This window comes from Primulina tabacum, chromosome 3, assembly GCF_025594145.1.
Source record: "Primulina tabacum isolate GXHZ01 chromosome 3, ASM2559414v2, whole genome shotgun sequence".
Lineage (NCBI taxonomy): Eukaryota > Viridiplantae > Streptophyta > Magnoliopsida > Lamiales > Gesneriaceae > Primulina > Primulina tabacum.
The window spans coordinates 19,334,464-19,406,552 of NC_134552.1; the positions used below are offsets into that span (position 1 = coordinate 19,334,464).

Consider the following 72,089-nt stretch of genomic DNA (forward strand, 5'->3'; position numbering starts at 1 on the left):
ATCCAGGCAGTGCGGCGAGCTAATTATCATATGATAAATGGAAATACATAGATGCATATGAAAATTTAAGGAGAAGGGGGATGACCACCTGCGCTATTAGTTCAGTCACTTAAACACGAACGTAACGCCAAGTAAAAGAGTTGAACTATCATTACCTTGATAAGAGCATTTGCAAAGAAGAGCAAGCACTTCTTGACAACTTTCTGCATTGATATCGCATAGTAAAATCTTGATTTTGCTTCGATCAATTTGATTATGTTCACTAAGCATGGGGTTCTTGCCCTTCTCCATATTGTTTGCATAAAACGCATGCAAGAACGTAACGACTTAGTACGATGTTTTAGGCAGGGGAACTGCCCTATAAATCTTATAGCAGTTGCCCTTACAACTACCCCTCAACCATGTTGCTATAAAAACATCTTGATTTGCAGTCTCTTTCCTTCCATTTGGGGTTCACCAGACAAAGAGTTTGGCCTGCCAAATTTTAAGGGCAAGCCTAAATGTTAGTTATATTTGACTGAAATAAGATGAGTAGCAACTTACTGTACTTGAAAGAGTGAAATCTATATAATTATGAATCGAACTTGCCATCCTAAATGTGTCTCGCATTATTTTCATACATAGGCGTCGGCGTTTTTAACCCGCGAAAAGATTATTCATACGCAAATTTATGACAAATTAATGCTGAAATCCAATTGATTGCATTCAACTTATTAAAAAGATCAGTTAAATAAAACTATAAGAAAACCTTGATATCATGAAAGCCTAAATCTAATATGATGTATTTTAGGGCTACTAAACACCAACGTGCAATTAATCTTGTTTTTAACTAATTATCAATCTGAGAATTAATATCGTTTTGAGATGTGTTTAGATTGCAAGATTTTGAAATAAGGAATTTTAGAAGTCCTTTGATGGAATAATTTGAAATCCACTCATCTAAATTCATTCCTCAGATCGAATTATTAAATCCAAGAACAACCTTAATATTTTGTGTTGAGATGTCTTATGCTAATTCTTTCATTGAAAAATCTGGGCAGAGGAATTAAAATGATTAGGACATAGGTCAGATATGATGTAACTCCAAATATAGCATGATCATGTCTGTTTTTAAAAATTGAAAATACATTAAACCTCAGTTTGACAATTATTAATTGTAGTAAGTATCAAGATTGACAATTATGGATGATTATGCTCTTTTAGTTGGTTTATGGTGGTAAGGTCGTCCTTTTTTCCTGGAGACCTAACAAATGGGCTGATTAAATAAATAATTTTTTAATATTTTATCAACAAGTGACGGACCCACATTTATAATCGAGTAACATAGCTTCATTAATGTGTTTTAATGTGGAATTAAAAACTATTACTTTCTTTTTTGTCCCTGTATTGACATATGAATTGTAAAAGTATTTGATCTTCAACATTAATTCATCGTTAAAAATTAACAGCAAAGAACCCCAAGTCATCTGATCCCTATTATTTGAGATCTAAACTGTTTTGAAACCTCTTTCGTTAAACGTTGGCGATAAATTATCTGTGGCAAAGCCCATCTTCGTGATTACCAAATATAAGGGAGATAAAAAAAATTAGGAAGTGGAAATAGATGAAAGTGACATGAAATGAAATTACCCAAAATCATATAAAAGTGGAAAAAAAAAACAGAAATTGAAGGATACCAAACCTTGAGGAGAAATAGCGAGGAAAAGGGTCATATTTGTACATCAAGGTCAAGTGACTGAGTATCTTAGTTGCCACCACTCATTCTCCTAGCTATAGTTGATGTTCCATAACATATCCTTAAGTGAAAACGCACAGTTAGATTCAAATTAGGGACGAACCTAAGAATTGAGTGCTCCAAAGAAACGATTTAGTGTATATTTTGGAGAAAACCGCACCATCTCGCTCTGAATCCATCCTGATGCTTTCACACTTGTAGCAATATCAAGGACGAACCTAACCGTTCAGTCACCATAGTGTAGAGTTAATGTGTTTCGAAGCAAATTGCAACCTTCTCCTTCAGTTGCGTCCCCACCATTCAAACAACTAACAAAGTTAGAATCCCTGCACCAAAATATACTCGGTTCTTCTACGTGTATTTTCAAAAATATCTTGGCTCTAATTTCTCAGCTCATTTGCAGCAGCAGCAGACAGATGGTTTGGCCTACCAACATGTAAGGGTAGGCCTAAATCTTAGATTCCCAGTATGCTTATCCATGATAAATCAAGACTTATAAGTTCTTATTAAAACAGCATGATTGTTTAAAGATTGCTAATCCAACAGCATAACCTCAAAATCAACACCAATTGTATAAACAATTGATCTTTATCGAAGTACAGCAAAGATTCAACAGACGACTGAACTTTTCTCTTTTTTAGTTGCAGGCAATTGAGCAAGGGTTCTTCTAAGACTACACACTATCCTGATTAATATTCACAGATCAGCAGTGGGCCGGAGATGATTTCAAGAAGGTTAGCTATTTAAGTCATACCTAAGATGTTGAACTACAGTTATGTGCACATGGGGGATGTTGCCAGATTTTTATTTGCATGAACCCTTCTATTCTTTTTCATCATCATCTTCTTTTTCTTTTTCAAGAGAACTGCCAAAAAACGATGGGGTTAAGTAGAGAATCCCGAGAGTTAATAGCATAAAATTTACAGGTATATGAGAGGCAGGCTGCATCAAAACCTCTCAAAAACACAGTCCCAGATTAAGCTAACAATTTCTAACAAACGGACGCCCAATCAAATCTACTTTCTACACATTTGAATATCTAGCAGGGGACCTTCCCCCTAAAACAGGCCTGAACTATTTGCAAAAGCTTAATTAGCTATGAATCACTGGACTCAAGCTACTAATGCCAAACGGTATTTATTGCAATAAATCTTTGCAAGGTTCTTCTTTGTAACATTATTTTTTATCATTTACAGCATCAGTTAGGTTAAATCTAACCAACTTCAGAACCAAATGTTAGAAGTGTGCTTACATGTGATTTGGTGGAGATGGTGTTGAATGGTTTAAAATGTTGATAGATGATGATGGAGAACTTGCATGTAATCCTAAACGGCTCCACTAACATTTCCATTATCACAACTTCAAGTTGTAGCTTCGTAGAAACTGTGGAAGTTGTCAAAAACTAAACAGTAGCTCTGTTTTTGAGAATTCAATATTCATCCAAGTACTGTCCAAACTCCTTAAGAGGAAAAACAACACTCAAATGTTGCAGGCTCGAAGATAAACAATGGCTAAGTTTTTACTAGGTCCCAACATAAAACAGGCCACTTCAGAAGTATTATGCCACTTAATTTTTACACGTTGACTTTAACAAATTGGCAATCTTCGATTTATCGACAGCTTTAGAGAAATCAGAGAGAACGAAACAATTTGACGAAAAAAGTAAGGAAATATTGCTAACCAGTTATCAAGCAGAAACCATTTTAAAAGAAAGCAGTCATAGAGGGGAAGTTGGAAATCAATCAACAGAAAACCAAACTTGAGCCAAGAATCCACATCAATCAACTATGAAATCAGGAAAACAAAGATGAGACTAGTCAAATTTTGAATATCTGGTGCAACCAGGGATTAACAGAATCCTTATCCAATCATCCACCAAATGTGCACAAAGACCTTTACCCATGTTAAGAATCCCTGTCATGAAAGTGATAAATACGAGTACAGTAGATAAAAAATAACGAGGTATAATTAAAGGGCTCTATCATAACGAAACGAATCGCAACTACCCACCTGTTTACTGGACAAGATAAAATCTGTGGCGAGACTTCCTATCTTGAAAAGTATTTCAAATTCTAGAAAGCTAAATAAAACATAAAACCCAAGGTTAAACGTTGAATAACACATGGCTTCTCCAAAAGTAACTCCGCTGATGAACAAATATGAGCACAGGCTCCTAGATTCTTCATTTCTCCATCTTCATAAAGAAGAATGAAGAACAAGAAAAATACTAAAAACCAAGCATATTGCGATTCTCACAACTCAAATTACTAGTATTATATTAAAAGCTAAACTTATCAATCTCAGTGTAAATTTATACTAGATTTCAAGTCTTCAGCAAAAATCATAGCACATAGCACCTGCTGGGTTCGCAATTTTAAGTAGATGCGACATCTAGAAATTTATTTTTCATGATTGTAGAGAGTTTTTTTTTTGTTGGAATCCACCTTTTCTCATTTTAAGGAATTGATTAATAATCCACAAACAAATACGAGCAGTAGATTTTATTCGCTAAAAGAAAGCGGAGAAAGAATAAAATAAATAGTTGTAATGAGAATATCAATTTTAATCTTGATGTATTTACAAGGATGAGCCTTTATTTTCAAATATGGAAAGAAAAAATGTCAAAAGGGCATTCTAGGGTCTTACAAACATGGGTGGGAAGTCCACCTATTTAGTTCCATATATTATGTTAAATACTCAATGCTGTTTTACTACCTGATCAAAGCAAACATCTCCTTGATTCAGGAGTAGTTCCTTGCAAATCATTTGCTTCATAGCCACCAAATCCTGCAATAAATAACTGATGACGCGAGTTCTCATGGCAAGGAAAAATAGTTTTATCACTTGTATCGGGTATGTAAAATATGGATCACTGCATTGTTTTTCTTGCTCGGCAGTCACCAAGCTTGGTCCCAGTCAAAAACACGTGGTTTGAGGTATCAATTGATATAAACTCAAATCATCTGGATGCAACTTCAAGTAGATGGTTTCTTTACTTTAGTCTCAAACACTATTCCTCTCTTGTATTAATCATAACCATTCATGACAAGGGAGAGCATCTGAAAAATATGTATGGTAGCCTTGCAATCTAGCTACCTTTGTGATGTTATCAAGAACTTCATAGATCAAACATGCATGCTTGCTAGACCTGTCACCAACCAGAAATTCGTAAATGTTTCCTTCTATCTGAATCCAACTTCTACCAGGGGGCTTCCTTGTTTTAATATCGAGCATCTTTTGCCTGACCGTCACCACATCCTGCCACCTCTCATCGGCAGCAAACACATTGGACAACAGCACAAGATATCCAGAAGCTCGGCCAGGGTCGAGTTCCTCAGTCAACCAATCAGATATATCAGAAGCAAGCTTGACATTTTTGTAAATCCTACATCCACCAAGAAGGGCACCCCAAACTGCATCGTTTGGCTTCATAGGCATAGATTTCACTAGCTCATAGGCTTCTTCTAGTAATCCAGCTCGACTCAACAAATCAACCATGCATCCAAAATGTTGAATACTTGGTTCAATTTTCCAGGTCTCGGTCATAATTTTAAAGTAATGACGTCCTACATCAACATAACCAGAGTGGCTGCAGGCACACAAAACACCCAAGAATGTGATTTCATCAGGTCTAACATCATTATCTTGCATGCTTTCCATCCATTTAAAGACACTAAGAGCTTCATCACCATAACCCTGTTGAGCAAAACCAGTGATCATACTAGTCCAAGAAACAATAGTCCTATGTTCCATTCCATTGAATACACGAAAGGCTGCCTCAATTTCACTACAGCTGGAATACATATGAATCAGAGCATTGTTCAATGAGACAAGCACAGGCTGCTTTCTATAACTTACAAACTCGGTAACGTATGAATGTATCCATCTCCCCAGGTTCAGATCCCCCAATTCAGCACATGCTGAAAGCACCGTGACCAAGGTTACCTGATCGAACTCTATATTCTGTCGCCGCATCTCACTAAACAGCAACAATGCTTCCTTACATCTCCCATTTTGTGTGCATCCAGCAATCATAGTGGTCCATGACACCACACTCCTCCATGGCATTACTTCAAAGACTCTCTTTGCCCCTTGAATGTCCCCAGACCGAATGCAGCCCAAAAGTAAAGAATTCCAAGTGACCACATTTATCTCACCCATTTCATCAAACCAATACCGCGCTTTCCTAACTCCTTCCTGTCCTCCACTCTTCACATAAAAGTCAACCAAACTACTCCTAACGAAAACATTCGAGGAAAACCCACCCTTCAAAACCTTCCCATGAACCTGTTGCCCTTCTCCCAACAATCCACCTTTAGCGCAACCATTGATAACATAATTATACGTGTACCCATCGGGCAGAACAAGAGAACCTCCCATTCTATTCAACAATTGAACTGATTTCCGAGAGTCACCGCTGAGTGCATGGCCTTTTATGATCTGGTTCCAAATGGCAGTACTCGGATTACGCAATCGGTCGAACACTTGAAGGGCACGCGGCAAATTGCTGAATGCTGCACACAGAGACAATAGCTTGACAAGAATGAAATTTTTCTGACTGAATCCGTTAACAACTATGCGGGCATGAATTTGAGAGAGCTGTCTCGCTGTTTTGCATCCATTCTGTAACAGGAAGAAGAGATGGCCCTGCAGATGCCTTGTATTTGCCCAATGGAAGGCTGGAACGCTTTGTTCAGCTAACATGGGTAGTATTAATTTTTCATTTTCAAAATGTTTATGATCCCTCAGCGTACCTTCAGAAACGATTAAAAATCTAACCCAAAATTACAAAACTTCTAGGCATGAATTATCCAATTCGTGGGATTGTCGTCACCCATGATTGCAAAGCACCATTGTTGGATATCATAAAAACAAAACAACCGTGAAATTTGATGAACAATTTAAAATTTTTTTTTTAAAATAATTAAAATACCTCATTCATAAAATGAACTGATAAATCAAGTTTAATGTTCAAAATAGCAGCGGAAGAAATTATTGTTCGCAAAATAACAAGTTAAAGTAATCCAACAACTGATAAAAATGTTTAAGCATAAAAATGGTAAATGCTATAAATGAGGTACTCGGGTTCCACTACTGCCGACCCAAGCTAGCTCACTGGTCCCCGCCCTCGGTCCCGACCTCATCAGTACCTTCAACAATCAAGTCTAGTGAGTCTAAAGACTCAGCATGCATATATCGTAAATAACGAGTAAATAATATAATAAAATTGCATGGGAGTAAAAATATCATGTCATGAGGCATAACGTGGAAATAACTTATCATGAGCAATTTTAATACGTGCATAACTGACTGAAAATCATAAGTGAAATGTTTGCTCAATCGAGCCCTGTCATAAAATAACATGTCATAAATTTTCTGTTGAGACTATGTTCTACGCAAGTGGCCCCTGCACTGAACTGAACTGAACTGACCGGTAAGTGACCACCGGGTGAAGTAATAATCGTCTGATCAGACTAATGCCACAGTATACTGGGTGGAACTGAACTGAACCGGTAAGTGACCACCGAGTGATACAATAATCTCATGATAGTGAAATGGCCACAAGCAATATCGCATAAATCTCAAAAATTATTTTTTATTTTTTTATGCACGTAATATAATTAAATAGCATAATTAAATATCCTGTATTATTTTACCACATGGATTGGATCGTTCCCAGGCTCGCTGCGACCTAAATTTAACATGAAAAATATGCAAATGATTTTCTTGACCAAACTTTGTAATTGAATCCAAAAACGAGACAATTACGCCCAATGACTTGGTATTTAATCATGACTTCGTGCCAACCCGAACCAACACCGAACCATCATTTATTCATGATTAAAATACATCTAAAATGATGAAATAATGCTCCAAAAATGATGCAAGTCGAAATTTTGGTAAATGGAGGCCAAAACATGAAACGCTCTTTCGAGAGTCAATTTGGCACATCGCACCGTAAATTCTCGTACGATCTCTAAACTTAACCGAATCACAAACGGTCAAAAACAAGACCTTCCCAACTCAATGAGGTACTGTCCAGTTCAAGTCCATAGGCTAAAAGCTAACCAAGAACTCAAACGAGCCTCTGAACCGAAGCAGCAAGTTGCTGTCCAGAAATTCCAGCAACCGCACTTGTGCTTACATTGCTTCGTTTATGAGACTATTGGCCATTGGGGCTTGCACCACCAACCAGAGCCTCTTACCAACATCCTAGGGTATGGTTTGAACCATGGCTAAGGGCCCTAGGCCAGCCACAATTCGAACTACACCAGAAACAAACCACACGTCCCAACCGAGCACCAATTCTGCGCGCGTGGGGCATTGCTATTGTTTTGCTGTCATGGATCGTTCCAGTGGCCATTTGATTGACCATGGCACGATCTAGACATCAAGGGGTATGATATGAACCGTGGCTAAGGGCCAGAGGCCAACCAAGATCCACACCACTCCACCAAAACCGAAACATTACATGCAGTAAGGGGAAGGGCCCGAGGGACTGTTCTTGTTTCTTTTAATTGAAAATCGATTCCACCATGGACCAAGCCTCAAAAGGCCGACTTGGTTACGTCCTAGACATAATAAGGAGATGTTCTAACCATGGCTATAGCCCCTAGGGCAGCCAAGATCAGATTCATTTCCCTTTGACAGCAACATGAGAAAATCGATCACAAAAAGGGGCATGCTTGGGGAGTTGCTGTCATTTCTGATTTCCAGCATGTATGGGGATTGAACTAATGGACAAACATGATCCTAACATGTCCTAGTACATGTCTAGATGCAGCTTTGGGAGCCTGGACACGAGCCATCCACCTGAAACACCAAAAACAAGCGAACCGTGAAGCATGAAAGGAGGGTCCGAAAATCTGCACTTCATTTTTTGAAAAAGTGGTCTTGTATTTCGGTTTTGCTGAAATAAAATCATGAGTATGTTGTTTTAAAATACTAATATGGCTTGATTGAAGAGCAAATAAAAACATATGCATGCATTGGTTTCGTTTTGAAAAGAAAACGAACGAATATGACGACGCGGCGTGGAGGAGACGGAGTGATCTTCTTTTCTTGCTTCTATTCGATTTCCTCTCTTATTTCTTGCTATGAGGCTCACGATTTTTACTATGAATGTGCTCTGAATTTCGGTGCAAGGGAGAGGGGGAAATGGTTAGGAGAATGAAGGGGATTTGCAATATAAAAGGGATTCAAATAGCATGACCAAGTCTTGCTCCCTTTGAATTTGAAATGGTTTGATATCTAAGAGATTGTTGGAGGGATAATGGGGTGCACAAAGGACCGATTCTTCCTATCAAACAAGGCTAGGATAATAATGGATTAATAATTAATGGTGATTAGAAAAATGAAGGGTTATCATACTAAGAAATAACAAGGAAAGGGTCAAAGGTGGTGAGTTGTCAAAGAATTGTTATGACATCTAGGGGGTGGCCGAAATTAAGCTAATAAATGGAGGGGAAATATTTCTTAGTTAGTGTATTGTAAATCTTTAGAGTCTCCTCTATCCTTTAAATAATTTAGTGAATTAACACATGAATTATGGAACCTAAATGAACTTATTTCCTACTTACCTTAAGTTACTTAAATAATTCCTTAAACATTCTTTTAACTTAAATTAACTTATTAGTTAGCTAAAATAAATTCTGGGAATGTTTTCTTAATATTAAATTTTATCTCAAAACTCCAACTCCAGTCCGGCCTCACTTAATTAACTGAAAAGACAACAGCTAAACTACTGCATAAAATAATTAACTTTAAAGAAAAGAATTTAAATCCTCATGCAATAATAATAAAAATCTTTTTACTTTAAATGCTAGAAATTATGCATGACTTATACGTAGTTTGGTTTACGGGTTCTACAACTCTCCCCCCCTTAAAAGAAATTTCGTCCTCGAAATTAAAACTCACCGAATAGCTCGGGGTAACGACTCCTCATCTCTGGCTCAGACTCCCACGTAGCTTCATCCTCTGAATGGTTGAGCCATTTGACTTTGACTCGCTTAACCAGCTTGTTCCGAAGCTTTTTCTCCTGCCTGTCTAAGATCTGCACTGGTCTCTCCTCATAAGACAGGTTCGGAGTAAGCTGCAACGGCTCAAAGTTCAAGACATGCGAAGTATTCGCCATATACTTTCTCAGCATAGAGACGTGGAACACATTGTGTACTCCGGCCAGATTCGGCGGAAGAGCCACACGATAAGCTAACGTCCCAACTCCGTCGAGGATCTCAAATGGTCCAATGAATCTCGGACTGAGCTTTCCTTTCTTTCCGAACCGCATGACACCCTTCATAGGTGCTACCTTCACGAAAACATGGTCGCCAACGACAAACTCTAGATCTCTCCTCCTCTGATCTGCATAGCTCTTCTGTCGGCTCTGAGCAGTCCTCATCCTATCTCGGATCTTGACTACTACATCGGCAGTCTGCTGAATAATCTCTGGACCCAACTCTGATCTCTCCCCTACTTCATCCCAATGAACAGGAGATCTGCACTTGCGACCATACAGTGCTTCATACGGTGCCATACCTATAGACGACTGGAAACTGTTGTTATAGGTGAACTCTACTAATGGCAAGTTCGAATCCCAACTCCTTGAGAAGTCAATAACACAAGCACGGAGAAGATCCTCCAAGATCTGAATAACTCGCTTTGACTGCCCATCTGTCTGAGGGTGGAAAGCTGTGCTAAACAGCAACTTCGTACCCATGGTCGAATGCAAACTCTTCCAAAACGAGGAAGTGAATATGGGATCCCTGTCAGATACGATAGAAACTGGAATACCATGAAGTCGGACTCCCAGATATACAACTCTGCATACTGAATCATGGTGAAAGTCGTCTTAATAGGCAAGAAGTGCGCTGATTTGGTAAGACGATCTACAATCACCCAGATGGCATTTGATCCTCTGACTGACTTCGGCAAACCGGTTACAAAGTCCATGGTAACATTCTCCCACTTCCACTCGGGAATAGGATGAGGCTTGAGCAAACATGCTGGTCTCTGATGCTCTGCTTTCACTAACTGGCAAGTCAGACACTCGGATACAAACCGTCTTATGTCCTTCTTCATCCCAGGCCACCAATATAATAACTGCAGATCTCGGTACATCTTCGTACTCCCTGGATGAATAGAGTACGGCGACATGTGGGCCTCTGATAAAATATCTGCTCGAATAGAACCACTGCTGAACCCACATCCTGTCTCGGTATCTCACAATACCGTCGCTGACTGAATACAAGACACTGCCCTTGGCCTCATCTCTCTGCTTCCACTTTGCCAACTGCTCATCTGCTGACTGACCACTGCGAATACGGTCAATAAGGGAAGACTGGATCGTCAAAGTAGATAGACGAAGAACTCTACCTTGAGGATATGACTCTAGATCAAACCTCTACATCTCAAGCTGAAGAGGTCTCTGAATTGTCAAATGAGTCATCACTGCGATTTTTCTGCTCAATGCATCTGCAACTACATTAGCTTTACCCGGGTGGTAGCTAATGTCACAGTCATAATCCTTCACAAGTTCCAACCAACGCCTCTGACGCATGTTCAGCTCCTTCTGTGTAAAGAAATACTTGAGGCTCTTGTGGTCGGTAAAGATCTGGCACTTCTCTCCATACAAATAATGCCTCCAAATCTTCACGGCAAATACTACGGCTGCCAACTCTAGATCATGGGTAGGGTAGTTCTTCTCATGGATTTTCAGCTATCGAGAAGCATATGCTATCACTTTCCTATGCTACATCAACACTGCGCCTAAACCAAGCTTCGAAGCATCGGTGTACAGAACAAACTCACCGAGCCCTGACGGCATGGCCAAAACTGGCGTTGAGATAAGAGCTTGCTTCAAAGTATCGAAACTCTTCTGGCACTCCTCGCTCCACACAAATTTAGCATTCTTCTTGGTCAATGATGTGAGTGGAACGGCAATAGAGGAGAATCTCTTAATGAACTTCCGATAATATCCTGCTAGTCCAAGAAAACTGCGGATCTCTGATGCATTCTGCGGCACAACCCAATCTCTGACTGCTGCAACCTTCGCTGGGTCTACCTCAATACCGCTACTTGAAACAATATGGCCTAAGAATGCCATCTTCTCTAACCAGAATTCGTACTTAGTGAACTTTGCGAATAACTTTGCAAGGTTTGCAACACTGTGGTCAGATGTCTGCTGTGATCCTCCTGATTCTTCGAGTAGACGAGAATGTCGTCTATGAATACTATCACAAACTGGTCAAGATATGGCTGAAATACGCGATTCATGAGATCCATGAAGATCGCTGGCGCATTTGTTAAACCGAACGGCATCACAAGGAACTCGTAGTGGCCGTAACGAGTCCTAAAAGCAGTCTTGGAAACATCAGCATCTTTCACCCTCAACTGGTGATAACTGGAACGCAGGTCAATCTTCGAGAATACCGAAGCTCCCTGCAACTGATCAAATAGATCCTCAATCCGCGGAAGTGGGTATTTGTTATTCACGGTAACCCGGTTCAACTCCCGGTAATCAATACAGAGCCTCATAGAGCCATCCGTCTTCTTCAAGAATAAGACTGGCGCGCCCCATGATGAAAAACTCGGGCGAATGAACTCCTTGACAAGAAGTTCCTGAATCTGCTTCTTAAGCTCTGCCATCTCTGTCGGTGCTAGTCGGTACGGCGCTTTGGAGATCGGAGCCGTACCTGGCATAAGCTCAATAGAAAACTCCACCTCTCGCTCGGGTGGCATACCAGAGACATCCTCAGGAAAAATGTCTGGGAAATCTCTAACAATAGGAACATCTGCGGCTGACTGACTGGGTGCCTCGGGGACAGATATAAAAGTTGCTAAGAATGCCCGACACCCTCTATGCATGAGCTTCCTAGCCAGGACATAAGGAATAATGCGCGGTAAGGGAAAGTACATGTCCGGCTCAAATAAGAACTGCGTCATTCCAGGCGGTCGGACTAGAACAGATCTCCGCTGGAAGTCAATCAAAACTCTGTTCCGCAATAGCCAGTCCATCCCTAGAATGATGTCAAACTCTAGCATCGGCAACACGATCAGATCCGCATAAACGAGGTTGCCATGTAGCTAAAGATCTATGTCTCGGATCACATTGGTAGCTGCCATCTTCTCACCAGAAGGCAATACTACTGAATAGGCTACATCTAGCCCAACGGTCTTGACCTTGAGGAAATTAGCAAAGACCACCGAAATAAATGAGTGAGTGGCCCCTGAATCTATCAAGGCCTTCGTAGCGGAACCAGATATAAAAGTTCTCCATGTCATAAGCATGGTCTCCAGGTTCGTCTCTGTCGCACGAAGGGCAAAAACTCTGCCTTGGGTAGGCAGACTCCCACGAGGGCACTGCAGAAGTAAGTGGTCTGGACTACCACACTTATAACACTTCCCTGAACCATACATATATGCTCCAGGATGGCGGCATGAGCACTTGGGACAGACTGGGTGCTCAAAGGTCCTTGGGACTGCACGTCCCTGATGCTGCTGCACCTGTCCTCTGTTTTTGGGTGGGCCATGAAAAGGCCTCTTGTTCTGATGCTGCTGCTGAGGAGGAGGAGGGCGGTGTGGTACTGGGACTGGTCGCTTACCCTGGCGGTCCCTCTCAATGTCGATCTGATCTTGCTCTGCAGCAAGAGCTCTGGAAACCGCGACTTCAAAAGTAGTAGGGCGTGCCACTCTAACATCGCGGCGCAAGATCGGCCGCAGACCATCCATAAAGTGTCTCAGTTTGGCTCCAGCATCACTGGCGATTAGGGGCACAAAGTGGCAACCCCTCTCAAACTTACGGACGAACTCCGTAACAGTCAGATCACCCTGCCTCAGCGTCATGAACTCCCTGGTCAACCTGGAACGCACCTCATCAGTAAAATATTTGGAGTAGAATACCTCCGTGAAGCGCGTCCAACTCAGTGTAGCCAAGTTCAAAGATACTGATGCTCCTTCCCACCATAGGCGTGCATCTCCTCCGAATAGATAGGTGGCACAACAAACTCTGTCTGCATCTCCAAGCTCCATGAACTCGAAGATAACCTCGAGGGACTTAATCCAGCCCTCGGCAATCATGGGATCAGACGTCCCTGAAAAATCCTTCGGACTCATCTTCATAAACCGCTCGTAAGTAGCCTCGGGCCCTGTTGGCCTGGCTGCCACAGCATTGTTCCCCGCAAACTGTGCGAAGAACTGAGTCATCCCAACTAGCATCTGGGCATTCATGTCAGGTGGAGGTGGAGGTGGTAAGTCCCTCTCCTGCCTCTGGTTCATGCCGTCCTCCTGGCGAGGCTCATCCTCTCTAGTGCGCTCAAGGATGCGTCTAGGGGGCATACTGTTCCATACATAACCCATACGTAACCAACATGCATAATTCCATAATTTATTTAAATTTAAATACTGAACAATAAAAATCAGGACGTAAAATATTTCATGAAAACATGCTGTCCGAATATTTCATGCTTTAAATAAAATGCGTAAATGTAAAACTTACAGACCGAAAACGTGACTCCATGAGCTTCTCGTGGTCACTAGTAGTACAACCCTTTACAGAAACATTGCTCTGATACCAGCTATAATGGCCCGAAAATTCGTGTTTGAAAATTTGCGGAACAATTTAAAATTTTCTTTTTAAAATAATTAAAATGCCTCATTCATAAAATGAACTGATAAATCAAGTTTAATGTTCAAAATAGCAGAAGAAATTATTGTTCGCAAAATAACAAGTTAAAGTAATCCAACAACTGATAAAAATGTTTAAGCATAAAAATGGTAAATGCTGTAAATGAGGTCCTCGGGTTCCACTACTGCCGACCCAAGCTAGCTCACTGGTCCCCGCCCTCGGTCCCGACCTCATCAGTACCTACAACAATCAAGTCTAGTGATTCTAAAGACTCAGCATGCATATATCGTAAATAACGAGTAAATAATATAATAAAATTGCATGGGAGTAAAAATATCATGTCATGAGGCATAACGTGGAAATAACTTATCATGAGCAATTATAATACGTGCATAACTGACTGAAAATCATAAGTGAAATGTTTGCTCAATCGAGCCCTGTCATAAAATAACATGTCATAAATTTTCTGTAATGCCCGAGAATTTTATCCTGGTAATCTGTAATTATATTTATAATTTGATATGATTACGAGGGGATTAATCGAGACACGGTTTGAAATCAGCATGAAAAGATTTATGTGCGAGAATGAGCTCTCGCGCATATGCGCGACCCAGCCGGGCGCATATGCACGAGATGTCCAGAGAACCTCGCGCATATGCGCGACGTGTATCCGCGCACATGCGCGAGGGTACCCGAGAGTTGGGCAAAATGAACAAGGGCCTCGCGCATATGCGCCGAGTAAGGGCGCGCATATGCGCGAGGGGCTGTGCGAGCTACGCGCCGAGACATACTGTCTCGCGCATATGCGCCGAGGAGGGTCGCGCATATGCGCGAGACGTGTTGCATGTAGGATGCGCCATTTGCCTTTATGCATGTTACGTATATGTGTGTATATATATATATATATATATATATATATATATATACATATCAGAATTCGTTTCCTCAGTTAGAAAAAGAAAGAAACGAGAGCTTTCGGAGGAGAATTACGTTCAATTCGATTTGTGAGAAATCCGTCCGTCCGAATTAGAATCCGACTTCAGTAATTTGTTCCTATCAACGCAGGCTACCACTGGACGTAAGTTTTGTTACGTTTTTATATGTCTTGAAATTATGACATTGTCAGAATCAAATATGATTCATATATGATGTTCTTGACATGTTAGACATCGTAGAATCGAAGTCAGATTGAAAAACAGACTGATTATGGAATTGTTATGATTTTCTGATTATATTGATTTGAAATCGGACAGATTTGGATTATGAATGAATTACAGATTGTATCGGATATGAGTTATGATTTGTAATTGATGTCTGTTAATTTGGTATTGACGGGGATAATGAGATTGTGCCGTTATACTGTTGATTTGACTTAAATCCAGATTAAACAGATTCAGTGTTGAATTAAGAATGGAATATTGATATTATGATTCTCGATATGTCGTTTCAGATTTACAGAGACAGTCTTGAGTTCAGAACTGATATTGCTTCAGACCAAGACTACAGACGAAAGGTATAAGTCAATGTGGTACCGGGAGATCGACTCGAGTATAGTATGATATACTTGAGTTTCTCTAAATCACATACTTCTTATTATTATGTTCATTGATTTGACTGGATATGCTTGTTCTATGAATGTATAGAAAGTAGGTATTAGTCGAGCGATCTTGTGACAGAAGTGCCTGATAGTGGTGGGATCGCCACGGGCACATTGCACGATGTCACAAGATAGGAAATTGGTGAAAACGCCAAAGTCTGTGACGGTTAGGTCAAGACACTGGATGTTTGGTTATATCGATGTGGATAGAATTGGAGTTTCTTCTATTACTGGTGATCGATACCATATCGATGTGGATAGAATTGGAGTTTCTTCTATTACTAGTGATCGATATGGAATGCCAACGTCTGGAAACCGGGATCCCTAGACTAGGATTGAGTCTAGTCTGAAACATGGAGTCACGAGTCTGATTGGCGATTTTATATTGATTATGTTTCTGATTTTGTTACATGTTACTGATATTTGTTACATGTTTTACATTGTTGATATAACTGCATGTTTCGTTGATTTATACTGGGATTTATTTCTCACCGGAGTTATCCGGCTGTTGTCGTGTTTGTATGTGTGCATGACAACAGGTGGGACAGGTTCAGGGTCGAGGAGATGAAGAGAGATCGTGATTAGAGTGGAAACTGCGGACTTTGATCTGAGATAGGGTTTGGAATACTTGATATGTAGTTATTAAACCTTAGCTCGAATGATTGTATATAATACCAGACTTGTACTTTTAATATACTGATATGTATATTTGCATGTATGCCATTACGTTCCGCAATTTTAAAAAAAATTAGGCCCTATTTATTATGATTAATTAAATTGTCCTAATGATGATTAAGAACTTGATTAGCGTCCGGGTCCCCACATTTTCTGTTGAGATTATGTTCTACGCAAGTGGCCCCTGCACTGAACTGAACTGAACTGACCGGTAAGTGACCACCGGGTGAAGTAATAATCGTCTGATCAGACTATTGCCACAGTATACTGGGTGGAACTGAACTGAACCGGTAAGTGACCACCGGTTGATACAATAATCCCATGATAGTGAAATGGCCACAAGCAATATCGCATAAATCTCAAAAATGAATATTTTATTTTTTTATGCACGTAATATAATTAAATAAAATAATTAAATATCCTGTATTATTTTACCACATGGATTGGATCGTTCCCACGCTCGCTGCGACATAAATTTAACATGAAAAATATGCAAATGATTTTCTTGACCAAACTTTGTAATTGAATCCAAAAACGAGACAATTACGCCCAATGACTTGGTATTTAATCATGACTCCGTGCCAACCCGAACCAACACCAAACCATCATTTAATCATGATTAAAATACATATAAAATGATGAAATAATGCTCCAAAAATGATGCAAGTCGAAATTTTGGTAAATGGAGGCCAAAACATGAAACGCTCTTTCGATAGTCAATTTGGCACATCGCACCGTAAATTCTCGTACGACCTCCAAACTTAACCGAATCACAAACGGTCAAAAACACGACCTTCCCAACTCAATGAGGTACTGTCCAGTCCAAGGCCATGGGCTAAAAGCCAACCAAGAACTCAAACGAGCCTCTGAACCGAAGCAGCAAGTTGCTGTCCAGAAATTCCAGCAACCGCACTTGTGCTTACATTGCTTCGTTTATGAGACTATTGGCCATTGGGGCTTGCACCACCAACCAGAGCCTCTTACCAACATCCTAGGGTATGGTTTGAACCATGGCTAAGGGCCCTAGGCCAGCCACAATTCGAACTACACCAGAAACAAACCACACGTCCCAACCGAGCACCAATTCTGCGCGCGTGGGGCATTGCTATTGTTTTGCTGTCATGGATCGTTCCAGTGGCCATTTGATTGACCATGGCACGATCTAGACATCAAGGGGTATGCTATGAACCGTGGCTAAGGGCCAGAGGCCAACCAAGATCCACACCACTCCACCAAAACCGAAACATTACATGCAGTAAGGGGAAGGGCCCGAGGGACTGTTCTTGTTTCTTTTAATTGAAAATCGATTCCACCATGGACCAAGCCTCAAAAGGCCGACTTGGTCACGTCCTAGACATAATAAGGAGATGTTCTAACCATGGCTATAGCCCCTAGGGCAGCCAAGATCAGATTCATTTCCCTTTGACAGCAACATGAGAAAATCGATCACAAAAAGGGGCATGCTTGGGGAGTTGCTGTCATTTCTGATTTCCAGCATGTATGGGGATTGAACTAATGGACAAACATGATCCTAACATGTCCTAGTACATGTCTAGATGCAGCTTTGGGAGCCTGGACACGAGCCATCCACCTGAAACACCAAAAACAAGCGAACCGTGAAGCATGAAAGGAGGGTCCGAAAATCTGCACTTCATTTTTTGAAAAAGTGGTCTTGTATTTCGGTTTTGCTGAAATAAAATCATGAGTATGTTGTTTTAAAATACTAATATGTCTTGATTGAAGAGCAAATAAAAACATATACATGCCTTGGTTTCGTTTTGAAAAGAAAACGAATGAATATGACGACGCGGTGCGGAGGAGACGGAGTGATCTTCTTTTCTTGCTTTTATTCGATTTCCTCTCTTATTTCTTGCTATGAGGCTCACGATTTTTACTATGAATGTGCTCTGAATTTCGGTGCAAGGGAGAGGGGGTTTTAGGAGAATGAAGGGGAGTTGCAATATAAAAGGGATTCAAATGGCATGACCAAGTCTTGCTCCCTTCGAATTTGAAATGGTTTGATATCTAAGAGATTGTTGGAGGGATAATGGGGTGCACAAAGGACCGATTCTTCCTATCAAACAAGGCTAGGATAATGATGGATTAATAATTAATGGTGATTAGAAAAATGAAGGGTTATCATATTAAGAAATAACAAGGAAAGGATCAAAGGTGGTGAGTTGTCAAAGAATTGTTATGACATCTAGGGGGTGGCCGAAATTAAGCTAATAAATGGAGGGGAAATATTGCTTATTTAGTGTATTTTAAATCTTTAGAGTCTCCTCTATCCTTTAAATAATTTAGTGAATTAACACATTAATTATGGAACCTAAATGAACTTATTTCCTACTTACCTCAAGTTACTTAAATAATTCCTTAAACATTCTTTTAACTTAAATTAACTTATTAGTTAGCTAAAATAAATTCTGGGAATATTTTCTTAATATTAAATTTTATCTCAAAACTCCAACTCCAGTTCGGCCTCACTTAATTAACTGAAAAGACAACAGCTAAACTACTGCATAAAATAATTAACTTTAAAGAAAAGAATTTAAATCCTCATGCAATAATAATAAAAATCATTTTACTTTAAATGCTATAAATTATGCATGACTTATACGTAGTCTGGATTACGGGTTCTACAACAACAAATCCCAATAGGATAAATTTTTTTATGGCATGACCTAGCACATTGATATCCCATTACTATAGCATGGAAATGCCTTTGTGATTTAGCTCAAAAAAAAAAGACATTTGTGACATTATGTTGGATAATTTTTGGTACGTGATTTATGATCAATATATTGTATTTGTACTACTACATTTAAGAAAATGATCCACCCAGCTTGTTATAGAAGTTCATCATAATTATCATGAATATTTTTTCAATAGACAATGAGTACTATACTTTATAATTTTTGTAGTGGATACAAGACATATACCACAAGAATTCAAGAACAAGCAGTTACACATAACCTAATTGACATATATAAGTTATCTTTAATATAACACAAAAAAATCCAATGAATCCGATAAAGTTTAGTGGATAAAGAAAATCCAAATCATACATCCAAAGCAAGTAGTTATTGTCATGCCTCAAAACCGGGACGTGTTATTGGCGTTTTTTAACAATTTAAAATCGTATAACAACAAGCCACGCAGTACATGAAATAGCCAAAATCAAGTCTATTACATAATTTTTATAGTGCATAACACAATTACGGAAGCGATTATGTAAAAGAAATAAAACTAAAATTGATGCTTAAATTTCATGTCCCGAACTTGATCACCATCTTCTCCAATTGATCTTCGCCTTATCTGGGGATGGAAGTAAGGGAATGAGTGTTTGTGGAAACACTCAGCATATGGGAGCCAATCGCACACAAGAATATCGAAATTTACATATAATATGAGGTCCAAGGTCAAAGATCGCATAACATATCAAAACAAGACACTGTTATTCATATCTTTGTCCATGATATACTGATCAGCCCCTAATTGTTATTCCTCTAAGAGAACGAGGCCATATATCGGTTATTATAACACATCGCATCAGGGCCTTATCTTATCATGTGTCGAAAATTTCCTTACCACTTTTAATTCGAATCATAACAATATATTTTCAAGACATCAAAGCATAACAAATGAATCATGTAGAACGAAACATGCACGAACCAAATGACGTGAAACGAGTAGTGTACAGTTGAGTTTTCAAAAACAGAAATATCAGTATTTTAAAAATATATACATAAGCCCACTTATCATGATTATTATCTTCAAAAAATGAGGGAATGACAACTAAAAAGTCGACGAAAGCTGTTGGGTTGTCTCGAACTTGGTTGTTTGCAATGTTTCGAGCTGGCAAAAACTTGGCTCCAAGATGCCGCTGAAATATCGTAATTCCTGCAGCACTTCTCGCTTGAAATATAACACATTTTGATGCTCGAAAATTGCAGGGATTTGATGATGTTTTGGTTGTGTTTCCTCTCAACCTTTGGCCACTATTTATAGGTGAGAATGATCAAGTGAATAGGCAGCTGTTACCACTCATTATAATTGACCTTAAATTAGCTGTTACAACTACTCCATACCAGTTGCATATGTCCCATTTAAATTTTCGAATTTGAAGGCTGCATGCTTGTATTTTAAGGCTGCTGAACAATTGGTCAAATGATCTTTAATCCTTTTTTATTCTACTGTTACAACTTGATCAATTCGGTTTTAATAATGGTGATTAAATAGAGAGATCATATTTTGTACATTTATTCGAAATACATGGAATATTGCAAAACTGATTTGATTCGGGTTTTCAAAGTTATCACATTCTAAAATCAAAGACCATGGGTCTCTATAAATATTTAGGTATGTTGCGGGATAAATTTAAGTCAATCTCACACTTTCAATATTATTTTTCCCTTGATAACTCACAAGTTTTCATGCTCATTCCATCTCTTACTTGATCGTATAAGTGATTTCTCCGGAAAAACTTCCGAACCGTTTTTCATTTTTTTTGGACGCGAATATACATTGATTATCCTACTTTTGTTGACTACGAGAATCACTCCATGCCTCATATACTGAATGTTCAACTCCACTCTGCGATTCTACACCAAAAGGTGCCATTATTTTTTTCCAACAATTTCCTTTCCGTCAATCAAGCTACAGATTGAGAATAAATCTTCATTTTTGGTAGGTGTCGATATATACTTTTGTTGGATAAATGAAGAGAAAAGAAGAGGAAGAGTGAGGAGTTGTAAAAGGAAGTGAGATGTCTCAAATGTGGCTTGTCCCACATTGAGAAAATAACCAAATGAAGTCTTCCTAATAAGCTCCAAGCTGAGACAAGGGTTAAGGCCCCAAGGGGTACCAGAAGTTTTTAGAAGGGGGAAGACGCTAATATGCTGTGTCTTGGTGAAACCCACACGACAAGCATTATTCTTTTTGGAACAAGTTTATTTGAAGAAAAAATTTTGTTAGCTAAATGATGCATTCGGAACAGAGACAGTCGCGCGGGTGCGCCACATCCCGCGCGGATGCACGCTTGTTGCTGGATTCAACGCCGAAGAAATAGAACAAGGCACGCGGCCGCGCAGCTTCTCGCGCAGGCGCGCGCTCCTTGCTGTGCGTGCATCTCACGAGGGTAGAATGCTGCGCGCGCAGCGCTGGTTCTGGAAAAATGTGCGTCCCTTGGCTATGATGGCATCTATTCTTGGCTGTTTTTGGCCCAACCAATGTATCCCTTGACTAGAATTGTGTCTCTTCTAAGCATCCGGTCTGGAGAAACGTGTCTCTTCAACGCAACCGATGATCATCTATAAATAATTCCTCCAACCATTTTCCAAGGCTGCTGAATTTTTCACTGCTTTTCTTCTTCCATATTGCTGCATTCTTTATTTTCGAAATACTTGAAAGTTGCTGCATATATTGTTCGCTGCATTCGAGATTTGTAGTGCTGCAAACTCTCGAATAGACGTCGTTGTATTTTGGGAACGATTGCCTGCAACATATAGCACTTTATACGGCCAATTTCGTCTTGCGGAGAAAGGATTTTCCTTGCCTCGACTTGCTCTTGTTGTTGTTGCGTTTTGTTCGTGATTCAAGTTGCTGCGCTTTGCTCGTGTTTCAAGACATCCAACATATCCAGGGTAATATCTATCAAACAACTTTATCTTGCTTACGAGGATTGATATATATATATATATATATGTGTGTGTGTGTTGTCTCGATTCTATAATAATGTTGCTCTAAAATTTGTCGAATTTTTCCTTAATAATTTGATTTCTTATCCCCTAAATTGTCAGGAGCAAGTAGAGTACTATACGTAGACTCGACTACAAATATGCCCCGTGCTCGTCACATTGCCAACTCGAAAACGAAAGTTCTATGAGAAAACAAACCTTCATAATTCAATTAAATTCACAGATGTTATCATAAGGATAGTATACAGATACTACATCAAATAGTCCGATTTTTATTTGAATGTGTGGTTCGTATATTTTTATGATCTCACGTGTTTAAATCATTTTAGATCATTAGATTTTTCGTTACGGTACAACTCTTTAAGTGAATATGAACTCAAATCTCATCGGAGAAATATATGATGGTTTTTTTTTTTTTAAGAATCCAATCAAATTTACTATTTCGATATGCTACGATATGGGCCAACCCGGTACAATCCTGATCCACATCCAGCTCTGTCGGATTCATCACTACGATCCACGTGGGCCTACATACACTTTTATTTATTTATTTTTATTTTATTTTGGCAAGAGACAAAAAAAAAAAAGGAGGCCTAAAAGTCACAGTTAGTTGCCGGGTGACACTAGCAAAGTACCCGAAACTCGTCTTTTTTCCCCCACTGGCGCGTGTGGACCCCGTATGCTTACGTGTCGACCGTTAGAGAAGCACCCAACCCTAGCCTCACCACCCTGTCACTCACGGGGTGCCATGCCCCATTGGAATTGACATAACTGGCCTCATCCATCTCTCGAATTTACGTAATTGTCCTCACTATCATTTGGCATCAAGAAAATCTGGACGAAAGAGGGGGTTTGTTTCAACCTACCCGTGCAGGCACTGCCTGCAATGAACGGCCCGGATCACTCCTACATGAGTGATCCGGGCCCACCTCCATGTAAAAAATAAAAAAATTGCTTGAAAAAATCCGAGCCGTTGGATCGACCCCTGCAGGCAGTGCCCGCAGGGATAGGGTCGACCGAACCCGAAAAGGGTATCACAAGTCAACTAGGATTGAAACTGTGTACATTTTATTCTATTATACCTTCTACTAGTGGAAGATATAAGTTTTACTGTAATTCTAACTCTTGACATAAAGTGTTTTACGATTTCAATTAGAAACTCGACACGTTTATTAACTCTAGTATATGCACGTTTTTCTCGTTCGACATAAGGTGGTGGTGTCTTTCAATTCGAATCTCGGGTTTTAAAATGATATTCCGATCCACGACGGAATCTGAGTTTTATTACATTACAAGAGGGTAAAATCAAAGCTTTAATGTTCCTAAAATTTTAGTAGGTTGAGTATATAAAATTCTTTAGATATTTGATGTTCGATAGGAAAAAATAGATCTAGTAGATTATATATCTAAAAAGTTCTAAAACGAGTATGTTTTTCAAACTGTTCCGAACGAATATGGAAGTTTTAATTGACACGGAACTCTTAAAAGGGACACTAGCGATCGAGGCACACGCGTTGCGTGTAACATAATATTAGATATTTGAAATATTGTTTAATCAATTTATATAATGAATAATATACATTTATAATTTGATATTAATATTATAATTAGTGTGTTTGTACATATTATTGTGTATAACAAAAAATTTATTTTTCTATTAAACTTAATTTCAATAAAAATGTAATAATATTATGGTAGAAAAAAAGAAAGGTTTTTTTTTGGGTTGAATAGGAGGTAGGGGTGGGCATTTATTCTCGGGTATCAGGTATCCGAATATAAGCTTTTTTTTAACAATATTTTCTGGGAAAAAAATCTATGCTCATATAGAATATTTTAATGAAAAAACTGAAAGTTTAGTTTTTATCCTCGAATCAATATAATTTCAATTTTAATGCAATAAGTTTGTTTCTTTATAGTTTTATTTATGGAGCATCATTTGTAGCGCTAAATATTATATTGACATGAAGTCGATATTATTAGAGTAGATGTCTTGTAAGCCAACTGTTGACTAGAGAATTTATTAACTCAATTTTAATAAACAATTTTTATTTTAATATAATTCATTATTTCATGATTTGTTTTCTTTATCTGTATAACCATGTGATCAACATAGATAAAGACCTTGATTATACTATAATACAAATGAATCGTAATTCGATGTTGAAACCCATTTGTAAACACTGTATAATCTAAATTTGTTTTTAGTCGATTCAGCCGCCTAAAACATGGATAAAAGTCGTTTGAGCTCGAAGCTAACATCTGTGATATTGTGTACCACATTTCTTGGTAAGGGTATAGAGATGTCTAAACATGCAGATGAGTAGTCATATGATGATTATACCTAACTACCCTCCCTAGGACTTTCCAAGTGGTTATCATTAATTGAGAGGATAAGTCCATGGATATGATTGTACACCATTAGTCATTATGATCCAAAACAACACTGAGACTCTATATGACAGGGCTGTTCTTTGACTCCTTTACCGACTCCAGGAGGGTCATCACGTGGCGAGATTGGGTACAGTTGCGATGCATGTAGGAGCCAGTGCATTGTAGTCGGGAATTCACCACTCACCTACGGGTGTGGATATCCTGTGTGATCTGATGAAATAATAGTGCATGGAATCTCTAGCCAGAGTATGAGATGTGCGTTAGAGAAAGAGTTCTCCAATTATACATGTGATGCCACTATTTATTACCAAAGATATGTCACAGAGTCATCGAATTCTTATGCAACCCTCGATGAACCAATGGTTGCAGATTCGATCGGGAGATATGAGATGAAAGGACCTTACTGTACGTCAATCATAACCTACTGATTCTTGCAGGCACTATCAGTTATATCTAGGGAATCATGGGGAGATGCTACTAGACGCTCTTACCATGATTCAATTGGTCTAATCAGAAATATGATTTCTGACATTCTAATGATTAATTGTTGATACATAGAATGTGGCAAATTAGGGTAAGCCCGAATAAAGGATTATGTCCTGAATCACAATGAGTTGTGAACCCACGGCTAGCTGTATCCCTGAACCATTGAGGGTCACACAAGCACTGGATCGTTTTGTTCTCGTTGAGAGAATAAATTCAAGCAGTTGAATTTATATAAAATTATGATATAATAAATTCAAGGAGTTGAATTTATGATAATTAAATTTCGAGAAAATAAATTCAAGGAGTTGAATTTATGAGATAGTAAATTGAAGATGCTGAATTTATGAATTTATCAAATTTGGAGAGAATAAATTCAAGCATTTGAATTTACAAGATTTGAGAATTTAAATCAAACTCAAAAGTTGAGTTTATTAAATATTAAATTAAATATAGTATGAAGTATGTTTAATGGGCTTGTATAAGTACAAGTCCAACATACTAAATAATTAAAGTTCTTAATGGATTTTGATTAATTTATTAAACTAGTTGGACTAGTCTAATTAATTAATAAATCTCATTAATGTTAATTAAGAGACCCAAATATTATATAGTAATTAGGTCATGAAGACATTATTTAAGTAGGAGACTTAAACTTCAGCCCCCACACAACCACAATTTTTCGGAAAAAAGGCCTTCAGCCTCCACAAAACCACAGCTACGTTCGTTTATACCGACGTAGTTGGAGTCAAGTAAAAAAAATCTCTAGAGGTATATACTAAACATCCAATATATGTTTATTCAGTTTAAAACTATGCAAGTGCTCAAACACTATTTTGAATGTCAAAATTTTAATTTTAAAACTTCTTTTATGTTTGGACACGAGAAAACACGATTCACAACAGATTATTATTCACGTGGTGAATGTTGGAGTACAATAATTTATCATGCTATGAAAACAATTAAATCATAATGCTTGAGCTGTTATACAAATTAAAAAATTACGTCAATCCACTCGATTTTTGCTATTTTCCCTATTTTAAACATCTTGTTCCCTACGATCTTCACGAATATCAATATAAAAAAAGAAACTAATAAAACATCGAACAAACGAAAGCTTATATAATTTTACACGTACATTGAAATGATATCTCCCCTAAAAATTAAATAAACACATGTTTTTATCGGTTAAAACCAATATTTAAAAGCCAACTATTAAGATAAAGTTTAGTATCACGTGTCTTGAATTATTTTTAATCTGATCAATCCATAAAAAAATATTATTTTTCAATGTAAATATAAATCGAGTTAACTCGTCGTAAAGATCCGTCAGGACCATTTCATAGAAATACCTACTCTTCATTTTTTTACTATCTCGGATTATTTCTTATTTAATTTGAAATACAAAATTAAATAATTACAAGTATATATTATATTATCGCAAAAATATGTGTCGCTTATCCAGAAGTTGGAATGCTAATCCAAATATAATAAATGGATTGGGTGGCAAAGCGTGCATATTATTAGTGCTTATTCTGACGTGCATGATTAAATTTTACTTAAAATGGTAATTTTGAATTTAAAAGGAGTCTTATTTGTTGATATAATTGGTAATTATTCGAAATTAATGTAAATCAAATTTAACTTTTTTTTTTTGGCTTGTATAATACACTGAAAAATCTAGTTTTTTGTTTCCTATTTAAATGCCAGGAAATAAAAATTTATTAATTAAAATCAGGTAAACCTCGTATATTTGCAGTCGATTAAGGACGATAATTATTGATGATTAGTGTATGGCTACGTTAAATTGGTCTACAAGTACGTTATCTAGGGTTCCATGAGACAATAAATTTGTTTAAAACATGGTATTTGGAGTTGTGACAGAGATTCATGAAGAATTGATTAAAGAATATAAGTACAAAATATTAAAATAAAATTATTTTTTCACATATATATAATTTCTTTCACCATTAAAAAACTGCTCAAACATTGTGATGACCCTAATATCGTAGGAAAATATATTTGGGTGAATTATAATGAGATACAATGGACTTCTATAGCAAATGAGTTTAATCAATTTCGTAAAGATATAGAGTTGTTCTAAGGACATATTATACTCGTGTTTGTGCAGGTATGGGCGTGAGGCGTGACGAATCTGCTTAAAATTCGATGCTCTTGTTTGTATTTGCTTGTGAACCAAATCAAGTACTCCATTAGCTAAATGAATGGCTAGAACTGGAAAAATTATGTTCCTAAATATGAATCAGAAAAATTTATAAAATTGACTGAAATCTGATTTATTTACACTCTAATAAACAATCATATAATGGAATTCATATCTTTAAATAATTAAAATATTATATAAAATTGACCGAAGTCAAAATGCTAGGCATGATGATGTGATACTAGACACGTCAACAATGTACATTGTCGAGTTATGTCACATCACGACTTCATTGAAAAGAAACTAAAATTGAAAAAAATACAAATTTTTAACTAAAATTGTGAATTGACCGACAACGTTACCAAAATATAAAAATATATTAATTATAGAACAAAAATGTATTTTTAGTATCCCATCTCCATGGTGAGTCTGGCTTTAGATGATGGATAATGATAAATTTGTGCGAAAATATCAATAACAATAATTGGATGGGAATTTTTATTATTATTTTAGAGAATACTGACATTTTCTCATTTCAAATGTCTTGACACCAAAACTAACTCTATCTCCAATTTCTCATTTATTTAAATAAATATTGAACGATCATACTATTTTTAAATTAGTAGTTTTTTTTTTTGTGCGATTGTTTTACAGATCTATATATATGAGATGATTGGATTCAATACATACTAACATTTAAAAGTAAAACTTTTGGCAAAAAAATAATAATATTTTTCATTGTCGGATTGAGTCGGAGATTCATCTCGTAAAATTGATCAATGAAATCATCTCATAAGAGTTTTTGTATTTTAAATTTATATACAATGAAAGTTGATATGTGAATCGTGAATTCAATTTATAGATTAAGGGCATCCGCAATTGTGGGTAGTTATAACACCCACCAACTCATAAAAAATCGTGGAGTCCACTGTTATAATGCTCATTTAGCACCTCCATTGTGGGTGTTCTTGTAACAACTTATTTCTTTCATTCACATTACTTTTAACATTAAAACTCATTATTTATGGGTCCCACTATCTATTCAATATCTTAAAAAATTTTAATATTAAATAAATATGTTTTACAATATTTAAATCATTATTATTCTAATTTTTAAAAATAATCTTACTTTTTAATAAAATAATTTTATTAATTTTGAAAAATAATATTATTGTTATTTAAATATTTTTATTAAATAAAGTAGATGTTCGAAAAAAATAACACGACAAAAAAATTATTTAAATAAGACATGAACACGATTTATTTAAAAGTACAATATAATTAAAAAGTTTTAAAAGTTAAAAAACATAAAAATAAAAAATCCAAAAAAATGATTAATTTAAAAAGTTTTTTTAAAAAAATAAAAAATCCAAAAGAAACCTAAAAAATAAAAATAAAAAAAAATAAAAAATAAAAAGAGAGAGAGGAGTTCATTTCTATTATGAGTGTACATTATAATGCCCACTCATGATGGAAAGAAGAATGTCCATTTAACACCCCATTGTACATACCCTAATATACGATTGGAAAAAATAATATTTGACTCATATCATAAAAATTTTTAAATAAAAAATATTTTAATTTAGTATAATCGAAATTTAACTTATTGTTTTTTTAAAAAAATCATAACAATATTTAAAATGCTAATATTAAAACTTTAACTATTGTAGAACCAATATTAAAATAGAAAGATAAAAAATTAGAAAAAAATATATAACAAATATTTATAATTTTCATGTTTATTATATATAGAAATTTCTATTATATTAGAGTTTTTTTTATATAGTTTTAAACCAATAATTTAATAAATTAATATCGAAAATCTGAAGAAACTCTATATCAGTATATAGTAATAAATAACTATTAAAAAATTTATGTTCTTGTTTATTCAGTTGTCTCATATTTAAAATTTTAAGAGCTAAACATATTTGTTTTATTGTTATATGAATACTGAAATAGTTAAATTATTCTAATTAATATATCCATAATATATTATTTTATTATGTTTATAGAATAGAAATCATCGACATAAAAGTTTTTTATAAAAAAGTTATCAAATGTAATTAAATCATAAGATTTCATGTATGAACTTGGGACATCACTCATGTTTTTAAATAAAGTTTAAGAGATTTGTAAATTTTAAAAATTGTGGAAGCGAACTGAATAAAGACTTGACTTTTATTTTTTTGTATCTTTTATTTTATTATTTGGCAAAAACTTATGTTAGATGGTCTCACGGGTCGTATTTTGTGAGACAGATCTCTTATTTGGGTCATCCATGAAAAATTATTACTTTTTATGCGAAGAGTATTACTTCTTATTGTGAATATCGGTAAGGTTGACCAGTCTCACAGATAAAGATTCGTGAGACTGTCTCACAAGAGACTTACTTTTATTATTTATATAATAATCTTATATTACAAAAATTGCAAAAAAAAAAAGAAAAAAAACGAAGAGAGGCGGTAATAATATAAAGAGTAGGTCTCTTGTGAGATGGTATCACGAATCTTTATATGTGAGACGGGTCAACCCTATCGATATTCATAATAAAAAGTAATACTCTTAGCATAAAAATTAATACTTTTTCAGGGATTACCGAAATAAGAGATCTGTCTCACAAAATACGATTCGTGGGACCGTCTCACACGAGTTTTGACCTAATATTAAAAGCATATTTATACATAGAGCTTTATATATATATATATATATATATATATATATCAGTTTTGATATCCTGCACACCTACCGTGCAAACCTTTATGAGCACCGATAATGTGTCACTCGCCCATTGGATGCGCAATTTTTCTATAGTTCATCACATCCAATGGGCGAGTGACACCTCATCGGTGCTCACAAAGGTGTGCACGGTAGGTGTGCAGGATATCAAAACTGATACATATATATATATATATATATATATATATATATATATATATATATATATCATGAATATCTTGCTCAAAAAATAAAAAAATGTTGAAGATATAAAGTCGTATTTTAGTGACGTAACAATGGAGACCGTTTCGAATTAGCTCCAAGCCTGAAATCACAAAGAAGACATTTAAAAGTGGGCCGGGAGGGTGTCCCGGCGTAGTCCGTCCGACGCTCAAGTCAAAGACTGAAGATATAAGAAGAGAGTGCTGAAAAATAATATAGTAAATTAATAAATTAGACACTCAAACCTGGAATTTATATGATGATAATTGGGCTCGTGATGAGCCTTCAACCTTGATTTGGGATGGACCAAGGGTCTCAAATCTGGTTTGGACCTAATCTTAGTAGGTCCATCTATGAGTTATTATATATATATAGCATGAAAATCTTGCTCAAAAAATTTAAAAAATGTTGATATAAATCCGTATTTTTAGTGATGTAACAATGGAGACCGTTACCACTAAATAAAAAAATTTAATATAAACAAATCAGCCAAGTTGATCCTCATTTGTCATCCAAATTATTCTATTTTATTATTTATTTAATGTACGACGGGACACAACTATTAAGCTTAGTAGTAACCCACATGCCCCTTGCTGATAAAAAATTAAGCAAATAATTCTTTCTAAGGCCGTACAATCAATTAATTTTAAAAAATTAAACGTCATATTTCGAACTGTTCTAAATTGATTCAGTGCAATCATTTATTATTAAGTAATACTTTTTTTTATAATATTTAATTTTGGTTTTTATAATAAATAATAATAAAACCATACAATATAATGTATTTAATAGAAACTGGTAGAAGAGAAAATAGAGAAGATATAAATTTACCGGAACGGTTTCATTCAATACTGAGAACCCTGAACTTCTATACAATTGTCAGATACAAAGTGATATCTATCTTAACAAAAAAAATTAAAAAATATTTTGGTAATTATTTATAATAAAAAAATAATTGTTTCAAGTAATTTGTTTGTTCAAATTTGAGTTTTGATCTATGTTTTCAAAATTTCGGTTTAATATACTGACTTTTAATTTTCGATTATTTTGTTCAATTTGCTGGTCTTGACATTGGATAAGTCAGATGGCGTTGAAATAAAGCTTGTTCCATTTTGGTTTCGAGTATTTTTTCGGTGCAACGTCAGTGTGACGTTGAAATAAAGATGAAAGTCCAAAAAATCAAATTGTATAGTCGGAAATTTAAAATTTAAAAAGATAGTAGTTATTTTCAATCATTAACAATAATATCATAAGGTACAAAACATTCCTCTTATTTGTTTTTCTCTTGAAACAAGAACCAAAACATAACATAACAAACCATTGAGATAAAACCAGAACAAATGTTACAATGTCATGACATAAATCAGATAACAATATTCTGTATTTTGATCTTAGTTCATTCAATTCTTTGCAGACAATATGGAACTCTAATATAATCTAATCCCTTCTTCCTAACTCCCTATTATTACACACCTTATTCCTCCATTTCTTCATCAGATTTTCTTCAGTAGCTCCAAATGCAATCGATATCCTGTGCTCCAACTGGAGCAGCCGGAGCTTCTTGATCTCCAAATGATTTCTTCCCCAATTCGAGGTTCGACGGGACCAGAGAGTTTTCCTTGTTTAATCCAGTTTCTTGCGGTAAACTCACCATTTCTTTGCCAACATTCTGCCTATAATTCCCAAGCAAGCTCCTTAAAATCGATGGGTCCTGAAACGGGATCGATCCAGGGATTTGGAACCCCATTCTTCCCCCTTGAATGGTATGGAGTTGTCCCCAAGAGAGAGAATCCATGGGATTGTTGAAAGGATTTGCGAAACTTTCTTGGCCTTTCTGGGAGGATATTGGATTGGAGAAGCAGTGCACGTGTTTCGATTCCGATTCGACGAGCTTTCTGTTTTCGTGGAACGGCGAAGGATCCGTCAATGGTGGCAGAGTGGAAGGAGGCGAATCGTCCCCTTTCTGATTCATTCTCATCAGTCCTGATATATGGACCTTTTTCCCACCAGAAGTCTTGTGGAAAACACGGCTAATCACCCAGTCGTTCTGTAAAACGATAAGAGCACAAACCTTTAATGATCCAATCAATAAGTAAGGCAAAAATGAAGAGGAAAACAGGGGAGGCACGATTCTTTTACCTTAGCAGATTTTGGAAAGTTATCAAAGGATAGTTTTCCCTCCAATCTATATTCATGAGTAACCCAATTGGATTTTTCTCCTCTAGGGGCTCTTCCCTTGTAGAAAACCAAAGTCTTTTTCATCCCCACTAGCGTCTTCCCCCTGAAAATCTCCTTATCTTTTCCGGTAGCTTTCCAGTAACCGGCAACCGTAGCCCGGTTCGTTCTCAATCCGGTTGGGTACTTCTTGTCCCTCACGCAGAAAAAGTACCATTCCTTCTCACCCAGTTTTGCTCTCCCTTCACGAGAAAACATAAGAAAAGTCAAATAATAAGTATAACTTAAAAGACATGAAACGAAAAATATCAGCGCAGAAATTCACAAAGAAATGGAAAATCCTTCAAGCTTCGTTACATGGCAATTCCCATGGCTCAATTTTGTTCATGTCAACATCACCAATAGCTATACACGAGAAACTGGCGTCGATAACTTTCTTGGACAAATAGTGAGTGATCAACTCTTCATCCGTCGGATGGAATCGAAATCCCGGAGGCAGTTCCATCTGATCATCCCTCTTAACAAATCGATAATCGTTTTCCATGGATTCAAATCAATGTCTCTTGACAAAAGAAACGATTTTTATAGAAGTTTTCACTTCGTAAATGGCAAGAATCAACTTTTCTTTCGAAGGAATGGATTCCCAGATCAAGAAAGGACTTTTAAAAAAAAGTAGTTACGATAAAGTGATCAAGAAATGAGAAAAACATAGAGAATTTGAGAAAGAAGCCATTGAAACTAAGGTCCAAAGCAAGAGTTCTTTTTTTTCAAGAAAAAAATTAAAAAAAATAAGAGCACGAGGAAGAGAGGAGGGGCTAATAAATATTACAAGAGATACGTGAATTTCAAGCAATTGGGATGTTGTTTCCAGCCTTCTTTAACCCTCCTAGTTTAAGTTCATCGTTACTTTAAATTTGACTAAATGCAACCCGTTTGAAAAAATGAACATTATTACCCAATAAATGTGAGTTCACATTCAATTCTTGTTTTTGATACTCTAGGTGTGAAAATACTTTAGGTCATTGGTAATCTTTTTATGCCGATGTAAATATATTCTATTTTATCGATTAGTAGGTACACGATACGGTCTCACGGATCTTTCTCCGTAAGATAAATCAACACTGTCCGTATCTAAAATAATAAGTAATACTTATGAAATAAAAAATAATATTTTTTATGAATGACCAAATTAAAAGATTCAATTTTCTGTTTATTGAGTAAGTAATGAAGCGGTGTAAAGTAAATAACCAACGATGGTGTCATGATATTATCAAGAAAATGACCGTATCATCTATTATCTGAAAAACTCAAAAAATATATATAGAAACATAATTAAAAAATATATACTCACAAATATTAACCTCCTTAGACTATGGTTGTTTAGAGGACGAAATTCTTTTTATTTTATTTTTACTTAAACAAAATGAGCTTAATTAATTTAATTGGTGCAATAATGGTTACCAAATTTATTTCCCATCCACCTAGTTTATTCATTAAAATGGAATGATCACAAATCCTAGTTATATGTATGTTAGCATAGGTATATTAATAATAATGGTAGTAATAATAATAACTAGGATAAATTTAGAGAATTTATTATGATTTAATCAACATTTTTATATTAAAAATGTTGATCAGCCCAAAAAATTGAAATATAACTATTAAAATGTTTAATTATGTGTAGTTGGATAGTGGTTTAAGTTGTTACCTAAAGCAATCCAAGTTGTATTATAGAAGTCATTAATGTAGGCTTCAAGAATATTGAATTTCTTAAAGAATTATTTGAATTTTAGCTTATAATCTGAATACCTTTGACATAATTCAATGTATCAATATAATTCACAAAAAAAAAAAAATGTATTTGTGATACACACACACACACACACATATATATACTCTATATATCATAATATAAATTTTACTTAATTTTCTTTTCATTTAAATTAAATTAATTATATATGATTAAAACATTATAAATTTATATATATAATTATTACAATACGTTATATGTACATGTGTAATTTCGCACTCGCCCGTCTCGCTCAGCTGCGTCGCGCGCTCGCCTTAACCCAATTGAGACATTGTCGAATAGGCCAAACCTCTCTTAATATCTTTTTGAGCAAGAGCTAAACTAGCTCCTAAAAATACTGTTATTATGCCCGCACAGCCTTGCTCTCTGCCCTGCGCGCTCGCCCATTAGCTCCTTTGCCCCAACGCCCTCGCTCACTGCCATGTGTGCTCGCCCGTCAGCCTCTTCGCCCTCACCCACTGTCCTGCCCTTTGCCCTACGTGCTCGCTCGTCAGCCTCATCGCCCTCACCCACTGTCCTGCCCTTTGCCCTACGTGCTCGCTTGTCAGCCCCTTCGCCCAGCCTTGCCTGCACCCTCGCCCACAACTCTTTCACCCGCTAGCCTCGCCACTCTAGCCCCGCACCTACTAGCGCCACAGCCCCACGCCACAGCTGGTGTGCTGTCGTCGAGCCACCAAACTTAAATTTATACTCTCTAAATAAAATTAGTGTAATGGTGAGCTGATCGAATCCACGGGAAAAATATGATGATTTTTTTCGAGTAAAATGTAAAGACAAGGGGGATTTGGGATATGAATTTAATCAAATACTAAACTAAATTTATCCAAGAAAAGAAACAATAAATTTAAATGATAATTAATCAACTAGAATAAAATGCAGAATTTAATATGATAAGGATCTGGTTCAAGGGAGTTCCACTATTTAATTATATCATTGTTCATCGGCTAACAAATAATTTATTCAAGTTGTTCCAAGCAATTAATTTTAGAATTATAGGGATATCCGCTAAAATTCTTGTATTTTCATAAATTAATTGACCGAACTCAGTATCTCGTCAAAACTTATCAATAACCAACTGAGTACGATAACATTCCATATTAATTAAAGATAGCTTTTGGATTTGTGAGAAAAGTTAATCCTGAAATCTAACAACTGAGATAGCTGCAATTGATAAATGCAGTTATGTTGATTTATTTAGATTAAATATATTATGATAGCACAACACATCTAATCTATGTTACTCATGTACCAATCATTCATGACAATTACTGATAATTGAATTTATGGTTAGCAGTAAAAAATCCTATATCGAATTAAATTGTCAGATTAATTGATATACAATATTCATATAATTAAATCATAAATCGACAAATACTTGGAATAACAAGCATATTAAATATAAGAACGAATACCTCACAGTGATAAATTAAACAGTAAAAACAACCCTTAAATCAGACTAGAAAAGCCAAGCATGGCTCGGTTTATAATCTCTATGAAAATAGATAAAAATAAAGAAAAGAAAATACTAGAGCCGTGGAGAAAAGTAGAGAGAAAATCTTTGCACCATTTTCTTCTTGCTCTTCACGTGAGTTTTTGTTGGAGGATTCTTTTTTTTTTTATTTGATGTGCGCCTCCTTTATTCTAGTGTGCATGAGATTGGTGAGAGGGTTGGAAGATTTCTCTATGATTATGCCGTCTCCCTTCACGTGTATATTGTGTAGGCAAATAAAAAAAAAAATTGGGTCCAAAAATATAAAAGCCCAATAATATAAAATTATAACCTAATCACTAAAATTAAAAAATACTTAGAAAATATCCTCCAAGAATATAGAGTTTTTTTATGGAAAAAACTCTATCTAGTATTCTTACTTGATATAAAAATTCATTAATTCTCACTAGGCAGCTGAAGAGTAGTCACAAGGCGCGATCACGCCTTATCTAAGAACCACTTTTGAATTTTTCTACTTCAAGTCTTCCACTAAGATCATATCGACAACTTTAATTGTGATATAAAATCACCATTTTTAGCCAAATTTATCGCAAGAGCAGAAAACTTCCTCCTACAATAAAATCACATAAAAATGAGTCAATTAAGCACGTTGGTAGTGATAACAATGAGTTATATGACAACAAAAATGCAAACTATTATGAGTCTATCACTAGCCCTCCTCGCCCCCATCTTCAAGATCCTCTACTAAGCTTTAGGTAGGAAAAATGAGTACTTCACTCATCCTCCATACTTCAAGCACTTCACTCTCCTCACTTCAAGCTCCTCTACCTAGGGTCCAAACTTCACCCCCACCACCTCAAACTCTTTTACTAGGCTCCAACCTTAGTAGAAAAATTATGAACCCCATGAACCCTCACCACCTCAAGCTCATCTACTAGGCTCCAACATTCACCTTCACTTGCTCAAACTTCTCAAGTAGTCTCCAGCCTTAGTAGGAAAAATGTGAACCATCACTCTCCACATTCCAATCTTTTTACTCTCACCACCTCAATCTCATCTACTAGGATCCAAACTTTACCCTCATCACCTCAAGCTCCTCTACTAGGCTACAGTCTTACTAAGAAAATAAAAATTTCACCTCCTCATCTCGTAACTCCTATGCTAAGCCGGGCCTTAGCAGGAAAAATGAAATATACTTCACATAACTCCTCTGTTTGATATAGCATTAGCATGAAATATGAAAGACCCCTTACGACCTCGCCCTCGACCTAACTCCTCTTCTAGGCATAGCCCGGATAATAAAAGTTCCACATTCTCACCCCATGACTCCTCACTAAGGCGATGCCTTAGCAGGAAAATAAAAGTTTCACCTCCACACCATCTGACTCCTCTGCTAGGCGATGTCTTAGCAGGAAAATAAAACTTCAACATCCGTACTCTCTGACTCCTCTGCTAGCCGATGCTTTAGCATGAAAATAAAGCTTCCACCTCCGCACCCTCCGACTCCCCTGCTAGGCGATCCTTAGCAGGAAAAAATAATTTTTCTCCTCCTCAACTCTTCTCCTCTACTAGACGCAGCCTAAGTAGGTAAAATTTTTTCTCTTCCCCAACTCTTCTCCTCTACTAGGCGTAGTCAAAGTAGGTAAATTTTAATTTTTCTTCTCCCAACTCTTCTCGTCTACTAGGCTTAGCCTAAATAGGTAAAATTTATTTTTTCTTCTCCTCAACTCTTCTCCTCTACTAGGCGCAGCCCAAGCAGGTAAAATTTAATTTTTCTTCTCTTCTACTAGGCACAGCTCAAGTAGGTAAAATTTAATTTTTCTTCTCCAAACTCTTGTCCACTACTAGGCTTAGCCTAAGTAGGTAAATTTCAATTTTTCTTCTCCCAACTCTTCTCCTCTACTAGGCTGAACCTAAATAGGTAAAATTTAATTTTCAACTCTCCACCTCTTCTCCTCTGCTAGGCTCAGACCCAGTAGGTAAAATTTAATTTTCAGTCTCCTCAACTCTTCTCCTCTACTTGGCACATGCTAACTAAGTAAAATTTAAATTTCAACCCCCACATCTTTTCCTCTACTAGGTTCATACCCAGTAGGTAAAATTTAATTTTCAATATCCTCAACTATTTCTCTACTAGGCGCAACCTAAGTAGGTAAAATTTGATTTTCAAATCTCCACCTCTCCTCCTCTAATAGGCTCAGACTAGTAGATAAAATTTAATTTTCAGTCTTCTCAACTCTTCTCCTCTATTAGGCACAACCTAAGTAGATAAAATTTAATTTTTAACTATCCACCTCTACTAGGCTCAGACCCAGTAGGTAAAATTTAATTTTCAGTCTTCTCGACTCTTCTCCTCTACTAGACGCAGCCTAATTAGGTAAAATTTAATTTATATCATCCTCATAATACAACAACATTCACGAACTTAATATAAGAACTTGGATTTATTAAATTTCAACCAATTACACAGGACAAATCGAAAAACGAGATTTATCAACGATAAAGTCAAGAGTATTATTTCCTAAGATGGTAAGCATTCCAGGGCCTCTTTAAAGCCTTGCTTTGAGCATTCTCCAAGTAATAAGCTCCAGAATTAAGCTTCTCGATCGCTCTGAAAAGACTCTTTCACTTTGGGTCCAACTTTCCTCTCTGTTCTTCTTGTACATTTCACAGGACCAAGTCACCTACTTCTTCCCTTCCTATTCATGTTAACCTTCACATGCGCTCTTTTTCCCTCCTCCTTCACTACCCTTTCATAACACCGACGCAAGTATTTTTGGTCCCCGCACAAGACTCGAACTCATTTTCCCACGAGAAACTTAAGCTTCTGATGGTAGGTGGAAGCTATGATTCTAAAATCCTTTAAGGTTGGCCGTCCCAAGATTTCATTATACGATGATGTAGTGTCTACCACCATGAATGTTATCATCTTGGTTACCCGCCGAGGATCACCCCCCACGGATAAAGGAAGAAAAATTTGACCCAATGGCTGAATGACCTGTCATGCGAACCCATACAGAGGGGTAGAGACCGGCTCAAACTCAAATCCTTTCACTTTCATCTGATCTAACGTTCTCTTGAACAAAATATTTACGGAGCTTCTATTATCAATAAAGATCCTTGCCACTTCTTAATTGACAATGGTGGCCGTCACCACCAAGGCATCATTATGTGAGGCCACAACTCCTCCGAGGTCTTCTGACCCAAAGATGATGAAGGGATAGTTTGCATCCCTGGATATCTCAAAGTTCTCCAACCTTCTTCCTTGTGCTCTCCGAGCTCGCCCGGAGTCTCCATCGGCAGCACCTCCCGAGATCATATGAATCATTTCGTTCATTCTCCTCCTTGGATCGACAGGCTCTCGAAGGACATCTTGACCCCGCCACTTCTTTCTCGGCTCTACTACCCTATGGTTTATCCAGGGAGGGCCCTGACCTAGCCAAGGGGATGGGCGAGACCTTGGGTGACTCCCGGATGAGGATCCCTCTCATCTATCGGACGGAGGCAATCTAGCATCATCTTCAACCCTCTGCGATTTTTCCCACCTCCATTTGATTCCCTCACCTCCATCACCTTGTCACGATTTCTATTCAAAGGAACATGTGAGGAGAATTGTCCTCTACCTCTAGCCTTATCCTCATCTCTCTCACCCGCGCTTCTCGTCCTGCCTCCTCTTTTCGCTCCCTCAACTCTACTTCCCGCGGACCGCTGTTCCATCCTCTTGTGCCGCTGGGCATCTTGTAGATTTACATATTTTTCTGCCCGATCCAAAAGATCACCATAACTAGATGTAGATTTCTTGACCAGCGATTTGAAGAATTCCCCTCCTCTCAGTCCTTGTGTGAAGGCACTTATCATGATATCAGGGGTAGCAGCTAGTATCTCCAGCACTGCATTGTTGAAATGCTGGATAAATTCTGGCAGAGTTTCAGTTTCTTGCTGCTTCGTCACGAACATGCTTAGATAATTTTTTTGGTGCCTTTTGCTGCTACCAAATCAGTGCGAGAAAGCCGTAGAAAAATCCTCGAAAGACCGTATGAAGTTGGGCTGCAAGGTGTTAAACCATTGCTGGTCTGATCTTACCAACATTCCCAGAAACACCCTGCACATGACTTCATCTGAATATTGATGCAACAGAGCCGCATTCTCAAACCTTCCCAATTGTTCTTCTGGGTCAGTATGTCCATTATACTGTCCCATATTTGATTGTCGGAAACTTGGAGGAAGCCCTTTTTCCAAAATGACAGAGGAAAAAGGACTTTCTCTCTTGGGCGCCAGAGCTTTGTTTCCCAATTAATGTCTCAACATTCTTATTTCCTTCCACATATCTTCCATCTCAACATTATCCCCACTTGGGAAGGGTTGCGTCTCTTTAACCCTGCTCTGGTGGTCCTCAAAATTTTTCTCTCGCTCCTGGTGAGTAGCATGTTCTTCGAAAAACATAGACTCTTGGTTCTTCTTCATGGCCTCGTCTACTGTCCTGGTGATGAATTGGCTCAATTGTTCCAGAGTCAAGTTCCATACATTCTCATCGGGACGAGGTTGTTCGGCCCTCGTCTCAGCAAGAAGAGGCTGTTCGGGTCTCATCTGAGGACGCGACGACACTGAATTAGTTCTTCTGCTCCCTCTCCGGCCTACCATCTCTACGTCTCAACTCAAGTTCCCACAGACGACGCCAAGTGATACTCACTAAAAATTTAGGGTTATGTTCCAGTAGGTGATAGCAGTCTGAATGCAGAAATTGAATTTACTTTAAGCCTGAAATCATGAAGGTTATCGTTAGAAGGGGACCGGGAGGGTTTCTCGACGTAGCCCTCCGACGCTCAAGTAAGAGATTGAGAATATAATGAGAGAGCAGCTAAGGGTGTTGCTGAAAGTCAATATACTGAATGAATGAATTGGACGTTCAAACCTGATATTTATAGGAGTGTACATGGGATCCATCATGAGTAGGGATGTAATCGAGTCGAGCCGAGCCGAACTCTTGAATGTTTGAGCTTGGTTCGTTTATAATCGAGCCGAGCTCGAGCTTTATTTAACGAATATATGCATGGCTCACGAGCTTATTCAAGCCTTTATCGAGCCTAAACAAGCTTAATAAATATAAATTATACATTTAAGTTTTCATTAAATTAATTAAAAAGTAAATTATATATTTAAAAAAAAATATATTATTCTAATTAAAATTTGTAAATTTATTATAATAAATAAATTTAATAGATTTTTCTATATATTTCATAAATAATATGCAAAATCAATAAATCAAATATCAAAACTATTATTTTTTCATCTAAAAGATTACTCATGAACTTATCAACGAACATGTTCACGAGCTAACGAGTCGAATACTGTAAAGCTTGAGTTTGATTTGTTTATCTTAACGAGCCTCATTAAACGAGCTCAAACGAGCTTTTATCGAATCGAGCTTCGAATAACTCACAAACGGTTTGGTTCGTTTACATCCCTAATCATGAGCCACTTACCTATGTCAGGAATGGACCGTGAGTCAGGGCCTGATCTTGATAGACCTATTTATTGGGTAACATGCACCATAAGTTAATATGAATTGGATTTGAAATTCATTTACTTGGGAGATTTAACCTTTGGAAGATATCAAAATACATGCAACCGAGATAATAATTTTCTTAAATCATATGTATAAATCATGAACTTTCAATTCAATATGTCGTATATATGTTAATAAACGAGTTAGATAGAATGACTATTATGTGTTTAATGATATATTTATTTTTCGAAAATAATAAAATTACAATTTAATTATTTAATTTGATTATTTTTCATTTTTAGTCCTATAAATTGTCAAAAATTCAATTGTAGTTCCATAAAATTGATCTTTATCTTCATTTTTGGCGCTTTTTTTTTCGCAAAACAATGATTATAACATCATCACCAAGTATCTCCAGTGTTTATAGATGTACAAATACATCGTATGAACTTATTGAAGTTACAAAATTGCATTTGTTTTTTTTAAAAAAAATACCACAAGCAACAACAGCAATAAAAACAATATCAATAATAATAATAATAATAATAATAATAATAATAATAATAAATGTAAATATAAACATAAATTACAAAATCACTAGAGAGTGGACTATGCAATTTTGCTAAAAAATTTGACTGCCGAGCATTAGACAGCCACTGAGCAAAAAATTCGACGGAGCTGTACTTGATTAGGCATACATGGTCCACAATTTATTTTGATATTGACACCTAAAATGTCAATTTTGAGTATAATATTTTCCAAATTTTCAGGCTGTAATTTAAGAGTTTTTGATAGAGATTCATATATTTTGCACTGGGAAAATTGCATTGCATATCTCAAAATTGTTGAAACCTCTTATAAAATTTTTTGAGTTATTATCTTTCCACGATTTCAAATCTTGAACACACACAATATTATCTTTATATTTTGGCAAAAACTTGTGTGAAACGGTCTCAGAGGTTGTATTTTGTGAGACGGATCTCTTAGTGGGTCATCCATGAAAAAATATTATTTTTTATGGTAATATTATTACTTTTTATTGTGGATATCGATAGGGTTGACCTGTCTCACAGATAAAAATTCGTAAGACCGTCTCACAAGAGGCCTACTCTTATATTTTTACCCGACATGCTAACTATTGCAGATGATAATATTTTTAATCAAGATAAAAGTCTAAAATACCCTGAAATATCAGTATAGAGAAGCCATCATCATGTTCACTTGAGATATTTTTCTTTATCGACTTGAAACTATTGATCGAAGCACAGAAATGGCTTGTGGAAAAACGAAGGAAAACCTACCAGATGCAGATCACGAAAGCGGAGACAATTACAACTTTACGTAATTTTATTTGACTAAATGAGGAGTTAGGATGTGTGCATAGAAGATTTGAAATCATGTCTAATGGAGAGTTAATTGCTCAAAAAAATTTCATAATTTTTTTTAATAAATTGGGATTTTCACAAAAGTAGTGAATCCAATTATTAAGGTTTTGCACATAAGTCATATATACTTATATATTGGAAATGAATTTTGTTTTCTTATTGATCAAATGATATTCTTATGGCATAGCTAGATAATGTGAATTGCTCCCATGAAGGAAAAAAATTTGATCCCAGAAATTGACTTCTTGGTCTCTACTCCACTGTCGGAGACACGAGATAGCTTTATTCGACGATCACTGCATCATGATTTATTCTTTTGACATATTCAGCGACACGAGAGAGCTAGTTAGGGGGTTGTTATAAGTCGCACAATTTGTGCATTGTAGTTGAGAATTCGTTTTTACACATATGTCTTATGTGTTGTATACGTACATGGTACAAACAACCCTTAATTTTCAATTGTTTTGGTATTGATTGAACCTATCACACCTCACTATTGCGTGGTATTATGCCTAAACCTAATTGTAGAACCCAAGAGAGAATTTTTCAATAAATTACCTATATCTTAAGTTCAAACTTATAAAATATTTTTTTTTTGGCAAATATAACCAATGGGATAAAGACAATTCTTGGGCACCATCTCGTAAAATGTGGTAGAAAGTACTGAAATACAAATACGATAACATTTGATTAATTATATGTTTTTAATGACGTGAGAATACATAGCCGTGAGATGTTATCTTTTCTGTACATTGAATAAACTTCCGGATTAACATAATATTCTACAAACCACGTTAAACAAACAATCTAAATATGATATGACGATACTTGATATATATATATATATATGTATATATTATCTATAATTACATAAAATTAAGCCAATTGAAACTTATAATTTAAGGCCATATATAGTTTTTTTTTTTTTTAAATAAAATTTTAAAACCCTCTTTATATAATCAACATTAACCTTTAATCATTGAGCAAAACAAAAAAATTGGGAAACGAAATCACATTTAGAAGATTAGTCGACTTGTTTCCCAAAAGTGCCGCAGAATAAAAGTATGAATCATCATAAAGTCAAGATCACAATATGAAATTAAAGTACGGATATTATATTATAATTTAATATAAAAATATTTAATTTAAATAATAATTTATAATTTTGCATTCCACCTACCATATCACAATTTTCGGATGTTGATTTTAGAAAATAAAATAATATTGATGATTAAGCGAGGAATGAGTGTTGAATATTGTTTCGTTAAATAGACTTAAAAAATCAAATCTCTCCATTAATTAATTATTTTTATCTGTTGATAATAATTAGTGAAAAAATTGTAATTTCATTTCTGTAAATTAAATTGTATGTGCAACGGACGCGGAAGACACACGATGAAACTCATCTTCCGCGCCCGCATTGATTACTCGCCCTCTAAGAAGTACGTGGATTCTTCAGCGTGAGATGGCCCCAATAGGTCCCCGTGCGGAGATTCTCTGTGTCCACCATTTTTTTTTATTTTTTTTAAATTAATGTTTGATCAAACTAATATATTAAGTAAAAAAATATAATTTAAAATTTATGTTAATATCCGAAAAATAACATAAAAATGGGTGTTTTTAATTGAAAATTAAACGACATATTTTATAAAAATCAAATATTTTTCTATAAATAAACATCTATTTTGATTCATTTTCCACACAATCTTCAACTTCTTTCACATACACAATCTCTAAAATTTTCTTACAGGCATTCTTCAGTATTTCTAATGGCAAACACAAACTCTTCATCATCGGTAAGCTCGGGTTATCATCACTTCAGAAGGTTTCAGTTGCATCCGACTGGTTGCATATGACGCTGAAGGTGATGTTGATGAATATCCAAAGATGTGTGCATCGACAACCTTATAATGTCCGAAAAGATTTTAAATAGAGGTTTATGATATGTTTGTTGAGCAATATTTGAGGCAACCAATACCTGCAAACGTTGCTCGAATAGCTTTTCAAAATGTTAAAAAGGAATTTACCGGGATGCTTGGAAGCATTGATTACATGTACTGGACTTGAAAGAATTGTCCAACAACTTGGACATGACAATATCAAAGTAGACACTAGAAAGAACATTCGATCATAATACATGTAGTTGTATTGAGAGATTTATGGATTTGCCATTCATATGTTGACGTACCATGATGCAACAATGAAACAATTGCATTGAGAGATTTATGGATTTGGCATTCATATGTCGACATACCATAATTCAACAATGACATAACGTGCTGGAGAGGTCTAATTTGTTCTTATACCTTGCAAAGGTTGAAGCCCGTCCAGTGTAGTTTGAGGTGAACGAAAACGAGTACAACATGAGTTATATTGTTGATAATATTTATCCTTCTTGGGCTGCTTTTGTGAAAACCATACCTTAACCCTCACGCAAAAACATAGGAATTTTGCATGATATCAAGAGGAGGTGAGAAAAGATGTTGAACGAGCATTTGTGTACTTAAATCACGTTGTCATATAATGAGATATTCATTTCGCATGTAAGATCCAATTGATTTATATTATATAATGAAAACTTATATCATTTTCCATAACATGATTTTTGATAACGAAATGATGATATATTAGAAGATCGTGATTTCTCAGCTCGAGATGGTGAATATGTGCCCCCAGATGTTGTCCCTTCAAGAGATCATATCGTAGAGTTCAACACTTTTTTGGAGCGACATGTCGATATTACAAACTGAGAATTGTACCACAGGCTTCAAAATAACTTGATCAAACATATTTGGAGTTTACATGAGATGCATAGTTGAATTATTTTACTTTTAATTATTTATAATTTTAATTTTAAGTAAAAGTAATTTTTTTTCTTAATTACGTTTTAAATTTTAATTATGCGTAATTTTTTCCCATTTATGTGAAATTGTAATTTTTTTCAATTATGTGCAATATTTTTGAAATATAATAAAAAATTAATATTTCAACGTTATCTCATCATTGTAGGAACATATAATAAAGTTATCAATGCTGACATTAACATGACCAACTTCATCTCAACATTGAATATGTAGTCCTGTAACTTGTCAAAGTTTGGGTTTCACACAATAACTTGGATTTTTTTGTATTGATATTTTTTTGCCCGAAACCATTAAATTAATCGAATATGATTTATTTGACACTGATTTTTTAGTTTGTGACACCTTTGACGAGAATTAAGCCTATATTACTCAAATTAAAATTCATCTTGTAAAAAATAAAGGAAAAAATAATGCAAGACGACCTCCAATAGTTCAAAATGAGAGGAATTTTTTTTTCGTTTGCCATTATTTTTGTTTATGAATATTTAATGTGTGTAATAAAAGATATTATTCTTTTTACATGAGCCGCGCCACGTAACGTAGGAGATTATCGGTGTCAAATAAAAATATACAGTAGTTTAGTGGTTTGGGGCAAAAAAAAAAAAAAAAACCAAAACAAAAAATCTAAGTTACTAGATCATGAAAGATTTGAACTTAAGTGTCACACACACTCTTTTCAATTATTTGGAAGGGTCATTTAGTTATATATTCATTTTTAAAAAAAATTACTAATTTTTAAAAAAAATTCGAGGGTCATGACCAACGTTCACCTTACGCTAAATCTTCCCTTATGTGCATTAAAATTATTGTGACATCGTCTAACAAGTCAATTTTGTGAAAAAATCTCCGAATTAACTTGACCAAAGAAAATTATTACTTTTTATGTTCGAAATATTATTTTTCACCGTAAAATATCATTTTTTAATTATGTTATGAAAAAATATTGTGTAATATATACTGATTTGAGTGTAAAGTATTCGATCCATTAAAAATATTATTTTTTATATTCAAAGTATTATTTTTCACTTCAAAATAATGATTCTTGATTTTTTATCTTATAAAAAAGTATTGTATAATATATGATGATTTAAGTGAAAAATATTAATTTTTATATAAAAAATATTGCTTTTCATTGAATATATATATAAGATCGAACCGTCTAATTAATATAAATTTGTGAGATTCTTGCATATGAGACATGCTTATATATATATAAGCCCGTCCAGTGTAGTTTGAGTTGACCAACTCCCAATCCATTACTTGGATTAATGAAGGACGGCTTTAACTTTCGGCTTTAAATAATACAATCAATTCTATCCATATCGTTTTATTTAAACGATACTGCTATTATGTAACAATTTCAATAGTTTTTAAATGTTTGAACTAACTTTATTAGTTATCTGCATACTCTAAAAATATTTTTATTACAACAATCGATTTGCAATAACTTTTTAAATCAGAATAAAATATTTTTAGCAACAAATTCATCATGTTTGGACGTTGAAGCATAAACTCAAAAAGATTTATGGAAAAAAAAAAGATTATAGTTTTGTGGTTAGCGGGTATTTGGATACAATTTTTATGCCTAATAAAAACATAGAATATTTTCATTTCATTAAAATTTTACAAAAACTCATATAAGATCGTCTCACAAATCAATTTTGCGATACGTATATCACATCCAATCAAATTCATGAAAAAAATATTATTTTTTATGTCAAAAAAAATTAATTTGCACTGTGAATATGGATCAAGTTGACCGTCTTACACATCAGACCTTAACCCTCACGCAAAAACATAGGAATTTTGCATGATATCAAGAGGAGGTGAGAAAAGATGTTGAACGAGCATTTGTGTACTTAAACCACGTTGTCATATAATGAGAGATTCATTTCGCATGTAAGATCCAATTGATTTATATTATATAATGAAAACTTATATCATTTTCCATAACATGATTTTTGATAACGAAATGATGATATATTAGAAGATCGTGATTTCTCAGCTCGAGATGGTGAATATGTGCCCCCAGATGTTGTCCCTTCAAGAGATCATATCGTAGAGTTCAACACTTTTTTGGAGCGACATGTCGATATTACAAACTGAGAATTGTACCACAGGCTTCAAAATAACTTGATCAAACATATTTGGAGTTTACATGAGATGCATAGTTGAATTATTTTACTTTTAATTATTTATAATTTTAATTATAAGTAAAAGTAATTTTTTTTCTTAATTACGTTTTAAATTTTAATTATGCGTAATTTTTTCCCATTTATGTGAAATTGTAATTTTTTTCAATTATGTGCAATATTTTTGAAATATAATAAAAAATTAATATTTCAACGTTATCTCATCATTGTAGGAACATATAATAAAGTTATCAATGCTGACATTAACATGACCAACTTCATCTCAACATTGAATATGTAGTCCTCTAACTTGTCAAAGTTTGGGTTTCACACAATAACTTGGATTTTTTTGTATTGATATTTTTTTGCCCGAAACCATTAAATTAATCGAATATGATTTATTTGACACTGATTTTTTAGTTTGTGACACATTTGACGAGAATTAAGCCTATATTACTCAAATTAAAATTCATCTTGTAAAAAATAAAGGAAAAAATAATGCAAGACGACCTCCAATAGTTCAAAATGAGAGGAATTTTTTTTTCGTTTGCCATTATTTTTGTTTATGAATATTTAATGTGTGTAATAAAAGATATTATTCTTTTTACATGAGCCGCGCCACGTAACGTAGGAGATTATCGGTGTCAAATAAAAATATACAATAGTTTAGTGGTTTGGGGCAAAAAAAAAAAAAAAAAAACCAAAACAAAAAATCTAAGTTACTAGATCATGAAAGATTTGAACTTAAGTGTCACACACACTCTTTTCAATTATTTGGAGGGGTCATTTAGTTATATATTCATTTTTTTAAAAAAAAATTACTAATTTTTAAAAAAAATTCGAGGGTCATGACCAACGTTCACCTTACGCTAAATCTTCCCTTATGTGCATTAAAATTATTGTGAGATCGTCTAACAAGTCAATTTTGTGAAAAAAATCTCCGAATTAACTTGACCAAAGAAAATTATTACTTTTTATGTTCGAAATATTATTTTTCACCGTAAAATATCATTTTTTAATTATGTTATGAAAAAATATTGTGTAATATATACTGATTTGAGTGAAAAGTATTCGATCCATTAAAAGTATTATTTTTTATATTCAAAGTATTATTTTTCACTTCAAAATAATGATTCTTGATTTTTTATCTTATAAAAAAGTATTGTATAATATATGATGATTTAAGTGAAAAATATTAATTTTTATATAAAAAATATTGCTTTTCATTGAAAATATATATAAAATCGAACCGTCTAATTAATATAAATTTGTGAGATTCTTGCACATGAGACATGCTTATATATATATGAGTGTGTGTTTATTATTCTTCAATTATTTGTGCATATCTTGTTTGATGCTTGGAAATGACTGACACCTCTTTGGAATAAATTATAAACGTATGTAGAAAAGTTGATGATAATCATTTATTATTATGAAATTAATATTAATATCGTGAGATATGAGAATTGAAATATATCTACCTCCCAAAAGCTTACAAAAAAGATATGGTCCCATATTGTTATATGCCTCTATCCATTGATAATCACAAACTTAACCCTGGTTTAGTTAATTAATCCGGGCACCAATAACTATATATATATATATATATATATTAAAAATAAATTCTTTAAGACTTAGAAAAATATTAAAATTTTGATTTTTAATAAGAAACTTTGTATTAATAATTGATTTTTTTCCCGGTATATATAGCCCAACTTGTGATACGATCAATCCATATGCGGGAATTAATATAATAAATCAATAATCAATCAATATTGATTGATTATGATAGTTCTAATTAATATAATGTATAAAGTAGAACGAGTAGGTTTCTTGTGAGACGGTCTCACGAATCTTTATCTGTGAGACGGGTCAACCCTACCGATATTCACAATAAAAAGTAATATTCTTAGCATAAAAAACAATACTTTTTCATGGATGACCCAAATAAGAGATCCGTCTCACAAAATACGACCCTTGAGACCGTCTCACACAAGTTTTTGTCAAGCAAGTTTATCAATAATTTTTTTAAAAAGATTTCTTAGTTGATTAAGAGATTCTTTTTCAGTACCAACATTTATTTTTAAATTTTCATAATTTTATTGGCCTTGTTACAATTGAGTTTCAAACCCATAATTTCGTACCAAACTTATGACCATTTACAAGCCATCGACAAAATAGAGTATATATTTGATAAAATTGGAGAAAGACAAAATGTCAGCAATTCACGTATACTCGAATTGAATATTATGTTTACGCCAAGGAAAACAAACAATTCCATTACTATTAACTAATAATTGGTCGCCACATGTTCACTAATCTTAAAATATGCACAATTTAGAAGTTGCACCCCCACCACAAATTTATTTCTAGTTTTTTATGACTATTTTTTTTTTTGGAATTAGAATTTAGAAAGTATTATATATGAAATCAATTTACTTTCAACTTCTACAAAAGCAAAATATCAAGTTGACCAGATAAGGCAATTAAATTTTGTAGGTTCGAGCTCGACTTTAACTCGAACTCAATTGAATTTTCAATTACAAGTTTGGCTCGTGAAAATATCGAGGTACCCGAGCTCGCGCCTGAAAAGCTCGAAAATGTTTGTAGATAATTTTAGGGTTTAAATTTTGTATTTATATGAATAAAAAAAATAAATAACATATATTTACTCAAGTAACATGCGAAATAGAATGAAGTGAAGAGTCGAGCTACTCGAATTTGATCAAATCAAGATCGAGTCAAATTTTGATCGATGGAATCAAGCTATTTATCATTTGCCCTTACTCCACTTACAACTCACCACCTTCACCAACTCGAACACTTGGAGCGGATTTTCTTTAGTTTTCAGGTTGTCTACCAACACATCAGAAAAATAAATTGATTTGTGATGGTCCACTTTTGGCTTTAAATTTTTTGCTCTTTTTTGAAACAGAATTAATCTGGTGGATTGTTTATTATCGTTATTATTTTATTTGGAAGAGTGTGTTTATTGAATGGAATTCATGGAGCGCATGGATACGACTTGTTCTACTTCCAATTTCTAAGACATCAAGAATTCACGAGCAGGCTGCGACTCAGCAAAAATAGAGACATATCTACGAGAGCATTAATCAGGAAACAACATGTGAATTTCCCAAGTGTGGAGGAGAAGTCGGGATCCCAAATGCAGATCAAGAAGAGTCGATCTTTGGGATATCGGCCACCACTATCCTAAGGCGGAAAATCGAGTGAGTCGATCGACCCGTCAAGAACTGAAACCAGTTGAGCAAGGAGCAACACGAGGCTTGGTAATTTGATGAATGTTGTGGCCTATACTCTCGTTTACTTACTTTAGTAATGTGACCCAGGGCCAGAACACAATCTAACCATCCAATTATATATATCACATTTTTCTTTTACATTTTATTTTATCTTTTATAATTTCGATTGGAGACGTATGTTCGTCCAGATTTCAGGAAAATTTTGATTGAATCATTAAGTTCGAAATCTGTCATTCACATTAATACTGGATAATTTGCGCAAACAAACCTTTACAATTTTTTTCCCAAGAAAAAGAGATATCACTCTTACCTTATTTTTCACAAAAACCACGTCTTCCCAATTCCCACACGTTGGATCATGCGTTTTTTGGTTGTGAGGTCCTTTTTTTTTAAAGTTTTTGTTCAGGCCTAGTTTTGCTACCGACCCTTACATTACTTTGGTTCGATCCATAACAAAATATTTTCTCAGATAATTGCTCCAAGTGAGGTTTTATCTGTGTGTGTATACATATCCTTTACTCCATCCAAGGATAACGTTGTAAAAAACACACAAGAAATCAAGGACCAAATAAACAAAAAAATTTGCTAAAACAAAAGAAGAGTGGACACAAATACCTGTCTTATCCAATCCACACCGAAAACAAAGAACCGCAATTCAACAGCCTTTCACCATTCCTCTCTTCAATCCTAGAACATGGCTTCACTCACACTTCTCAAACCCTGCATCCATAATAATTCTCTGCAAATAGCGATACCACATTTATATCCATTTTCAAAACCCGTAAGGATATTATAACATAACATCGTTTTCCCATTTCTTATATCACGTAATTCCTTTTATTTGAATTCGACGAATATATATATTTCGGCTGTTTCTTGATGCAGCTGAGGCAATGCTCGAGTTCGAGGTTCGGTAATGGCGGGCATCAGGTAACTAAATTAACCCCTTCAGTGGATTAGTAGTAATTTATTCTCATTTTTCTTGCTTGATTTATCTTGATATAACAGCATGTGTCCACAGTCCCAAGTCTCCATCTGTCTAAATTTTTACAGTCGAATATACTATAATTTCAGAATAAAGTATACTTTCATCTTGTAAATTTGAGAAATTAACAAAGGATGTGATGATAAATTGTTGGATGAGGATAAGATGGCAAATTTGTTGGATTGTCTAGTTGAGTGAAACCCCAGCTTTTGGTAAATATCTTGATTTTCTAATAGATTGGAGGTGGAAAAAGCAAAAGGGTGTCAAGGATTATAGTGAATGCTGTACCAGATTGGCCATTAATGGCAGTCATGGTTGAACACATGGAAGGACAAAGAGACCTCATCACACACAAATCAATTTGGCACCTCAGCGATCATACCATAAAGAATGTTTGTAAGTATTAACAAACAAATTAATTATATAGTACATGCTAGTTACATGACATTATTGATCACATACGTACTAAAAACTCGATTTTTCATGAGAATGTGATGCATGGTTCATAAGTTAGTCGACGAAGCCTGCGATTCGGCTACTTTAAGCAAGTTAAGAATCGAGTCCTGATTTGAAAATTTTAGTATGGCGGATTCCGAGTGAATCTTGACATCCAACGGAGGATCTCAGACTTTCCCAACTTCTTGTATTGTCACACGATCTCTCTTCAATATATAGATATGTTCTACATCATGTTCACATGTTGGGGATGTTGTTTCTATGGCGCCACAAAGGTATGTTATTTTTCTTTCCTCTTTTCTTATAATGTTTGGCTGATATTTCTGTGTTTCATCAAGTCGAGTTCCCCCTCAAAATTGTGGTTTAGGATCCATATTATGATTCAGAAGCCTACAGGAAAGATGGAGGAGATGGTACAGGACATTGGGTCTATGAGAAGGTACTAACACAATTTTTAATAAAATTTTAAATTATAGAGTTAGTATTTATTAATTGAGATATAATGTTTTTGTTCACAAAAGACAGTGAATTTGTAAAAATAATAAACAACATGGATTGAACGTGGATGTTGCAGCAAGAAGAGCTAGAAGAAACATCGAGGGCGGAGCTGTGGCGCGAGGAGTTGATTGAAGAGATCGAGCAGAAAGTTGGGGGCTTGAGAGAGTTGGAAGAAGCGGGCAAGAAAGAAGAGGAGCTCGTTAGATGATATATATCCTTTATAATGTTGTAAATTTCTGATTTATATTTACTTGACGATTCTTAAATTAATTTTAAATTATATATTATTTATCGAAGTATACTGGACCTAAGAGTGATTAATAATTAGTTAGAATCGAAAATTTGAATACCATATAAGTGATGTGTTTTCAAATTTTTGTTCGATACATTAGTTTTTAATTTTCAGCTATTTTAATTAGCATAATTACTGATGTGTATCGGAAAATATCGTTGCGCTATCGGAAAATGTTGACATGATATCGAAAAATGCTGACGTGACGAAAATTGTTGATTTATCAAATGCCACGTTGGCGATAAAAAAATAGTCAAAAATTAAAATTTAATACACCATAATCAAACTTACAACTTAATGAACAAAAACTCAAATTGGTCAAATTAATGGAACAAAAAAAAGCGTTTTCCCTTGCTTCTACATTTTATCTATATGCGTGGGTTGAGAATTTAGCAATATGGTTCCAGAAAGAAGGTAACAACTAGGGGTATAAACGAATCAAATTTGCTAAAAAATTTAAAGTACCAATTCGGCTCAAAATAGATATATTCGAGGTAGAGTTCAATTCGAAACTCGAAAAATGTAAATTTTTTGGTTCGAGTTCGGTTTGAATTACGACTCGGGTTCGAGTTCATTTTGAAAGATTCGAACATGTTCGCGAAATATTTGAACTATTGATCGAAAATATATAATCGAAAGGTTCGAAATCTATTTATTTAATACCTATTTATATTATAATAAATAATAATACAATATCAAGGATCACGAGCGACACGCAAATTATCATACAATATAATTTGAGCTCGAGTTCGGTTCGCAAAAAGTTCGAACAGGTTCGATAAATTCGAATACAAATCAAATATTTTTTTGACCGACTCAAAAAGTACGAGAACCAGCTCGGTTCGTTTACACATTTAGTACCAACCTAATCAAATGAAATAGTATATGTTTGCATACATGGAATAGTGGGATCACCAACTTAATAAAATGCTCCATGTTTATTGAATATTGGAGGAGCTGTTTGACCAATAGTTCTATGTTAAAAATCTCAGTAAAACATCCTGGAAACCCAATGAACGATTCAACTAGGCCCTCAAACGATGGGCTAAAAGGCCAACTTTGGTGTTTTAGGTGCAATATGGTTTTCGGATGCGGTATTTTCTTTTCATCTTATTTAACCTCTTGCGGCCATGCGGATGAATGTTAGATAATATCTTCCTGTCCATAGAATTTTAGTTAAGTCATTGACAATTAAGTGAAAATTTAACAGATCTGTAAACTGGCTAAATGGAACCCGAATTCGACGTTTCTCGAGTTAGCTATGAAAACATGAGGTCATGTGCCGCGCTGCGCCATGAATGTTCCTGTCTTGCCCTTGTTTAGATTCTACAGAGAGGTGTGGAGGGAACGGTATGCAGCTTCAGCTTCACTAATGCAACTCTAAGTATCCTTTTCGATCAAATCATATATTCTATATCTTGTTCTTGAACGATGAGATTTGTAATCCGAGATTTGATTTTCAAGAACAGATCAAGAAACTGAAGGAAATGTTAGCAAAACATGGTGCGTTGGTACTGATCAATGTAGTCTCGGTCGGGTTAAAGGTCTGGATGAATGGTAGCTGTTGGCCTCGTTTGGTCAGATTTCAAGAAACGCGGTGCGAAATTCATCTGAGGATGGTAATGTGAACGATTTGATCTCTAAAGAAATGCTGAGCGAGTTACCTTGAGTTGGATTATTAACCATGAAGAAAGCCAAGTTTAAGTCGTGGGGGGAGTAGCGTTAGTCGCTCTCGAAGGCGCAACATTTACCTGGACATATTTGTTCAAGTTATAGATGTGTATGTAACTCATCTATTGATTTTTATACTTAGGTAGGATTTCAGGAGTGAACAGTATCTGTATCCATTTGTCTCAATGGCTTAAGACTTGTAAAAGTATAACCAAATGTGGACAAAGTCAAATATTAATAATGTTTCCCACAAGCTTTCAACATTTATTTAATGCTTGACATATGGATAAAATGGAATCTACCAAGTAATTTACAACCTATATATCTAGATGACTCTTTCTACAATAATATCATGGAAATCAAAATGTTGAAAGATTCAAGAACAAAAAGCAAAATTGGTAGTCAAGTTAATAAGAGGAATCCTGCATTAGCTTTACAAATTCCTCAAAATCAATCTTCCCATCACCATTACAGTCAAAAGCCATTATCATTCTTTGGTAATCTTCTCTAGAGAATCTCATGAATCCCATTGAGTTTATGACTTTCTCCAATTCATTTGCATCTATGAAACCATCATTGTTTGCATCAAATATGTTAAATGCTTCTCTCACTTCATCCAAACAAGGTTGGACTTTATCAAACACACTTCCAACCTCAATATTTGACCCTTGTCTTATCATTTTATTGCGTTTGTTTCCCTTTCTAGCACCGGAGTCCAGTCCCAGTTTCTCGAAGATTATTTCGACATCTTCGAAGTTCACGCTCGTTGGTGCGTCGACGTGGGCAACTATTGTTTGCTCGAAACAAGATTCTGTAGTTAGAATATCATGGTTCACGTAAAATATTTGGGATAGATCCCGACAACCTTTCGACATGTGGAGGAAGAGTCGAGGTAGAGATCGCATTATGGGTAGGAAGCAAAAGTAAAAGTCTTGGAATGCAAATATCCAGCTGAAGAGTACACACCATAAGATGACATATATAAATGAAACAAGATTTGATGCAATGTTACCTATGCTTGCTGACATCTTCGATTCCATCGCATAAATATGAACTAATTAAGTTGTGTGGATGCTTGATCAATTTGCGTCGCATGACGTGCCCTTTTATATAGGAACTTAATGTTAGAAAGATGGGAGAAATTTCTTGAAAATTTTAAAAAGCTTTCTTGTCGAGAGTGACTTGTTTGGCATTAATTTGAGGAGACTGGCTTACAAAATACTCCGAAGACTGGCATCCTATGATTCATAATGCTTCCAACTAGCTAGGACATGTAATTAAAAAAACACACATTTCGAACTTGTTGAAAGTGGGTGAAAACTTACATTATTTTCTTAAATAAGCTGTGAATTAAATTAACTTATACTTTGCAATTGCTAGCCAGTAAGGACACGTCCATAGAAATTATGCCATGTAATTTGATCTACTTATAAGTACGCGTCTAAAAGATCATTCATCTATGATTGAATGTTCAGTTTCTTTATCAAAAGTTATAGCTGGTGGTAACAGTAAAATTCGAATTTTTATATACTGTATAGCAGTTCAAACACCCGTATCACATTTAGATTATATCACATTTAGATCATTCAGGATAATTTCAATTTTTGGTACAACTTATCAAATACAAATGACAAGGCCTTAAAATATGTTTAGATTTCATTGAAATATACAAACTACACTTGCGAATAAAGAAAAGTTCCATGGGGACAAAATCAAGATTTTTTAAAGGGAAAACGATCAATAAATCCTCGACAGCAAACTCAGTCCTTGTGTCAACATTTATTTCTTTGTTTGAGCTCCTTGATTCTGGAAAAAATACGAATTTGCCCTCAATTTTTTTTTGAATCCCGATAATAGCATTTATGATAATATTTTAATAATCAATAATAAGGAAGAATATTGTGAATGAGTTATTTTCCCCCGCTCAAACAACTTCATCTTGGACAAGAGAAAATATTGATCTTCCGTGACAAGCTTGGTAATACAGATACTATCACCCATAATGAAGGCGAAAAAAATCTTTCAAAGCGAAGGAAGTGGCAGGTGCTACTAAGGATTCGAAATCGCCGAAGGTGAAGAAGGACAATAGATAAAAAATGTTCGATTTTTCAGCGAAATCTGTATTCCATTTTATAAATCGACCAAAATGTGTTTTTCACAAGTAGCTAAGAATTTTAGAGTTTTATTGTTGATTTGTTGTCCCTATTTTGAAATATCGATCGTGTTCGTTTTGTCTCAATATTTTAAGGTTTTGGTGTCAATTGTGTTGCTACTTTTCTTATTTACATATTTTGTTTGTTTTACTTGGCTATGTTTTCGAAATTTTTAAATGAGGATTCTTAAATTCATAATTTTTTGTTATAATTCTCGAGTTTAGTTTGTGTATCTCCAATTTCTATAGTTTTATTCTTTAATTTGATAAGAAGCTAATTAGTAATTTTTCTATTAGAATATATATGTATTCGAAATGTTTCAATAATATTTGTAAGTTCATAATTTTTTCCCGTGGTTGTCATTTGTTTGTTTATTCCCAATTTTTAGGTTGTTGTTCTTGAATTTGTTATGTGGTTTATGTTCATAAGCTTGTCCGCTTCAGTGAAATAATAATTATTTTGAAATGCTTGGATAACTATCATGTTCTTTTGCCCATAATTTGTTTTGTTTATTGAAATTGTCATGAAATTGCTTGTTAAAGTATTTATTTCGTGGTTGCATTAGATCAAGTTTTCAAAACGCATATGTGAGCATCTTAAAGCTCGTGATTTTGATATAGTGCTCGTTGTCATTGTATTGTTCTGAAATTTGATTATTTTGTTCTTGTTAATGTATATACGATACTGTGATAATGTTAATCTTTTTATATGTTTTCAAATGTTAGTAATGGCTGTTGATGATGAAATAATTGATGCTGTTGAGTTGATGAATAGTGAGAATATAATTTTTTCATGGTGCTCTCTTTCCTATTGTGAAAAAGTGATGTCATATTTGAAGCCCATTTGATGGAACGATTCGGGCATCTACGAGGATGCTTCAAACACAATATTCTCAATGAGCTGCAATAGCTCATGTTCTAAGAATGTATACACCGATGAATTAGATCAAGTTTGGTTTCAAACCAAGCGTAAAACACTCGAAATAATCATTCGTTAAGAAAAACTGAGAGAATTTAGTTATTAAAGACTAGTGTAAACTGATCGACTGGAATACGGGGAATCAGTTCTAGCTTCTATCACTTCAGCTATGGACAGAACTGAACTGATATCAGCTGAACTGATCAAATCAGTTTAAAACACATTTAAACAGTTTATACACAAGATATGTTTAAGGATGTTCGGAGACTTCAACTGCTCCTACGTTACCCCTTCTACCACCTCAGGTATGATCCACTAGAAGACTTTTATTGTTCCTCTAGTGTGAGAGCTACCACTTCTATGGTCATAAAGTTATTAAGTCACTAAGTGTGAAGAAAAATAAAAAATGTTTTTTTGGAATTGTGGGTGTTGTCGGAAGATGTTACCAATATTTATGAAAACACTTAATATGTAGACATATCTCATATTTGTTTTCATGTTTATATTTCTGTTACATTTTGTTACTAGGCATAAATAGGTCATGCATAAACATAACATTGTGAATATTGATGTGTAATGAGGACATGAGTATTTCGACAAAGAAAATTCGATGAAAATCCAGATTTTAAAAATTGAATATGTGTGATCTTTGATGGATTAATGGTGTTAATTCGATGTGAGTTTAAATTCTGGAAAGTATTTTGAAAAGATATTGAACGCAATTTTCTCGGTAATTTCTGGAAGGAAATAACGACAGTTTTTTTTCCCATTATTTTTTTTTACCTTTAGAATCAAATCAATGGACTGAAAAACCCTGATTTTGTTACCATTGTGGTGATTATGCTGGGTTATCTTTTAACTCCACTCTCCTTCACTTTATAATTCACCTTATCGGCGTCCTTACCTTTCGGCAAATCCTCGAAAATTATCCCTGCGTGATTTCATTTTTCTTTCTGAAATTTCTCACTGTGGTTCCCTTACTCGATATTGAATTCAATGGCAGGCAATGGTTTTGATCCACATGACATCTGAAGCGAGATGAGACACAAAGAAGATGTTGCACCTACTACGACAACATCTCCTACAACACCTTCAGTTGAGCCATCTCTGGAAATAGTCCATACCGTTGAACAGCCCATACTGTTGGAAGTGATTGCCCCAGGCGAGCCAGGAAATGCAATAGACATTGACAATCCACCCGCTTATTTGTTTCCCGATCCATCTCGTCCATCGGTAAGACGATCGAAAAGACAGGCTGGATATAACCCCGATCTCACGCCCAACAAACGATTCCACCATAAGGGTGCGCCCCCCATTCGACCGTCACTTGCTGATCCAGAAAATACTTCCGACGAAGACTCTGATGATGCGGACTACGAGCTAGTAGCCCGAAAAAAAAAAACCCATAGCAAAAGATTCTGAAAAGTCCACCTCTACATCATCTGGTGATATCTCCTCAAGCTCTTCTGACACAGTACCATAGACTGAACCTGGAAAGAAGAGTAGCTCTCTGTCTGATGGAGTTAGAGAATCTGACAACTCTACCGCTACTGTTCCCCTGCCGGAGACTAACCAACCTGATGATGATGAGATTTCGTTGGCCCAATTTTTGGCCACCTTGAAGAAGGACGAGCACTCTGTCTCTTCTACTTCTGTGCCTGCACAGAACACATTTCTTGATGAGCCCAATGATGAGTAGATGAAAAAATCTGAAGACAATCACCTCGATACTGAAGACTCTGCTGCCTCCTTTCCCAGTTCTGATGACATACTTGAGGAAGGCATAGAAGCTTCCTCTGACAGTGGGAGTGTTGTGCCAGATGTTGATGACCTCTCGGACAACACTGACCTCAACGACTATGATTTGAGCATAACCTTCAGTGACAAGTTCTACACTGAAGCAGCTGTTTCTCGTGGAATTTATATGCGAATTGTGACTTCCTGGAAGAGAAGAATATATATTGTGATGTCTTTGCCAGACACAACTTGTTGGCATTCCTCAAGCACTGCGATCTTCTTTCAACAGTTTCGGCAGTCACACCTTTCTGCCAAAGACCCGTGCTGGAGTCTTATGCCAACCTATCGCCAGGAGTGGATAATGAAAGATCGGCCAAGTATGGAAAAGTCTTTATCCGAGGTAAGATCTATGAATTCAATGATGCTGTCATCAACGAGCACTACCAGACACCTACTGAAAATGAAGATGGCCTTGCCCCTGACATTCATGTGGTCACTTCCACACTCATCGGGGGCCTCATTACTCAATTTCCAGCTCCAAAGCGACTATCGGCTGCCAATATAACATCGTTTTACCCCGTGCTCCATAAAATGGCCATCCGCAATTGGACACCTTCAACCAACACTACCATTGTGACCAGACACCAAGCGATGGTTCTGTACTCCATAGGGACAAATGAGGTATTTAAGTTTGGAAAGCTGGTGTTCAAGACAGTACTACAGTATGCTGAAGCAGGTCTTAAGGCTTCTAAGCTACCATTCCCCTCCTTGATCTATGGAATACTGGTATCTAAAGGTTTTGTTAGGGATGTTAGTGAGCAGCTATCCGAGACATTCAAAATTGCTTCTTCCTTCTTTAAGGGCAACCGGAAGATTGATCTTCCTTGGTGTGCCTCTCACACTAACTCTGCTCCGAGTGCCACTCTCCAAGGCAAGCCTGACACCCCTAAGCCCACAGGATTTATAATGCTCACAACAACTGAAATCCAAGCTCAGATAGATCATGCACTAACCAAGATCCGTCAAGCCAAGGCTGATCTCGCCTATTACAAAAATATGGTTGCAGACTACAGGATGCTTTTGGATGTCGGTGTCCATTCTGGACAAAAAAAAGGGAGAAGAGGATCAAACTCAAGCTGAAGCTGAAGCTGCTAGACCATCGGGCACCAAGGAGGGTGATGATACTGATGAAGGGAATGTGAATTGAAGTGTTTATGTTATCTAGTGTCTATGTTATGTTTGCTATGCCTCTCTTACTTCGTTTTGTCAGTGATGTAATTTTGTTTAATGAATTGTTAATGACATTTTGCAGGTGTTGTCCCAAGTGTTGCCAACAAAACTAACAACACCCGTGCTAATTTGATTTATTTATGGGGAGAAAATCTCTTGTATTCAGGAGGAGATGACTTGAACAAATATGGATAAATATGTTTGATCTCATTTTGCCAAAAAGACAAAAAGGGGGAGATTGAAGAGGGGAGATTGAAGAGAAATATAATTTCTTAAATTAAATGATTTCCTTAATATGTTGATTTGATTGAGTATAATATTTAAGAAGATTTTGTCTTTCTAGAAAATGAGATAATTATACAAGTATTATTTTGATATGGTATCAATGTTCAAAAGGAGTTTTGTTCCTAATAAAAAACTCCTACCTTACTTTTGGAATATGTTTTCTTGTGGAGATATCTTATAAAGAAGAGAAACAAGGACACGATTGCGGCTGCTTCTCGATTGATCATTCACGCACTCTGCACATCGTGTTTTTCAGAGGAAAACATTCCCAAGGACGTTGCTGTTTTGAAGAGTGCTGCTGTAATTGTTGGAGACATTTCAGACAACACGCGTACAAGTGTTGGCTGAAGATCGGGTTTTTTGCTCCATGTTTTTGGCATCACGTTTTTGCTTTCATATTTATGTTTTTTTAGTGTTGTTAGTTGTTTTAGAAAGCTATTTATTTTTCAACGTGTTGAGCAAATTGATTTTCATTAAAATCACTATTGATTAGTTTTTGTAAACGCAACAGTTGTTTTCTAGCGATTATTTCTGCCCTATATTTGTGCAATTAATATCGTCCATCGTATTTATATAAAGTCAATTTGTGTTACAAAATTTAATATTCTGCTGAATGTTGTCTTAAATGTTGTAACATTTAGCACAACATTTAATTCTGATAAAACATAAATTTACAATCTTATACTGCTACTATTATATAAACTCACATCTGTCAAGCAAGATTCTTTTCAATTTACAACGAGAAAAAAATAATGACAATCATTTTTAATCAGAAAAGATCTTAAGGTTATTGCTGGGTTTTGAAATTATTTGAGGGAAAACTGGCATTTTGGCAAGACTCAGGGAACTCAAACAAAAAAATAGTTTTGTCATTGATCATTTTAATTTAATTTAATTTTATTTTATTAATTATTATTATTATTATTATTTTGTTGTTGTAATTGATCAGTATTTAGAAAATTTGAAAAAAGCATCAAAAGCATCAACAGAATATATAGATACATTCAAAAATAAAAATACATGGAGGAAATTTTTAAAATTCTTTGGCACAATTATGATTCGGACTTCTTTATTAAATGAATATTTAATTCGAAGTAAAGTTTGTGGTCTTCATTGACCACAACATAATCGACACTTGGGTGTTTATTATAATAATTTTTTAATGATTCATGTTAAAATTAAATTTGAAAAGTCAATAAATTGTAAAATAATTTATAATTTCATATTCTGAAGTGGCTAGATGAAAATTTAAATACAACATATTATGTTAGCAAACCGTTTGTAATTATTATCCTCGTACATGTGCTTGCGAATAGGATTCACGACGGAAAACAATTTTGTTCTTTTTTTCTATATTATGGAGAGTGATTGACCCGGCTATTGAATGAAATTCACAAAGTGGAGGATAGATTGGTTAGCTACTGAAACTCAATTAAGATGACTGTATTTTTTACGACGTCCGAACTCGCAACTGCTATTTTCCTGTGTAATAAGTATATAAATCACGTTGTCAAGTGTTATTTTTCTATGCGCAGTGGGTAAACTTTATGACTAATGCATTAGTCATACAAATCACGCTAGTAAAACAAATCGCACTAATCCACTTAATAAAATATTGATAGAAAAAATCGAACAAATAATCTATTAGTCAAATATTCACCTGTTACGTCAATTCAGAGACCATTTGAAAGCAATATGACTATAATATTTCTGGATAGACTTTTGGACATGCGTGTAGACTTTTGGACATGCGTTGATTTCTCAGTGTCTGTGTGTCTTGAAGTCAACGAGGGAGCGGAATCCGCAAGGAAATTGAAACAACCTTGTTTGGAAAGGAAGGTGAAATAACTAAAATTAATAATTTAATTTTTTAAAAAAATTCAGTTGAAGAGAAATTAAGGTAGTTTTGACAGAAATTATACTTATTTTGAAGTGATTTTTTAGAGATTATAAAAAATTGGGTGAGAAACAAAAATATAATGTTTGGAAATAAAAGTCCAAAGCTAATATAAGTTAATTTTTGAGTGTTTGGAAAAAAATTTGCTTTGCAAGTTTAATTTTAACAAAATGACAACAATATTCTTAACATATATAACACTTATCTAAATTTTGATACACGCATTATTGACAATGTGTGTATATAATTATTATTACATTTTGAATATTTCGTGTCAAAATTAATTTATTTTGTTGTAATACCAGTGCTTAAAAATTTATATGTGATCAGTAAAAAATTAAAAAAATGAGAAAAATTGTATAAATGCACAGAATATGTAAAAAATTCTGGAAAGTAAATTTATTAAAAAACTTAAAATATTATTTTTAAAAATAAATGTTTGTAATAAAAACTATTAGAAACTCTTAAAAAATCATATGAATAAAACTTAAAATTTTAAAAAATCCAAAAATATTTATGAAAAAATTGAATGAATATGAGAGAAAAGTACGTGTAAAAATAATTGAGGATAATTTTGAAATATGATAAATTTTTTAAGGATATAAATCTCAATTTATAACTTAAAATCATTAACATAAAAGTAGAAGAAAAAAAACCATAATTTTGCTTCTAATTTTTGGTTAAAAATTATAAAAGTTGAAGCAAAAACAGATATTCACAAACAATTACAAAGCATTTTCACATAACTAGAATTTAAGAAGTGCTTCCTAGAAGCTTTCTCAAATACTCCCCAAGTAAGGTTATGCTTGAATTGATAGATTTCAAATCTATAGATCTCAAATATATTTTTATTGTTTAGAGAAGTAAGACCATAAACTTTAAATTCATTCCTTATATTTTTATAAAATATTTCATGTTAGTTATATTGAATTTCATGTTCACATAGTAATGGTGTCATTTGAAATATTATATTATACTCTATATTACTATTGTGTAAATAAGTAAGGTACTAATTGAAGATTTGATCTATAATTTGTTAGTAAACAATAAAACTATAACCCAAAATACATGTAATTTGAATATAACTCTCCAAGTGCATCCTTATGATACAATATGATAAAACATGAATGAGTAATATACAAAGAGAATAATATATTGTTTGATATGTTTTTAACTTGCATCATTCATGCGTATACTATGTTATAATATCTTTGCGAAATCTAAATCAAATATGATTGTTAAAGGCCGTTACTGAAAATTTCATTCATATCATGCTTATAATATGTTTATGATATGAGTAAAGAATGATGTTTAATGGAAAACATGTCATTACAGATCGGTTAAGAGCAGAGGCGGAGCCACACTTGGGCTAGGGTGAGCTCCAGCCTCACCTATTTTGTTTGTTATAAAAATACTAGTTTTAGTTTTTTTTTCAGCCTCATGTTAAAAAATTAAAATAGAATAATCCCATAAATCATATTTCATTCTCGTATATTGGTAAGTGTCGCAGATTCTGAACTTATGCGATTTGCGGTCAAATTCGACAACACTAAAATTATGTCGAATATTTAGTTATGATTATCTGAATTGCGATAATATTAACTTATGATATATATAAATTTCCGAGTTTAGATTTTTTTCTTAAAAATATATTCCTGAATTTTGAGAAAAATAATCAATTAATTGAAATATTTGAGAATTATAGATATTATAATTATTCTTGTGCTTGTGTTGCGGTTTTTTTAGTTAGAATAACAGAGTTTTTGAATAATTATGAGGTTTGAAAAAAAATTCTTTGTTGGAATTTTTGAGATAATTGATTTTTTCTAGATAGGTAACTCAAAGAATGAAGAAAAAAAATAAAGTTATTTTTAAATTAAAAGAGCACACATCAACAAGTAAAGAACATACATCGATTACAGTGTAGGGTGAGTAACATATCGATTTCAACCAAAATAATCGACCAAACTGAATTAATTTGAAAAACCGATTCGATTTATTCGGAAGTTCGGTTTGAATTTTTTATAGTATCGTTTGTTCGGTTCAGTTTCAATTTTTAATAAAAAACTTCGGTTAACGAAAAATGCCGAATTTCTCTAAAAAAAGTAATATTATTAGATTTTATAATAATATTATAAACATATAAATATTACAAATTTATTGTAAATTTTATTAAGACAATATAATTATAAATAAAAATATATATTTTAAATAAAATTAAGATTTGATTCAAATTTTCTATTACATTTTTAATTAAAATTTGATTTTTGTTATAAAAAAAGATAAAAGAGTTTGGTTAATTATGTTACCGAATACAATAACCAATTTTTTCGGTTTGTTTGATTTTTTCGAAAAAAAGTTCGAATAATTCGATTTTAGAAATTCGGTTCAGTTTTAACCTAATAGTAACACCCATATTATTATCTAATATGGTGATAGAGTCAGCCCCAAGTACTTTTGAATCCAGTCTCTGCCCCTGGTTAAGAGAGATATTCTTGCTCCTTAAGAGTGGCTAATTTCGATGAAGTTTTAAAGGAGTAAAATTAATAATTATTTTGAAACTATATAAAATAATCTATGATTTATAATTTTATTTATTCATTCATAATAAAATATATATATGTTTTTTTAGCAATAAATTTGTTTCACTTAAAGTAGGGTGTGTGCAGCCGACCTATCTCTGACACCAATCCAAGTGGTTGACAAAATCAGGTAGGCTGGATGTGACTAATATGTATTTGACATGTCAGAATAATAGGGTATAATCAGATGTCCTACTATAATTAATGAGCAGCACGAAGAACGAGGTCATCATTACATCCTCCAATATAAATAACAGGTTTCTCTTTGCATTTACTCTCTATTCAGATATTGAATGCACACATTTATTACTCATTTATTGCTCACAATAACACCAATCTCACAACCATCACTTGGTTACATTGATTTCTTGCTTGAGTCCTTCATTGACTTAAACATCAGAGTGATCACGCCGGACACCCCTCCGGCGCCCATTCACGTGGTTACTCTCTTGTTTGTAGATCTTCTCGAATACCCAAAGAAGAAAGCTTCTGATTCGAACATTTTGCTCTTATTTCTCTCATCATACTGATAGCAGATCCGGTGGAGCACCCGACCCAGCTCATCCTTTTCACCCGGATCGCATCAAACATGATAATATCGAGATGAAACCTCGACTCACTTATTAGCGAAGCAAGAACTTGAGATGTCAATAGGTCAGATTAATTCATGTAAGATTTCATCCGTTGTCATCTTCCTTTATCATATCAGTCCTTATCCCTGTCGAGTGTTCAATTTTCTTACTCATCCCCTTGTCAGTCGGAGAATCGAATATATATACCCTAACCCAAATATTCTATAACTGTGAATTGTTGGTGGCAAATGGTGGTAGATGACATGCATGTGGGCGAAAGGTTGGTAGAAATTTTCAATGCTCAGACGTGAAGTTTTTCATGTGTTCACATGAGGAAGAACTTCTATAAATAGATGCATTCATCCATAATTTCAAGTATCCCAAAATCATCAATTCTCAAGTTTCTCTCAATACATTCATAACATTTGACAGTGTATAATATTTGTGAGGTATTCGGTATCCTATATTAAGAGAGTGAGCGTTCTCTTTAAAACACAGTGAGATGTTTTAACTCATAAAATATTATAATAGAATTCTTTTCATCTTGTTCGTAATTTTTATCCTAATAATATTTAGGAGTTTTTCAAGCAAATCTCGATATCCAATTTATTCTTTATTTCATATTTATATCTCAAGATGCCGCACCGGAGACCAACAAGTGGTATCAAAGGTTTTTTTTTGAATTTCTTATTAAAGCATGTTTATTTTGTTCACTCAACTAAATTATTATAGAAAGAATGTCGGGAAGGTATCAGCTAACAAAGCTCAATGTGAACAATTTTATGCGGTGAAAAAATAAAGATACAAAAAATTTAAGAAATGAAAATTGATTGGCGGCTATTGAAGAAAGACCGAGAGAAATCACAGATGATAAGTGAGTACTTTCAAGTATCTCTGAGATAAAGACAACAAAAGTTACCGGAATACTTTGACAAAAATGTATGAGATCAAGTCATTGCACAACAAGATTTTTCTAAAGAGTAAATGACGGGATTTTTATCAATGACCGACCATATCAACATGTTAAATACTATATTTTCCCTACTAACCTCTGTGGGACATATAATAGAGAAAAAAGAATGTGCAAAGCTTCTACTTCAAAGTCTACTAGAATCATATTATCAATTTATCATCAATTTAACCAACAATATCCTTACGGATGGTGGTGAAATATTATTCAGTGAAGCATCAACAGTTGCAGTAGGCAGAAAATTGTTTGTGTTGTATGGATTATGGATTCAGGAGCGACGTGGAGCATGACGTCTCAGAGAGAATGGTTCAATTAGTATGAACCAATTTCAGGAGGATTTGTATTCATAAGAAATGATCATGCCTTAGAAATTGATGGTGTAAATACCATCAAAATAAAAATGTTTGATGACACTTCACGCCATACATGTAAAGGGTCTGACAAATAATATTTTGTCCTTGGGTCAATTGGATGATATCAGGTGCAAAATCCGTATCGAGAACAAGATCATGAAAATTGTGAAAGTCGCTATTGTGTTTATTAATGCGGAAAGGTTGCTGCAAATCTGTATTTATTTTGGAAGAAACACAAAAAGAGGCGGAACTAGTGGTTGCATCAATTGGTATATGAGAAAAATTAACAATGTTATGGCATAGAAAGCTCGTGCATATACCAGAACAAATGTTGGAAATTCTCTCAGAACAGAAGCTGCTGCCCGGGCTTACAAAAGTGAGTTTATCCTTTTGTGAGCATTGTGTTACAAGCAAACAACATAGATTAAAATTTGGTATTTCTACTGAAAATACCAAATCATATTGGAGTTGATTCATTTTTATGTTTGGAAAGCACCGATTGTATCCCTAGGAGGAGCAATATACTTGTCTTGTATATTGATGATTTATTTTGGAGATGTTGGGTGTATCGAGTCAAGAAAAAATAAGATATTTTTCCAATCTTCAAAGATTTCAAAGCTCAGGTTGAACTTTATTCTTGCAAGAAAATCAAGTTTTTGAGGATTGAAAATGGAGAAAAATATATCAGTGATGAATTTGATGCATTTTTCCAAATAAGGACATCAAAAGACAGTTAACTACAACTTATGCACATAAAAAATGGAATAGCAGACCGGATGAATAGAACTTTGTTAGACTGAAAAAGAGCCATGTTGAAGACTGCGGGCCTAGCCAAGTCAATTTGGGTGGAAGCAGTCAAAACCGCTTGCGGACTGTGATGGAAATGTGGATTGGGAAGCCGACTGATTATTTTCATTTACATATATTTGGAAGTCTTGTGTATGTTTTGTAGAATGACCAAGAAAAATCAAACTTGGATTCAAAATCCAGAAAATATATCTTCTTGAGTTATGCTGATGAAGTAAAGGAGTTTCGCTTGTGGGATCCTATTATCCACAAGCTTATAATTAGCAAGGAAGTTATCTTCGAGGAAGATAAAATTAAGGGAGAAAAAAGGCACACACAATTAACAAACTGTAACGTCCCGAAAATTTGAAGGTACACGTGAAACCACATGCATGCAAGTTATCAAATTTCTTATGTAATTTAATCAATTTATTTTAATTGCATTAATTAAATGTGGGGAGCATGTTTACATGTTTAAAATATGATTTTCTACCAGAATACATAAAACTGTGTTTTAAAGGTGATTCGAGACGCGATAGAGGAACGGAGACCGGGGACCATATGAGGGAAATATTTTTATTAAATGATTATTTTTAATTATTTAATGTATAGTATATTTTAATATGTATTTTTGAAAATGAGGCATTTTGAAGTATTCTTACGCGCCGAGTCGGTTTTTAAATCGGCAATTAATTTTTGACGAAAATATGAACTTTTTGGAGGCTCGGTTATTATTTTCGAAAAAAAACCTAAACAAACTATTTTAATTACCATATAATAGCCTAATGGTCCTATTATACCCATGTTAATGAGCCTAAATCTTGTATCTTGTTATTTATATTAAAACTAGCCAAAAACCCTAACTCACACACACAAAACACACGCCCCTCACCCTAGAAAGACACAAGGACTCTCCATCAGCAACACAACCACACACACACACACACGATTTCGGGAGAGCAACTCACGTGAATTTGAAGGAGAATTCAGCATGCTTCTTCTCCCACCGTCTCCGCCAACGTTCCTCGCATCGCAAGTCGTTTTTTCTGCGTAATAAACACAAAGTCATGCTTTAATCTTCCTTCAAACATATTTTACACCTTATTATGTTTATTTAATTATCCATGCATGAAAAATATGAAGTACTTCTTGTATTTTCGTTTTTATGGCTATACATGTACAAAACTAGTGTTTTCTTTTTTAAAACTCTTGCTTACATTGCACAAAGGGTCTGCCATGGTAGTGATATGGGAACAGATGTTTTTCCACAATTTTAAGGGTCCTTAGATGCAAGAGTGAGGCCTGGTATGGTCCAGCAAGGAGGGCCGATTGTTTTTGGGTTTACTATGGCTAGGGTTTGCGGTCTTCAAAGAAAAAGAAAAGGGGCCGCGCGGGGTACTTTCCAGGCAGAGGGCAGGGCTCATGAGGGTCCTAGCATCGAGCCATGGTGGTCTACGCAAGGCTCGAGGGGCTAGGAGTAGCCAGCACACGGCTAGGACACAACCTATCAACGATCATGAGTTATAAGGAGAACCATGCACGAGGACGTGCATGGCTCGCAAGGGCTGGACTAATTAGGTCTAAGGGACTCGTTTAGGGTCCTAGGAAGGTGGCACAGTGGCTGGCTGGGCCGGCTAAGGGTCTAGGAATGAAGGAGTTAATGGTTTGGTGCAAACTAGGGCTTGGTTAGAATGAGCAGAATTTTCCAGCAGCTTCCTGGGCTTGTTCAAGGGTATTAATGGGCTTGATTTTGATTGTATATGGTATGGTTAGGTGTTAATAAGTTATGATTCAAGTTTGATAAGATTTGGTTAAGTTTTGTGTCAATTTGGGTTAAAACCAAGGCATAGGTTTAAGTTTTAAAACGAATTAGAAAATTAGTCGAGAAGCTTAAGTTTAAGTCTAAAAAATATTTATGGGTGCATTTGAAGGTGTTATGTTAAGTTTGGAATGATTTGGGTCGTTGTTTTAGGGTCAAAGGATTAATTAGGAAAGTTAGGGTTTCAGGGGCAAAACGATCATTTTACACCTGAAAAATGTTAGACATCCTGACAATGCCCTGAATGCTGTAATAAATGTCAAAATATTTATTTCAAATGTTTATAGAATTTTATGATGAAACGTTAATGTTAAAAGACATGTTGCATGTTTGGTTTAAAAGAAAAATGATTTATATATGCATGAACTTTTATAGGTGATGGAAATATGAAATGTTGAAGGAGGAAAATTGATTGTGACTAATACGATGATACGATGATATGTAAGGTCAAGACTCAGTTGACGGGTGAGAGTGTCGCTGATGTCCCTACCGTCTGGTACCGTGGTTATACTTAGATAAATCAATCGACCTACAACTAATACGAAATTCACAATTAAGGATTTGAATTCAATAAAAATGAAAACATATACGTATATGACGAAAGGAAAAAAGTATATAATGAAAGGATAATGTTTAAAGTTTACGTTCATGAATAGCTATTTTATTAAAAGTATTTTCAATTTTGCATGTGAATGTATATGTATTAATTGCTATCAAGTTTAAGGTTTGCTGAGTCAATAGACTCACTAGGTGTGATCGATGCAGGTAGGGATGTAATCGAGCCGAGCCGAGCCGAACTTTTGAATGTTTGAGCTTGGTTCGTTTATAATCGAGCCAAGCTCGAGCTTTATTTAACGAATATATGCATGGCTTATGAGCTTATTCAAGCCTTTATCGAGCCTAAACAAGCTTAATAAATATGAATTATACATTTAAATTTTCATTAAATTAATTAAAAAGTAAATTATATATTTAAAGAAAAATAAATCAATAAATCAAATATCAAAACTATTATTTTTTCATCTAAAAGATTACTCATGAACTTACCAACAAACATGTTCACGAGCTAACGAGCCAAATACTGTAAAGCTTGAGTTTGGTTTTTTTATCTTAACGAGCCTCATTAAACGAGCTCAAACGAGCTTTTATCGAATCGAGCTTCGAATAGCTCGCAAACGGTTTGGTTCGTTTACATCCCTAGATGCAGGTGAGCATAAATTTGATGGAGGACTTGATGGTTGAACTAGATGGACTAAAGGTGCACACAACCCGAGAACCGTCACTAGTTTTTTGCAAAATTATGTTTATGATTTAAGTTTACGTTAATGATTTTGAGACTTTTATGCTTTGGAGGGATTTTGAGATATTAGGATGTTTATGCTTTATTTTGAAAAATATTAAATTTAGGTTTGGTTGACGATTTACGATTTGATGTTTTGAATTGTGCTCTTTTGAATTTTAAATAATAGGTTGGTTGGTAGTTTAATAGCAAAAATATTCATACATATATGCATAGTATTTTAGCCGAGAGTAGTAGGAAAAAAATTCAAGTACATTTTAAAGAAAAACGAGTAGTGGAGTTTCACAAACTATCATAATTTAGGTGGAAAATAAGATATAAGAATATCAAATTTATTGTGAAGCAGTATCAGAGCACAAGGAACAAGAACATGTTGAGTCTGAGGTTTCCAAGTGAGATAGTAAACTTGAGAGAGAAGACTACCAAGCTGGATTTCAAATTATGTCGCTGAAAGTAATATTGCATATTGTCTATTAACAAAGAATAGCGATCCATCGAGTTTCTATGAGGCTACTCAAATCTCGGATGTATCCCTGAGGATGTCAACAATGTAAGAAAAATTTGAGACATTAGACATGAATAAAACTTGAGATTTTGTTACACTACCAAGAAGGAGAAAAGTCATTGGTAATAGATGAGTCTATAAGATCAAACATGATGATAATAATCAAGTGGAGCGACATAATGCTAGATTGGT

General features: G+C 34.8%; 4 protein-coding genes and 1 long non-coding RNA gene across 24 annotated transcripts in view; 2 read left to right on the forward strand and 3 right to left on the reverse strand.

The window, feature by feature from the left end:
* LOC142540961 (pentatricopeptide repeat-containing protein At1g09190-like) overlaps window positions 1–6,610 on the reverse strand; it is a 7,564-nt gene extending 954 nt beyond the window's left edge. Inside the window, exons 1-6 of one of the 20 annotated variants that reach the window (XM_075647466.1) lie at window positions 4,451–6,610; window positions 3,746–3,815; window positions 3,417–3,649; window positions 2,490–2,600; window positions 1,682–2,061; window positions 156–474 (exon numbers count right to left, since the gene is read on the reverse strand). In XM_075647466.1, coding sequence (XP_075503581.1) covers window positions 4,766–6,439 — 1,674 coding nt within the window. In that variant the 5' untranslated portion in view covers window positions 6,440–6,610 and the 3' untranslated portion in view covers window positions 156–474; window positions 1,682–2,061; window positions 2,490–2,600; ... (1 more) ...; window positions 3,746–3,815; window positions 4,451–4,765. Of the gene's footprint in view, window positions 1–155; window positions 475–1,681; window positions 2,162–2,489; window positions 2,601–3,416 lie in introns of all 20 variants that reach the window. The other 19 variants (XM_075647470.1, XM_075647471.1, XM_075647465.1 and 16 more) reach the window with 19 other exon arrangements.
* Window positions 2,155–2,703, forward strand: LOC142540964 (uncharacterized). The gene is made up of 2 exons (XR_012819189.1): window positions 2,155–2,469; window positions 2,662–2,703. It is a non-coding gene; the product is annotated as an uncharacterized LOC142540964 (long non-coding RNA).
* Window positions 6,611–31,608: 24,998 nt separating the features above from the next.
* Window positions 31,609–33,367, reverse strand: LOC142540965 (NAC domain-containing protein 100-like). The gene is made up of 3 exons (XM_075647481.1): window positions 32,836–33,367; window positions 32,443–32,720; window positions 31,609–32,350 (listed from the first exon to the last, which is right to left on the reverse strand). The coding sequence occupies exons 1-3, from the start codon at window positions 33,020–33,022 to the stop codon at window positions 31,808–31,810; spliced, it is 1,008 nt and encodes a 335-aa protein (XP_075503596.1). The 5' UTR covers window positions 33,023–33,367; the 3' UTR covers window positions 31,609–31,807.
* An 18,059-nt stretch (window positions 33,368–51,426) lies between these two features.
* On the forward strand, window positions 51,427–53,123 carry LOC142540966 (photosynthetic NDH subunit of subcomplex B 4, chloroplastic). The gene is made up of 6 exons (XM_075647482.1): window positions 51,427–51,669; window positions 51,774–51,818; window positions 52,110–52,269; window positions 52,549–52,604; window positions 52,697–52,768; window positions 52,904–53,123. The coding sequence occupies exons 1-6, from the start codon at window positions 51,583–51,585 to the stop codon at window positions 53,033–53,035; spliced, it is 552 nt and encodes a 183-aa protein (XP_075503597.1). The 5' UTR covers window positions 51,427–51,582; the 3' UTR covers window positions 53,036–53,123.
* Window positions 53,124–55,197: 2,074 nt separating this feature from the next.
* Window positions 55,198–55,665, reverse strand: LOC142538558 (putative calcium-binding protein CML46). Its single transcript, XM_075643869.1, has one exon. The coding sequence runs from the start codon at window positions 55,663–55,665 to the stop codon at window positions 55,198–55,200; it is 468 nt and encodes a 155-aa protein (XP_075499984.1).
* Window positions 55,666–72,089: the final 16,424 nt, after the last annotated feature.

What these genes read in the sequence shown, in the direction of transcription:
- LOC142540965 (XM_075647481.1), bottom strand. Translation starts at nt 33,022, where the DNA reads ATGGAAAACGATTATCGATTTGTTAAGAGGGATGATCAGATGGAACTG. An exon ending in TGAGCCATGGGAATTGCCAT is followed by an intron (nt 32,721 to 32,835) that starts GTAACGAAGCTT and finishes TTTCTCGTGAAG; the next exon opens with GGAGAGCAAAACTGGGTGAG. An exon ending in ACTTTCCAAAATCTGCTAAG is followed by an intron (nt 32,351 to 32,442) that starts GTAAAAGAATCG and finishes ATCGTTTTACAG; the next exon opens with AACGACTGGGTGATTAGCCG.
- LOC142540966 (XM_075647482.1), top strand. Translation starts at nt 51,583, where the DNA reads ATGGCTTCACTCACACTTCTCAAACCCTGCATCCATAATAATTCTCTG. An exon ending in TCGGTAATGGCGGGCATCAG is followed by an intron (nt 51,819 to 52,109) that starts GTAACTAAATTA and finishes ATTTTCTAATAG; the next exon opens with ATTGGAGGTGGAAAAAGCAA. An exon ending in GTTTCTATGGCGCCACAAAG is followed by an intron (nt 52,605 to 52,696) that starts GTATGTTATTTT and finishes ATTGTGGTTTAG; the next exon opens with GATCCATATTATGATTCAGA.
- LOC142538558 (XM_075643869.1), bottom strand. Translation starts at nt 55,665, where the DNA reads ATGTCGAAAGGTTGTCGGGATCTATCCCAAATATTTTACGTGAACCAT.